Source organism: Coptis chinensis, chromosome 4 (assembly GCF_015680905.1).
Source record: "Coptis chinensis isolate HL-2020 chromosome 4, ASM1568090v1, whole genome shotgun sequence".
In the NCBI taxonomy this organism is placed as follows: domain Eukaryota; kingdom Viridiplantae; phylum Streptophyta; class Magnoliopsida; order Ranunculales; family Ranunculaceae; genus Coptis; species Coptis chinensis.
This window is the reverse complement of record NC_141459.1, coordinates 72,650,027-72,722,115: the sequence shown is the minus strand read 5'-3', so window position 1 is coordinate 72,722,115 and position 72,089 is coordinate 72,650,027. Positions and strand designations below refer to the sequence as shown.

The 72,089-nt window shown below is 38.2% G+C and overlaps 1 protein-coding gene and 2 long non-coding RNA genes across 17 annotated transcripts in view; all 3 read right to left on the bottom strand.

The window, feature by feature from the left end:
* Window positions 1-41,250: 41,250 nt before the first annotated feature.
* On the bottom strand, window positions 41,251-57,984 carry LOC147504708 (uncharacterized). The gene is made up of 2 exons (XR_015193112.1): window positions 57,670-57,984; window positions 41,251-41,903 (listed from the first exon to the last, which is right to left on the bottom strand). It is a non-coding gene; the product is annotated as an uncharacterized LOC147504708 (long non-coding RNA).
* Window positions 57,985-60,269: 2,285 nt separating this feature from the next.
* Window positions 60,270-64,639, bottom strand: LOC147504707 (uncharacterized). Of its 15 annotated transcripts, none has more exons than XR_015193108.1 (9): window positions 64,506-64,639; window positions 63,406-64,429; window positions 62,887-63,048; window positions 62,707-62,755; window positions 61,486-61,613; window positions 61,185-61,212; window positions 60,994-61,106; window positions 60,439-60,591; window positions 60,270-60,347 (listed from the first exon to the last, which is right to left on the bottom strand). XR_015193108.1 is itself a non-coding variant. In XM_086557484.1 (7 exons), exons 2-7 carry the CDS (start codon window positions 63,561-63,563, stop codon window positions 61,101-61,103), a joined length of 531 nt encoding a protein of 176 aa, XP_086413610.1. In that variant the 5' UTR covers window positions 63,564-64,429; window positions 64,506-64,639; the 3' UTR covers window positions 60,838-61,100. The 15 variants fall into 15 exon arrangements, 2 of the variants coding, with proteins under 2 accessions (XP_086413610.1, XP_086413609.1); XR_015193109.1 differs by having other exon boundaries at window positions 60,439-60,580; XR_015193110.1 differs by lacking the exon at window positions 60,439-60,591.
* Window positions 64,640-71,979: 7,340 nt separating this feature from the next.
* Window positions 71,980-72,089, bottom strand: part of LOC147504706 (uncharacterized) — a 1,236-nt gene continuing 1,126 nt past the window's right edge. The window contains exon 3 of the long non-coding RNA XR_015220440.1: window positions 71,980-72,089. This exon is cut by the window's right edge and continues 6 nt beyond it. This is a non-coding gene — a long non-coding RNA (uncharacterized LOC147504706).

The following is a 72,089-nucleotide window of genomic DNA, read 5'->3' as shown; positions in this document are numbered from 1 at the left end:
ATCTAGGGGTAAAGTTAGAACTCCTAAAGCAGAGAGATAATGTTATGATTGTGCCACCAAGGGTCACTTCAGGTATGAGTGTAGAACACTGAAGAGGGATGAGAAGAATAACTGTGTACATGAAGACATGGTAAAGAGGAATGGAAGCACATGCCGAGATACTACCGCACTAGTAGATGATGGTCTAGTGGGAATTGTGTCAGATTGTGGTGAGTGTTGTGTTAGTACCTCATGTCAGGATACACAGTGGGTGATAGATACAGGAGTATCCTATCACGTCACATCGCACAGGAGTTTCTTCACTACCTACAGCTGTGGTGAATTTGGTGAAGTGAAGATGGGTAACAGTGACGTCTCTAAGATTATAGGCATTGGTAATGTTCATGTAGAAACCAATGTCGGCTACACCTTGACACTCAAGGATGTAAGGCATGTCCTTGACATTCGGCTAAGCCTAATTTCCACTGGGAAGTTAGATGATGATGGCTTTCTAAACTCGTTTGGTAACGGGGTATGTAAACTGAGCAGAGGTTCCATTGTAGTAGCCAAAGGGAAGAAAACTTGCTCGCTTTACAAGACATAAGCTAGCTTGTGTAAAGAAGAGTTAAATGCGGCACAAGAAGAAGCTTCCTCCAAACTATGGCATAAGAGACTGTGTCATATAGGAGAAAAAGGCATGAAAGTTCTTGCCAAGCAAAAGGCCTTGCCAAACATTAAAGGTACTCATTTAAATAGATGTACTCATTGTTCGGTTGGAAAGCAACACAGGGTGTCTTTCCAAAGATTCCTCTCTCACAGAAAGGAGAATGTCCTTGAGATAGTACACACATATTTATGTTGTCCTATGAAAGTGAAGTTCCACAGGGAAGCTTTGTACTTCTTGACCTTCATTGATGATATGTCAAGAAAGATATGAGCATATAGTCTGAAGACCAAAGATGAAGTTCTTGGCATGTTCAAGAATTTCCAAAGCCTGGTGGAAAGAGAGACAGGGAAGCCTTTGAAGTATATTCGCTCAGATAATGGGGGAGAATACATTAGGCCATTTGAAGAGTACTGCAGGAGTCATGGGATTCATCACGAGCAGACCATTCCCAAGATATCACAACAGAATGGTATAGCCGAGAGGATAAACCGTACCATTGTAGAGAGGATGAGATGCATGCTGTCTCACTCTAAGCTACCAAGGAGGTACTGGGTAGAAGCAATGCGCAGAACCGTACATGTGATCAATCTATCGCCTTCGAAGTCTTTGAATAGTGATTATCCAGAAAGAGTATGGTCAGGCAGAGATGTTGATTATGGATACTTGAGGGTATTTGGGTGCAGAGTATTTGTTCATATTCCTAAGGATGAGAGATCTAAGCTTGATGACAAAGCCAAGTAGTGCATTTTTCTGGGTTATGGGGATGAGAAGTTTGGCTACAAACTTTATGATCCGATCAACAAGAAGGTAGTCTGAAGTCGTGATGTTATGTTCTTGGAAGATCAAACTATAGCAGACTTTGAGAATGGTGAGAAGCTAGAAGCTTTCATTGATGATCTTGTTGATTTAGAACTAGAAGTTCCTACTGTGGAACATACAAAATACATTGAGAATGTAGAGAACCATGGGTTTGAAGCTCATAATGATGATCCTATTGCTCATGATGGGATATAACCTATTGATATAGAAGATGCAGATGAAGTGCATGAACTACCACCTGGGCAAGCAAAAGTGCATCCTCCTGAGCCAAAAGAAGATGGGGTAAAGAGGTCTGACAGAGAGAGACAAGCTTCAACCAGGTATCCACCACATATGTATGTTTTACTATCTGATAGTGGAGAGCCTATGTACTATCAAGAGGCTTTTGAAGTTACAAACAAAGAGAAGTGGTTGAAGGTCATGCATGATGAGATGGATTCTTCGCATAAGAATTAAACTTATGACTTAGTTGAGAAACCGAAAGGAAAAAAAGTTCTCAAGAATAAGTGGATCTTCAAAGTTAAGCATGAGGAGAATAATCCGCATCTAAGGCACAAAGCTTGCCTTGTTGTGAAGGCATTCAGTCAAAGGAAAGATATTGACTTCGATGAAATTTTCTCTCTTGTAGTTAAGATAACTTCTATCAGGGTGGTATTGGGTCTGACCACAAGTATGAACCTAGAGGTTGAACAACTAGATGTCAAGACAGCTAGCTTTTCTTCATGGAGACTGTAGGCAGATTTTCTGAGTATTCCCTAATCCTCCTCTGTGCCTTGTGATTCAGAATTTTTCTTAATCGAGAAGGGATGAGATGATTTAGTGTTTAGGGTTGAACCGCCTAGCGGCTGCCTATGTATCTCCTTGTTTATTTAGAATAATCAAACCCAATCTTCCGTAGTTCCTAAGAGGGAATTCATACGGTTTATGTAAGAAGAGCCTTAAGAGTCTTAGGGTTAGGGTTAACATCACCGCTTGTAACTTCCCTTTCATCTTTGGACTCTGCCTTCCTATTAGGAATCCTTTTCTTATGGAAGTCTGAATCTAGACCATATCTTATTAGAGGTAGGTTTTCTTGTTGGTCATAATATCTCATCGCATATGGGAAGATTATATCTAAAAGGTAACTCCTAAAGATATGTCATTGTGATTCCTTTCTTATCATCAAAGATTGCCCTTTTCAGTTTCCTTCTGTTCAGGAACTGCCTTTATCAGTTCCTAACGACTTGGAAAATTGGAATATACAGAGGCGTGTCATCACATGCCTAACACATGCTTATGACACACTCGTGATAAACACGAGATAACTTATTCCCAAAACTAATCCGGTGGTTCTCGTCTTATTCCAGGTATCCATAGTCCTAAGTTATTTCTCATACACGTGTCATCTAATCAATGATGGGAAATCCCCCTTACAGATGCCCCCTCTCGTGCTATCTAGCACGTGGGCGCTTGAAGCGACACTACTTTTGGCATGAGAATCTTTTTCATAAATAGTTGCTGGAACTGCTTACGAACTCACCTAATTAAGGCTCTGGAAAGACGGCTCGAGCAGACACGCCGTTTCCCAAAAAAGGTAATGATGGTAGTTCCATCCCGAAAAGGTGCAACGCTTGGGTTAATCATAACCGTCCATCGCATCTGTATATAAAGTGACTTAGAGAGAGAATCTTCCTTATCTCTTCTGCTAGCTTTCTCTGCATACAAACTTTCTACTCTCCTACTAGGGTTTAACTAAAAATTCAAACTTTCTACTCTTTCTGACTATGACGAACCCAAATTGGCCACTTATCAACTTCGGGGATCTCTCTTCCCTAGAACTGATTAGAGAGAGATTTTGCATCCCTGCCAATATTGGGCTTGAGTGGGGGAGATTATCTGACGAGTTGGCTTACAAGGAGGTTGCGATTGTTACCATTGGTCAACTCAGGGCTGGTCTCACTCTTCCTCTCCACCCATTGTTGAGGGAGTGTCTGATCCACTTCAATCTTGCCCTTGGTCAAGCGGCGCCCATGTCTACAGAACCGTCATGTACTCTACCATACTGGCAAAAGACATGGATTCATCTTGAACAGATGGGTGTTTGGGTATTTTTATGAGGTCTGTTGCATTCGGGACCAGTCTTACTACTATCTCATGACCAGGGACAAGAATGCTGCGCTCTAATCATCTTTTTTGAGGGAAAGCACAGTGATGAGGGTTGGGCTGATCACCATATCTGGGTGCTGGGTAATGAGTGGGACCTTCATCTTCAAGATGCTCATGGCGAATCAGCGGGGATTCTTGTTCCCAGAAAACATACTTATGCACTGACCAATAAGCATACTTTCTCATGAATTTACAAATCCTCCATAAGTGCTTTCAACTGACTTCTCTTTTTATTATCCCTTAGATGACTCTTCCCCATGGAACCAACTTACCGCAACTGATGCTGCTACTATGGATTTCATCAATAAGATCTCCAAAGATCAGAGGATGCCCTGGGTGGTAGTTCCTGATCCCACTTGCCTCCTTGAGTATTTCAATATGTCTGCTGAAGAACTGCTGGCACTTGCCCCCGACTTTTCTCTATTTGGGGTTAACACTATGAACACTAGGTGCATAGTACTCCCTCCTCCTGTAGATCAAGATGTTGGTTTTCTTCCTCCTCCAGGTCAGGACGAATCTTCTCTTAACACTAGAAGAAAGGGGAACCGTAATGAGAAGAGTTATGTTGTGACTTCCAGTGATGTTGCCAGGTTGGGTACAGTTTAGGAGCCTAATGTCAGTGATAATTGTATAATCATTGGTGGGAGGGGCCCTGAACTGCCGCACGAACTTCTGGCAACTAGCAATTTTAAGAGGGAAGTACGCACGTCCAATCGCTCAAAGTCAAAGAGAACTGATTCTGCTCTTGCTCATGGTGCTGCACCCTCAAGTAAGAGAACCAAATTTCGTCCTTTATTTGTGGATGAAGAGACATCTTTTAAGGTTCCTGTGAATGTTCCAAGTAAGTTTTCTGAAAAAGTTACTACACCACTACTTGGTTCTGAACAGGCTGGTGACCATATACTGTTAACCATTAATCCTTCCCTCCCTTATGACTGAAAGGGGAAAGGCGTCATTAAGATGGTCACCGCAACTGTTGCTATCCTTCCTCCTCGCACTGATAGGAGGAGGAGGGTAGATGATATGCCCTTCTCGCCAAAATCCCCAGACTCTCCTGAAAGGGAGATGATCGTGGAGATGAGGCGTTAGGGATGACCTGATGAGCTTCCTGTTACCAATAAGCACTCAGTTAATGATGTTGACATTGCACTTGGAGTTCTGAAAGCTGCACGACTTCCTGTTGATAGAGCTGAAGATAGTATGGTTGGTAGTATGGATCTATCATTGCACAAATATGTCGTTTATCTTGCCAAGGTAAAACTTCCTTCTCTGTACAATGTTATGTTTTTCTCATTATGTTGCTTACACACCCTGTATTCTTTTTCAGTTAGTGAATAACTTATTGGCCATGAAATAACCAATCTTTGTGACCTCAGCCAGTACAGGTGCCAATGACATGGCCACTGGCGAGCTGAACTGGGCAAGAGAGGCTGTTGAGAAAAAAGGCTGAGGAACTGCAAACCCATGTAGACCAACTTTTGGCCAGAGAGAAGAAGTCAGATGCTGGTTTCAGGAACATGAGAGAGACGATTGCTAATCTCCGAAACTCTCTAGACAAGGCCCAAAAGGGAGCTGTTGAGGCTGATTCTTGGAAAGTGAAATTCTTGGAACTGCGCTCCCAATTTACCACCTTGCAAGCAAAGCATGACCAAGTCCAGGGGGAGATTCACTGTAGGAATACCAAGATGAGAACCCTTGGCCAAGCCATTACTCATACAAATTAGGTCATGACAAGCTATGAGAGGGCTTTCAAAGAGAAGCATCTAGGTTTTGAAAAGAAGGTTGGTGATCTCTTGATGTAGACCTCTGAGTTCTATTCCAAGGTGGTGTAGGAGGTAAATAAAAGGTCAGCTGAAAATACTATTCATTATGCTCTGAGAGCACTCGATGTTTCTAAAGACTCCTTCAATGTAGCCAAACAAGTTAAGTTTGAAGAGGCTATTGAGGCTACTGGGTATGTTTCTCAGGTAGATGATCAGGGGCGAGTGACCAACCCTTTCATCTTATTTCCTGACCTGACTACCAGTATCTCAACGATTTATAATGAACTTATGCCTGATGCTTCCTCATCCTCTGGAGAAGACACCGATGATGACATACCTGCTGTCCAGCTTCCTTTTTTGCCTTTGCCCGTTTCAGGTGAATGTTATGTTCAGCCTTCAACCGCCCCAGCCAATCCAACCGCACAGTTAGTTCCTGAGAGTGGCCTAGGAGTTCCTGATGCTAGTGCAGCAGTAAGTACTGATGCTGAACTGAAATTCGATTCTACCCCTGCTCAACAGGCTAAGTAAAGACTTAGCTATTCAGTTCATGACTTAGAAAACATTTATTTTGAAACAATATGTCTATGGATCTGTAATATTGAGCTATGTTGCTCACATACTATTTACTTACTGAGCTTTGCAGCTCTTCTAGTTTATGCATGCATTTAAAACATTCTATGTTATATAGCGTATAATGACATGAACTACTATGCATATTCTACCCCTGATGCCCCTAAAGTTCATTTGGAACAATAATAGGTGACCCTAATAGGCTAAACAGGTTAAACTGAGGCGTAACCAGAATCTGATTAGGATATCATGGGAGCCGTCCAAGTTTAACCGTAACTGAAAGTTCGATCGTAATAGAGAAACAATGTCACAGAGGAGCCATATGTCTATGTGAAGGTAACTTGGTGCCTTGAGCACAACACTGTGTTTATTAACGATTGCCAGAACAACAGTGGGAGAGTCTTCTGATAACTAGAAAATGAATAGTTTTACTCATGAATAAATGATGAAACTCAAATGCAAGTAAAACTAAAACTATTTTCGTGTCTAATTTATCAAAGTTTCTACTCTCGAGTGCTATCGCAATAGAGTTGGAGTAGAAGATTCGTTCCACTCCTAGTTCTTTAGTATTTAATGTTTTCAACGACTATCGGTTTATCCAAAGTCAATGAGAGTATGATGGAATTTATACTACGATGTAAATTATGCTAACAAGATACGATAATTCAACTACGAAATGCTAAATTGATACTATGATAAGAAATTAGGGGGGATTGATTCCACCTTAACTCGACTTAATTAACTAACGAAGATTCGTCGTAATCCGAATTGAACTGCTTTCGTAAAACAATTGGTTCTTCCTAATCCCTAGTTGTTCATGGTAATCTCTACCAACTAACATCTAGCATGTGAAACAATCAAACCTATTCTCATGATGAACTAATTGTTTTCTAGATTGGAATGGAAAATTACGACTATTCTACGCTAACCACAATCAAGCTTTCATCAAGGCATCCTTAAACCCCTCTAATGGAGGTTTAGCTTAGAGTAATTAAACTATCATTTCCAATTGAATTTAAACAAGACATCATATAAAGATTGTAAATTTACTAATTTGAACTACAATAGTAATGATTTCAATTGAATTTAAAGATACGAAAACTAAATAAGAATTTAATTAATAAACTAAATTGAGATGAAAATGAATACTTTATTATGAAACAAATATTTGATTCTAAAATAATAAACTACTTGTTCTAACACTAATTAATTGAAAGGTAAAACTAGATCTAAAATAAGATATGAAAACTAATTAATAATGGAGTCCAAATCTAGATCTAAAACTATATCCTAATGGCTACCTAAAAAACTACTTGCTTAAGAGTTAAGTCTTGTGTGTTGAAATGGAAGAGACCAAATCCACATTTTCGTGCATGGGCTGAGGAGCCATGTTTTGGGCCAGAAAATCGAGCCAAAAGCCCAATTCCTTCAGTCCACAGAGCCCTTTTCAGTTAGATTTGACTTTAGTAGATTTTTTGTCCACTTCTTCTCATCTGATTGGGTCAAGGCTAAGACCATTGGAAAGCTCTTTCTGAGCCAGTCGTTTTGACATAAGGTAGGTCCAATTCCGAGGTATGAGTCCAAAGATATGGTATTCGAAAGTTCTGCTGACTTTTGTGCGCTGTTTCTGCCTGCGTTGACTTTGACTTTTTAGCTTTGACCGGGCTTTTAAAAAGGTTTTTTCTCCTTGAATCTTGGCCTTTAATCACAGAACTACTTAGAAACCAACCCTTGCTCCTTTATCTCGCAAAAGTGGCACATTTTTGCACATAATCGACTCTAATGCCTGAAATATATAAAAACACGTAATCAGTATTAACTCTTATTTATTACTCGCATAATTGGTCTAAAAGTATTGTTGTTAGGGGGTTAAAACTATAGTTTTGGGCCCTTATCAAACCACCCCCAAACAGCATTTTGCTTGTCCTCAAGCAAATATGAGAAATTAGAATAAGTGACCAAAAATGGAGTTCTAACTACTCTCGTTTTGCCGAGTGCGATTGCATTGACCATATGCAACAAGGTCTTAAACCACTAGGAATTCCCTAGTGGACGAGTTATAGCCTCGTGAGAGTTTTCCAGTGAAGGTACTCACAAACTTCATCTATACTACAACGTCTAAGAAATAAAACTATTGTTTCCTTATTTATGCCTTAAGTATCTATACATCTCACTAGCAATGAATACAGAATAATCAAGTCGAAACCTAAGCTAATGTATGCATAATAATCAATCATCTACGAATAAACATATATACAATGAGTACTACTATGAAATGCACTAGCATGTCCGTTTATGAAAACTCGAAATATCGTCTTTAAGTAGGTCCTCACATAAATGTCAAGACAAAAATACTCTGATTTTTCCGCTAAAGTTTCGCTACTCCAGTATGTAGTGGGCACACTTTACCTTACAATCTCAGTGACACACAAGGAAGCCGGAGTCGATCAAACACATCTGCCACTTACTACCACACTAACCTATTCCTAATTGAGCTAGAAGTCTTTATTAGGTGTTGTGGGGATTAGGAGATGGTTTAAGAAGGAAGGAAATGGATATTTAAAAAGGACAAGTCTGAGTTAATAGGGTCTTCATATTACGTAACTAGAGAAACCCTTGTTCTTTTGCTTCTACACTTTGTTTCCATCTTTAGCCTTTTTATTTTGGCTTTTTGACTCCTTTATTCTATTATTTTTGGAGTTTTATTTTGTTTCTATTTTTATTTTTCTTCTCTTTTCTTTGGATGGAAACTTCTTTTCTTTTTCTTTTCTGAAGCAACTAACTAATTTTTGTTTACACAGGTTTTTCTCTTCTTTTTTCTTCACTCCCTATTCTCAGACTCATTCGATAATGGGTAGGTTGATTTTTTATTTGGTTTTGTTTTCATAACATGGTAAAGGATTTGCGTTTTATGAAAGGCTAAAGAAAGGCTCAAAGGGCCGACTAGCGGAAAATAATTCATAGGTTTGAATTTCTGGCTATATCGATCCAAAGAAGGCCTAAATTCTCGCTTAGGATATGGTATAGTGATCAAGCTAGTGGACGTGTGATTTCTCTATCTGGATTTTACTTCTCCCTTGTGTCATTTCTCAAATGTTTCACTCATATAAGGCTTTAGGCTATATTCTCACAGGATTTGTAGAATAAGTACTCTAGCCTAAATTTCAGAAACTTACTACGAAACAATCATAGATACTCATGCAATATATTTATAGAAAGATGTAAAGATTATTATCTACATATTAACCTAAGTTTCTAAAAACTATTCTAATGCAACGCTACGTGAGATTTCTAGATTATCAAGAGCATAGAGAAAGAAAACAATACCAACATTCCTAAGTGTATAACATAAAATTTTTATTTATATTTTTGAAATTTTTGAATTTTTACTAGAAAACAAGTGCATACTGTACATATCTATATCTTAATAGATGCCTTAATTACACGTGTTTCTATGCCCCCCCCCAAACAAGAAGCATGCTTTGTCCTCAAAGTATTTAAATAAAAAGGGTAGAGAAATACCATGGAAACGCGTAAAATTCTGGAACATCTGCAAAACAAGGTTAAAACATACTAATATAGAAAATAAAAACTGTCGCAACTCTATAGGAGTTCCACCCGTTATAGGGTTAATAAGAATTAAATTGCTTGGGACATAAGCAGACACTAACTGAAATTAAAAACTTACCTCCTCTCCCGCTTAATCGTCATCCTCATCCTCATCAAAGAGATGAGGTTCCTTCGCATCCTGCCACGCCATGATAACTTGCCAAGCACGTCGCCATGTGTCATCAACTCGTGCTAATCTGTCGAGTGTTACTATGTCTGATGGGGTGTAAGGGGCAACCAAATGAGGTTGCACCTGCCAACTCGGGCAAGTCATAACTCGAAATGAACGAACCACCCAATTGGTGGGTCTCATGACTTCAACCCTTTTCCAATCCGTGAACTGGGTACAGAATTCAGGTAAACAACTACGCTTGATGCGACAAACCAAAACAGGCATAAGAAGATACTTATGCCTCATGCTTTGGGCTCTCTTAATACTAGCCACTAATACTCGGGGAATGTCATATCGGCGACGTCCCTCAGCTAAAGCAAGGAAAATGTCACCAGCGGTACTATTTGCAGAAGTAAACTGCCACTCCCCTAAGATATTCATCAGGATGAATAATAGGGTGGTGTCTACATTCAGGGACAGGCTACCAAGGGCTATGTTATAACGCCCTTGGTCCATTATACGAAACACCCCTCCCCCATAATACTCATGGAAATATGTATAGTCATAGAGGTATGCATTATCGGTCATATATCCCCATGTGTGCATAGGATCAGGCAAGGGCAATCTCGAAACTAACACTACCAAAGACTTACTGAATTCCATTGTTGTGTCATTAGTTGCAAGGGAAATTTTTTATTTTCCTTCTTGGTTACAATAGAAAGTAATATTATTGTAGAAAAATGTAGTAAGCTGAGGTGAATACGAGTCGTCATCACTTACCAGTAGATGCCTCCATCCTAACTGCAAGATCCTATCGCGAAACCATCCTCCATAAGTCTCGCTTCCCAACAAGTCTTCGAAAGACTTCTTCGGTATGACTATAGGTGATGTCATCACAAAAATACTCTCAAGAACAGCTGCAAACGATCCTAGAACAACCCACTAAAAATTGGAATTTTTCGTGCCCACGGGAGTCAGAGCGCGGGGTGCGCTCAACCTAGGCCTGGGTAGGGCGCGGGTTGCACTTAGGTGAATTTCGAGTTACAGTGATTTGGGCGCGGGGCGCGCCCACTTTTAGTCTTGGTAGGGCGCGGCTCGCGCTCAGGGGAAATTCTCTTTACAGTGTTTTGGGCGCAGGTAGCGCTCAACTGAGGCGCAGTGTGCTCCGAGCTGCTTGAGTGCTGAAGTGAAGCTAGAAGGAAAAGAGGGAAAAAAAAAATGGGAGTGAAGGGTGAGAGATGTGAGTTTTGTGTGGAGAATGAATGAAGTTTATATGGGTTTTGAGTTTCCAAAACGAATCGGGAAGTTGCCAAAAAGCTTTAAGGCAATTACCGGAAACAAAATATTTCAAAAATCGAAAACGGAAACAACCCATATTCTTGATTAAAAAACAAACCTAATATCTTTTAGATTGAATTTAGAATAGTAACTTCTAAACTCTTTTAGATTTCATCCTACCACCATATCTAATCATAGCCTGCCAATATTGACAATATTCCCAACAATCACTCCAAAACAACTTCTAAAATTGAGGATCATATAAAAATCATGCTAGAATAAAATTTTAGACTTTGGTTTTAGACTTTAGTTTATTAGACTTTGGCTTTGAATATTAGACTTTAGTCCTAGTTCTATTTGTTCACCGTTAGTCAACTCAATCGTATGTAAGCAGATTGACCACGTTGACTAACAGTGACTAAACAGAACTAGGAGTAAAGTCTAATATTCAAGCTTTTCTGGACCAAAGTCTAATAAACCAACTATGCGTAGGACCAAAGTCTAAAAAGTCCCTAAATAATACCACCCCCAAATAATTCGGGAAGGTGGGATTAACAATAAAATCAATGCCCAATTTAAAAAGATCCAAATTAAATTAAAATTGAAATTCAATTACAATTAACTACCGAATTCAAAAAAATTAACATCCGAACTAATAAAAACAAATAAAAAAAAATACAACAACATCAACTCATAATATCACTAAACCACGCGCTGCTGGTAGAGGATGGAACATGAGAAGGAGATGGCTCCTGAGCTCCCAATGGGCTAGAGCCATCCGTCCTTCGGCGACGACGCTCGTGCCTCACAGACGCCTCCTTAGTAGAAGAACCCCCCTGTGGGGTGGGTAGTGTCCCAGCATATTTTCTCAGAACTTTCGCTGAGCTTCCATCTCTTCCCAACGCTCATTCTCGCGTTGGGCACGAGTCTCGAAGTTATGATGTATGGTAGCCTGCCGAGTTCGGAGATCTTCACAAATAGTATTGAGAGAACGCATGCCACGATGAAGTACCAACATGCATTCTGCATCAGACGTACACCTCTCCAAGGCATTGGAATCAAAACATACCGTGTCCTCCTCATCCTCTTCAACTACCCTCTCTTCAGGCAACCTCCACGTCTTTTGGATACACTCTATATAAATAGTAGGAATTTGGTGCCTCTTCAGGTAAATCCGATCAGACTTCAGAGTCGCTCTCAAGGTCATCATGATCTTCGTTATAAAAATAGGGAGAGGTGCAATACTCTTCCCAACTCCTCTAATCATAGCTATCAAAAACTCGAGGATACAGAAGTCATACTTCCTCGTCTGGAGTATCCATAGAATGTGAAGACAATTCAAGCTGATGTCACTGACTTTCTCCTTTCCAATGATATTCCTTCCAATCCACTGAGCTACTGTCAGCTGGTTGGTTCGCAGAGACGACTGGCGAACACAATGCGAACCCGCATTGTAGTTACCCTTGATAAGAGCCCAAAACTGTAGTTTTAACCCCTTAACCATCATACTTTTAGACCAATTATGTGAGTAATAATTAAGAGTTAATAATCGATTCACGTGTTTTATGCATTTCGAGGGCTTCAAAGTCCATTATGTGCAGAAATGTGCCACTTTAGCGAGATAAAGGAGCAAAGGTCGGTTGCTAAGGAGTTCTGTGAATAAAGGCCAAGATTCAAGGAGACAAAGCCTTTGTAAAGCCCGGTCAAAAGCTGAAAAGTCAACACGCTTGATTGCACAAGTCATTAGAACTTCAAGGTCAGATCTTTGGACTCAGACCTCGAAATTGGGAGTATCTTATGTCAAAACGACCGGCTCGGAAAGAGCTTTCCAATGGTCCAAGCCTTGACCCAATCAGAGGAGCAAAAGTGGATGAAATATCTGTCGAAGCCAACTGCAGCTGAAGAGCCCATTTTGGACTAAAGAAATTGGGTTTTGGGCCTGATTTTCCGGCCCAAAACATGGCTCCAAGCCCATGCACGATTTTTGGATCTGAAAGTATAAAAACAAGAGCTTGACTCTTTGTTAAGGGTAGATAGTTAGGTTAGAAAATAAATTAGGTTAGGATAAGAAAAGTAGCCATTAAACCTTAGATCCAGATCTAGTTTTACATTAATTAATTAGTTTATTTCTTGAGTATTGAATCATTGTTTTTATTGTTCATTAGATTAATAAGTAGTTGTTATTCATTCAATCATATCTTGTTCTTATTGTTCTATTAGATTTATAAGTTAATTACTTATTCCATAATGACATGTTCTTATTATTGTTCTTGTGTTGGGAATGGTAGTATAAAAATTTCACATCAAATCATTACTCTCAACATTGTTCCTTTTGGGTTTGATTAGTTGAATTCAATTTAAGTCTAGACAGTTAAGAGTGGAACGAATCCTTACTCATTATATTGCATGATTATGTTTTGAGAGTAAGAAGTATTGATTTAAACGTAAGAACAGTAGGATTACGTATTAGTGTTGTTAACATTAATATTTAGGATTCTACTATTTTTACTGTTATCAAATGGCGCCACTGCCATCTTAATCTCGTTCAAGACAAGAATTCAATTGCTTGAATCCAAGGGGCAATCCCCCATTCTCTACCCACCCACCCTTTTAATTTTTTATTCTTATTTCTTGAATTTTTGGAACTGGTCACTGTTTTAGGCATAGGGGCTGCGGATTCACAGAGAAAAACACTGCGGTGAAGGTATTTCTAAATTTTCAAAAATTCTAAAAATTTTCAGACATAATATTTAATGTGTTGTTGATTTACTGGAATAGTTTCAGATTTTTCAAAGTTGGTTTACCTTGTGAAAAAAATACAATCTTTACAGTGCTGCATTTCAGTTTTCATACCATATGTTCTTGAAAAACAGACGAGTAAGGTTACTTAGGGAGTTCTAAAAATTTTATAATTTTTACAGGAGTATCTATCCTAAGTCAGGAGTTTGTAGTAAAAATTTGACGAGTTTTTGATTTGTTTTGACCTCTTAAATAGTAGAGTGTTTCCAGTGTGTTTCTGCAGTGTTGCAAACACTTAATATCTGGAACACCAGCCGATAAGGAGAGGTTATAGAACTCCAATTGCTCTAAAGTTTTTACAGGAACAAGTAGGATCTGTCAGGAGTCTCCACTAAAAATTTGGAAATTTTTGGATTTGTTTTGATGGGTTAACCATTCGGTTGTTTGTATTATGTCTGAAAACTGTTTTGCAAACTTTGCAGGGCAGTAGAGGGACTTTCATAGCTCCGATTGATCTGAAAATTTACAGACTACTTGATAGATGTCTTAGCAAATTACTGTAAACATTTCAAATTTTTTGGAGTACGATAAAAGGCCTAAAACTTGAAAACCCTGAAGCGCGACCGCCCAAAACCGAAAAGCGACCCGCTCAAACAACGTGAACTTCGAAGTCCCACGAGCGACCAGCAGCGCCTAAGCAAAGCGCACCTGCGCTCAAAACACTGGAAGTTGAGCGCGACTTGTGCCCATACCGAGAGCGACCGGCGCTCAAAACACTGGAACTTCGAATTTTGACCGGCGCTGCGCCCAAGTGAAGCGCACTGCGCCAATTCACCGATTTTGCCGGATTTTCCACGGGTTTGATTCAAATTTTCAATTTTCAAGTTTTTCAGTGTTCTAACTTGTTATATACACTGAACACGCGTGAACAAGGCGCTATTTATAAGCGAAGCAAGGGGCCAATCAGGTATTCCCTTCTTCCACTCCTCGTTTTTCTTTTGTCGAGGAGGAGTTTTAATTCTAGTATAATCGGGCTTGTTTTTCGACAGACATAAATACCACACGCCTATCTAAGAATTTCACACACACCACGATATAATGGTGAAGAAAGAGAGCTGCTCTCTCGACTTCTACAAAGCCTTGAGCGATAGCCCCAAATCTTGCATCGTTCTAGCGAGACCCGATGGGGATTTCGAATCCCCCAAACATATTTAATTTGTTACCCGTTTTCATGGTTTAAACCATGAAAAACCTTATCCTTTATCGCGTGGGATTGAACAAGTCCTAACAACATTCCACCATCCCACGGTTGGTGCGGAATAAATTAAACCGAGGGTATTCCCTTTCACCTTAGCCGATAAAGGCGTCTTGGTTAAGCTGCCCAAACGCCAAACTCGTGGACTCATGGGCTCAACTTGTTCAATTGTTCATGGAACGCTTTTACCCCCATCGAAGGCGGATGAAATGCTTCACAAGATTCATTTCTTCCGCCCGAATCCTCATGAATCCTTTTCGGAGGCACGGAATCGTTTCATCGATCTTCTCATTGAATGCCGCATCATAATTTTCGCGAAAAGACACGCTTGTTCGTGTTTTCTTCAAAGGGCTTTCACATTATCATAAGGAGATTCTAGATATCATGATAGGGGTAGTTTTCTTAGTAAAGGAGCCTTGGAGGCTTATAAATTCTTAGAAGATCAATCTAAGAAGAACAACAATTGGGGAGGTAACGATTCCTCCCGCTCCTCTCCTTCTTCTCTTGAGGTTAAATATGATCCCGAAGTTAAAAAGTTATCGATGCCCTCACTAAAAGGTGGATGCCATCTCTCGTTCAACAACAACCCACTCGGTCATGAACATTAACTCTACTCGTTGTAATGTGCATTTGTAGTCTTGAGCATTCCGATTTGCTATTGTCCTCTTGTCTATGCACAAACACCACCACAACCATCACACTTCAACTAGTTAACTTTCAACATCAAGGACAAGGGAACTTAGGTGACCGGAATAGAGGTTTAGTACCCATAACCTTAACTATCAACATCAAGGCATGAGCGCTCAACAAGCTTTAATTCCAATACAACCATCTACGAGACAAAGTAGTAGTGACCTTGTTGGAGAAACAAAATCAAATTATGCAACAAAACTCCAACTTGATGAAAGATCAAGATGATCAAAACTCTAATATGATGAAACAAACGATGCAAATGATGCAGTCTTTGTGCCAAAAGGTTATTGACATGTCTTCTAACCAAAATAATAACCAAACCGGCGTGTTTCCAAGTCAAGCAGTGCCTAATCCTAAGTCAACAAACACCACCTTTGAAATAAACAGTATTTACTATAATGATAATATAAACCAAGGAGACCTACAGGCAGTCACTACCTTTCGTTCAGGGTGAGTAGTTGATAACCAAGTGACTATGCCTAAAGATTACCCGCAAACTAAAAATGATACCATACCAAATACTATAATAGAAACTGAAGAGCCTACAACTGTAGAAGTACCAGTTAAACCACAACCAAAAGGGAAAACATTACAAGACCCAATAATAGAAAGTGAAGACCCTACACCTGTAGAGGTTCCAATATGGACACCTATATGGAAAACGGCTAGAGATAAAGCAAAGACTAATAATACTTTTATCCCTTCTGCTAAAAATAGCGATAAAGCACCACATCCCCAAAGACTAGTTGTGTTTAAAAAGGACGAGAATTTTGATGAGATTAGGGAAGTGTTTAAAAATTTGACTATAAACCTACCTTTTCTAGAAACTATAAAAAGTCTACCTGGACACGCTAAGTTTCTAAAAGAGTTGTGCACCAAGAAGAGGAAAACCAACATACCCCACGAAGTATTATTAACTGAACAATATCCCTCTTTATCTGAACATAACGGAATTGTTAAGTACAAGGACCCGGGTAGTCCCTATCAGATAAGATGCACCTTAGGTGATACCTTCATAACAACTGCTTTATTAGACCTGGGGGCGAGTGTTAAGTTACTCCCTTTTTATTTATATAAACAACTAGGTCTAACAAAACTTCAACCAACCAAAATGACTTTGCAGTTAGCCGATCGTTCTATTAAGTATCCCAAGGGTGTAGTTGAAAATATTCTCGTTAAAGTTCAGGATTTTTACTATCCAGCCGACTTTGTTATTCTTGACATAGAAGTTGCTCATGATTCCATTCCCATCATCTTAGGGCGTCCTTTCTTGGCAACCGCCAATGCCCAAATCAATTGTTGGGATGGCTCAACGACTCTTTCTTTTGGAAATATTTTTGTAGAAGTTAACATGTTTAGACAAAAACAGGGACAACTAGGTTTGCCTGTAGAAGGGGAAGTGAAGTCCATTGAGAGTTTTGTACCTCACATTAGTGCGGCTGACACTTTAGACCCCACACTAGTAGATACCCCTCTTATGGAAGAAGACAAGGATCACAATTTCTACTCCCTAGACGTAGATAACATCAAGGAGGATTTCCTTCGACTCTTTTGCAACCCTTCTTTGCCGCCTCGCGAGTTCTCTCCTATTGACATCCATTCATCTCTTGATGCCACGATGGAAGAAGAATTTTTCGCCCTCTATCCCAGTGATTCTTCTTACCCACCTATTAAGGAATGTCTTGCATATCTCAAGGCCTTTGATGATATAGACCTAAGAACACTAGTTGAACACCATTCACCCACCTCACATCCTCATGTCACTCATTCACCTCCCATCACGAATGTTCCTCGCCCTCTACCTTTTCAAAGAACCATTGAGTTTGTACTTGACCTTGGCGTTTCTCCTATGCTTCATAACTATCTAAAACCAACTGGTGAAGAAGTAACACCTAAGGATAAGCCACTTGACACTTTTTTTATTTTTTCTATTTTTTCCTTCTCAAAATTATCTACATCATACGTATCTTCCACAACCATCAATTTTCTCACGTTCATTTACTTGGCATCCCCTTCGTAGGAGGACAAAGAAGAAACTGTATGCTCGATTAGGTTTTAGATCTATAAGGCTTTGCTATCATTCCACTAAGCTACGTCATAGGAAATCTTGGTGCTTAATTCTGTTTGATGGTGCATTCCATGTTAATTATTTGTGGGAAAGACCCACAACTTTTTTTGATTGTTGATATATGGTAAACTGTATTTTAATACATATATATTAGATAAAGTCTCGAGTATCGACTATAAAAGACTCATTTTATTCTTGATTGTACTCTATTCCAATCTTATGTTATGGGAGTGCACCATTATTAAGGCAACCGGACCCTCCTTTTGGAGTGAGTGGTTGTAAGTGTTGGATTCTTAGTCTCACGTTTCATGTGACTCACGATTTATCTCTTGCACTTTTTTTCTCGTAGATTGAGTAGTGCTTCTCTATGGAGTGAGTTTCATTTTTATTTCTTTATCGTAATTTTGTTTTGTTTTTCTAAAAATCAAACATATAAAAACTAAATAAAATAAAAACATAAACATATATTAGTAAGTCTAGGGAATCTGACTTTAAAAGACCCAAGTTTTCGTACAATACCAACTTTCTGGAGTATAGGCCAAACAAAATTTTCAAACTTAAAAAGAGTTTTCCAATTTTGTTTGGGGGTGGCATATTTTGGTATTCATTTCAAATCATGTTGCCACCCTAAGCCTGTCATGTTTACTCAAGTAGAGTTTGTGTTAGTTAGAAATGCGATACCGGTTTAATTGTGCTTCATATTATCATATCATCTTTACAATATTTTGTTATTACAGTCTTGCCAATTTTGCCACGCGTTTCTATAGTAAATTCTTTCCTTATCTCTTTACGCTTTGAGGACAAAGCGTTCGATTGTTTGGGGGTGGGATAGAAATATTTGCAAAAATTAGACACTTTTAGGATGTAAATTATGCACTTTTATTTATAAAATGTTAAAAATTATAAAAATTAGTTAGTTACATAATTTAATTGTGTTATTGAATTGTTTCATGAACCCCCTTCTCCCAAATTGTTTGGGGGTGGTATAGAAACACGATGTAAATGTTAAGCATATATTAGGTTGTATATTACGTATTATTTGTCTTAAAAATAATAAAAATAAAAATAAAAATAAAAATAAAAAGTTTATGCTATACACTTAGGAATATTGGTATTGTTTCTTTCTCTATGCTCTTAATAATCTAGAAGTCTCACGTAGCTTTTGCATTAGAATAGTTTTTAGAAACTTAGGTTAATATGTAGGTAATAATCTTTGCATCTATCTATAGATATATTACATGAGTATCTATGATTGTTTGGCAGTAAGTTTATGAAATCTAGGCTAGAGTACTTATTCTACAAATCCTGTGAGAATATAGCCTAAAGCCTTATATGAGTGAAACATTTGAGAAATGACACAAGGGAGAAGTATATTCCGAATAGAGAAATCACACGTCCACTTGCTTGACCACTATACCATGTCCTAAGAGAGAATTTAGGCCTTTTTTGGATCGATATAGCTAGAAATTCTGACCTAAGTATATTTTCCGCTAGTAAGCTAATCGAGCCTTTCATTAGCCCCTTCCATAAACCACAATTCCTTTACCATTACAAAAACAAAACAAAATATATATAAAAAAAATCAACCTACCCATTTTAGAATAAGTCCGAGAATAGGATGAGTGAAGAAAAGAGAAGAAAAACCGTGTAAAACAGAAATTAGTTAGTTGCTTGAAAAAAGAAAAAGAAAAGAAGTTTCCATCTAAAGAAAAGAAAAGAAAAAGAAAAATAGAAATAAAATAAAAACTCCAAAAATAGAATAAAAGGAGTCGAAAAGCCAAAAGAAAAAGGCTAAGGATGGAAACAAAGTGTAGAAGCAAAAGAACAAGGTTTTCTCTAGTTACGTAATATAAAGACTCTATTATCTCAGACTTGTCCTTTTGAATATCCGTTTCCTTCATTCTTAAACCATCTCCTAATCCCCGCAACACCTAATAAAGACCTCTTGCTCAATTAGGAATAGGTTAGTGGGATAGTAAGTGGCAGATGTGTTTGATCAACTTCGGCTTCTTTGTGTGTCATTGAGATTGTAAGGTAAAGTATGCCCACTGCACACTGGAGTAGCAAAACTTAAGTGGAAAAATCAGAGTGATTTTTGTCTTGACTTTTATGTGAGAACCTACTTAAGGACGCTTATTCCAAAGTTTGAAACGGACATATTCTTGCATTTCATCGCATTACTCATTGTATATATGTTTATTAAGTAGATGATTGATTATTATGCATATATTAGCTTAGGTTTCGATATGATTATTCTGTATTCATTGCTAGTGAGATGTATAGATAATTGAGACATAAATAAGGAAACAATAGTTTTATTTCTTAGTCGTTGTAGTATAGATAAAGTTTGTGAGTACCTTCACTGGAAAACTCTCACGAGGCTATAACTTGTCCACTAGGGAATTCCTAGTGGTTTAAGGCCTTGTTGCATATGGTCAATGCAATCGCACTCAGCGAAACGAGAGTAGATAGAACTCCATTTTTGGTCACGTATTCTAATTTCTCATCTTTGCTTGAGGACAAGCAAAATGCTGTTTGGGGGTGGTTTGATAAGAGCCCAAAACTGTAGTTTTAACCCCTTAACCATCATACTTTTAGACCAATTATGTGAGTAATAATTAAGAGTTAATACCGACACGTGTTTTATGCATTTTCGGGCTTCAAAGTCCATTATGTGCAGAAATGTGCCACTTTAGCGAGATAAAGGAGCAAAGGTCGGTTGCTAAGGAGTTCTGTGAATAAAGGCCAAGATTCAAGGAGACAAAGCCTTTGTAAAGCCTGGTCAAAAGCTGAAAAGTCAACACGGGCAGAAACAATGCACAAGTCAGTAGAACTTCCGAAGGCCGTATCTTTGGACTCAGACCTCGGAATTGGGAGTATCTTATGTCAAAACGACCGGCTCGGAAAGAGCTTTCCAATGATCCAAGCCTTGACCCAATCAGAGGAGCAAAAGTGGACGAAATATCTATTGAAGCCAACTACAGCTGAAGAGCTCATTTTGGACTAAAGAAATTGGGTTTTGGGCTCGATTTTCTGGCCCAAAACATGGCTCCAAGCCCATGCACGATTTTTGGATCTGAAAGTATAAAAAGAGCTTGACTCTTTGTTAAGGGTAGATAGTTAGGTTAGAAAATAAATTAGGTTAGGATAAGAAAAGTAGCCATTAAACCTTAGATCCAGATCTAGTTTTACATTAATTAATTAGTTTATTTCTTGAGTATTGAATCATTGTTTTTATTGTTCATTAGATTAATAAGTAGTTGTTATTCATTCAATCATATCTTGTTCTTATTGTTCTATTAGATTTATATGTTAATTACTTATTCCATAATGACATGTTCTTATTATTATTCTTGTGTTGGGAATGGTAGTATAGAAATTTCACATCAAATCATTACTCTCACCAATGTTCCTTTTGGGTTTGATTAGTTGAATTCAATTTAAGTTTAGACAGTTAAGAGTGGAACGAATCCTTACTCATTATATTGCATGATTATGTTTTGAGAGTAAGAAGTATTAATTTAAACGTAAGAACGGTAGGATTATGTATTAGTGTTGTTAACATTAATATTTAGAATTCTACGTATTTTTACGGCTATCAACCCTCCAAAACCGTCTCTTTCATCAAAGGCTCGATCCCACTAACTTCGGATTCCTGCAATGTGGCCACAAGAGTGTGTCCTTCCTCCATACCGAAGATACGCGCGAACAAATTTATATCCACTTCTCTCCTTACTTTATTCACCTTCACAAAATTATTTTTCCCAACCAACTCGTCCTATAAAATAGTTGGACCAAATCTTCGTTATAAAAATCGTTCGTCGTATACCACAAATGGCTCCAATCCCTACGAATCATCTCCTCACTGTAAAACGGCTCGAAGTGGTTGGCATTAAATGCTTGTTTCGGCAAAATTCGTTGTCTTTGAGCCATTGACGGTTGTCGACGATTTGTGGGTTTGAATAAGGTGGGGAAAGAGTTTGAAACAAAACTCACTAGAAATAATAGGAGGAGGCGCGGTTGTGGCGGTAGCAGTTCGAAAATTTTGAATATTTTTATGTTTTTGGTGGTGTAAAAGGATGGAAATGGTGTGGGAGAGGTTGTGGAGAAGATTTGGAGTGGGTTTGAACTTTAGGCGCTGGTGTTTTTTTTTTTTTTTTTTTAATTTTTTTTTTAATTTTTTTAATTTTTTTGGGTTTGAAGCTTTATTAATAGCAGAAGTGAAAAGGAAAACTCGCGATCTATTTTGGTTTGGATGAAGGGGACGCACGTGCGTGGCACTTGCATGCGAGATTTGGGCCCAAGCCCAATTCGATTTTTCGAAATGTGTCGATTTTTCGTGCAACTTCAAACTAAAATTGTCGCTTCGTTACCAGTTTGATTTATGCGAATGAGTTATGGAAATGATCAGGAGAGAATTTCCAATCCAATGATCCACAAAACACTCTATTCTAACCGTGGGTGACATATAAGATGGAAAATGCCTCGCAATGCGTGCGTGATGTAAGTTATGTGAGCGAATGAAAACTAAATTCATAGATAATGTCAACCCGAATCGAAATACAATTAAACGGAATAAACAACCCAAATAGAAAGTTGAACAATCAAGGACAGAAAAACGAACACCCCACCCCCAAACAAATATTTAGATAACAGAGTTTAGAAAATTTATTTTAAACGTGGGTCTTTTAAAGTTAGATTCCCGAGACTTCCTAAATTACTATTTTTATGATTTTAGAATTTTAGAATTTTTATGCATAAGATTTAATATAAAAAAAAATGAAAAATAATAAAGGCATAATTCACATCATAGAGAAACATGACTCAAAAACTGAGAAAATATGCAAGAGTGGAAAACATGAATTATGTTAACCGTAGACTTAGGATCTGGTACTTACAGCCACACATTCCATAGGGAGGGCCCAGTTACCTAAATGGTGCACTTACCAATATATGGAAATGAAAGGAAGTACACCAACAAACAAAGGTCAGTCTTCATAGGCAGGGTCCTGTAAAAGGACTTCCTCCACATTAGGGGACAATAACTCGTGAAAATGTTTTAACCGTTGGCCATTGACTTGAAAGGTACTGTTGTCCTTGGGATTTACCAAGGTGATTTCCCCGTAAGGGGTGACTTGATACTTAAAAGGACCGGACCAACGGGTTTTAATTCTCGGAAAAAAATATGTAGAAGAGAGTTGTAAAGCAAGACCTTTTGACCTACCACAAACTTTTTGCGCAAGATTTGCTTATCATGAACACGTTTCATGTTAGCTTTATAATCCTTCGCGAGATCATAAGAATCGCTACAGATTTCTTCAAGCTCATTCAATTGCAACTTGCGCTTGACACCCGCCTCATCAAAATTAAAGTTAAGGCTTTTTATAGCCCACATAGCACGGTGCTCCAATTCAATGGGCAAATGACAAGGTTTCCCAAATACAAGTCTAAAGGGAGACATACCTATAGGAGTTTTGAAAGCAGTCCTATACGCCCATAAGGCATCAGATAGATGCTTCGACTAGTCTTTCCTATTAGGATTTACAGTTGTTTCTAAGATCTTTTTGATTTCCCTATTAGAAACTTCTACTTGTCTGCTAGTTTGTGGATGATACAAAGTTGCTACCTTATGTGTAACTCCATACTCTTTTACTAGAGATGCAACAACTCTGTTGCAAAAATGTGTTCCACCATCACTAATGATGGCTTTAGGAATGCCAAATCGAAAGAAAATATATTCCTTACCAAAAAACACAACTGTCTTATGGTCATTGCTACGGCAAGCCATGACCTCTATCCATTTAGACACGTAGTCCACGTCAACTAGAATATAAATGAGATAGTGGGAAACAGAAAAAGGACCCATGAAATCAATGCCCATATGTCAAAAACTTCTACCACCATGATTGGATTTAATGACATCATATTACGCTTTTTGATTCGCCTAAGTTGTTGGCAAAGAACACACATTTTGCAATGCACTTGGGCATATTTAAAAAGAGTAGGCCAATAAAACCCACATTGAAGAATTTTAGCAGCTGTTTTCATACCACTAAAATGGCCACCACACTCTTTGTCATGGCAGAATGAGAGAACCTCACTATATTCCCACTGGGAAATACAACGACAAATAATCTGATCCGCACAATATTTAAAAAGGTAGGGCTCATCCCATTAGTATAGCTTAACTCTGGCCAAGAACTTCTTACGTTCATTTCTTGACCAATCAGCAGGAATAGTATCAGATGCTAAATAATTCACAATGTCAGCATACCATGATGCAGAAAAAATAACATACAGATGCTCATCAGGAAAAGAGTCAGGTATGGACTCAGAATCACTATCATTGTCATTTGTAAGTCTAGATAAGTGGTCGACAACAACTAATGTGAACTCTTGTAGGAGAAAAATCCATCGGATTAATCTCTGCTTAGCATCCTTCTTTGCGAGAAGGTACCTAAGGGCTGCATGGTCCGTGTAAACTAGAGTCTTAGAACCAACCAAATAAGGACGAAACTTATCTAAAACATAAACGACAACTAAGAATTCTTTTTCAGTAGTTGTATAATTCCTTTGAGCATCATTTAAAGTTTTACTAGCATAATAAATAACAGTGGATTTATTATCTAGTTTCTGTCCCAAGACAGCACCAACAACATAATCACTAGCATCACACATGAGTTCGAAAGGTTTAGATCAATCGGGAGGCTGTATAATGGGTGCATATGTTAAGGTAGCTTTTAAAGTTTCAAAAGCCTGTTTACAGTTAAAATTAAAATCAAAGATGGCATCCTTTAAAAGCAGATTAGTTAAAGGCCTAGCTATTTTCGAAAAATCTTTGATAAAACGCCTATAAAAACCTGCATGGCCTAGAAAGGCTCTAATATCACGGACAATCTGTGGTATAGGTAAAGTCGCTAGCTTATCTAGTTTGGCCTTATCTACTTTGATGGCATCACTAGATACAATGTGACCTAGTACTATGCCCTTTTTCACCATGAAATGATATTTTTTCCAATTCAAAACCAGACTCTTCTCTTCACACCGTGTCAAAACCTTAGACAGGTTAGACAGGCAGTCAGTGAAAGAGTCTCCATAGATAGAAAAATCATCTATGAGTACTTCAATGAAGCGTTCTACCATGTCACTAAATATATGAAGCATACACTGCTGGAAGGTACCAGGAGCATTACAAAGGCCAAAAGGCATTCATTTATAGGCGTATGTTCCAAAAGAACATGTGAATGTAGTCTTTTCTTGGTCATCAATATCAATAATAATTTGAAAATAGCTAGAGTAGCCATCTAAAAAACAGTAAAAAGCATGACCAGCTGGACGTTCTAGCATCTGATCTATAAAGGGCTAAGGAAAATGATCCTTTCATGTCATGGCATTTAAACGTCTGTAATCGATACATATTCTCCATTTCATAGGACCATGCGTTGCAACATATTCACCCTTGGCATTACGTACCATGGTAATCCCTAATTTCTTAGGAACCACATGAATGGGACTTACCCATTTGCTATTAGAGATTGGGTATATGATGCCAGCATCGAGTAACCATAAAACTTCTTCCCTAACCACCTCTTTCATGGCAGGGTTCAAGCGACGCTGAGGTTCGCGAGAAGTCTTTGCGTTATCCTCCAAATGGATACGAAGAGTGCAAACATTAGGGTCATTTCCCTTAATGTCGGCTAGGGACCAACCAATCGTAGGACGATGTTCCCTAATCACCCTAATCAAACGTGCCTCTTCATCCTTAGATAATAAAAAAGATATTATTACTGGGTGACTACCTTCCGGATCAAGTTGAATACATTTTAACTCAAAAGGAAGAGGTTTAAGCACCAAGGTGGTGGGAATGTCGATAAATGCTTCTAGAGGGTCCTCATCCTGAGTAATGAAGACTTGCTTAGGTAGCAGGTCTTCAAACTCAGTAGATGGAGCAGCAGAAGGGGCTACGATAGGTGTAGACTTGAAGATGGTGTTGACTTTCTCTAAGTAGGAGTCGTCGACGAAATCTAAACTTCCAAAAGAAAGGAATTTATGCATATGGTTTTCTGAAAACGTGTTGTTAAAATAATCTTGAGCTAAGCTCTCGATCATGCTAACATCCCCATCTACAGATGAATCTGGTAACTATTTCATCATTTTAAAAACATTTACCTCAATAGAAAGATGGCCAAAAGACAAGGACATCGAACCATCGCTGCAGTTTATGAGCGCGTTGGCAGTAGCCAGGAAAGGACGCCCTAAAATGATCGGAACAGAGTCGTTAGTGACTTCTATATCGATGATAAAAAAATCAGCAGGATGGTAGAAATCCTGAACCTTAACAAGCACGTTTTCAACCACCCCCTTAGGATATTTAATAGACCGATCTGCTAATTGTAACGTCATTTTAGTAGGTTGCATCTCCTGTAGACCTATTTGTTTGTATAGATAATACAGGAGTAAGTTCACACTTGCCCCCAGGTCTAATAAAGCGGTGGTCGTGTGGGAATCTCCTAAGGTGTATTGTACAGTAGGACGACCAGGGTCCTTGTACTTAACGATTCCATTATGTTCTGATAAAGTTAGAAACTGTTCAGTTAGAAAGGCGTCTTTAGGAATATTTGTCTTACGCCTAGTAGTGCACAACTCTTTAAGAAACTTAGCGTGGTGAGGTAACTTTTTAATCGCTTCAAGAAAAGGAAGGTTTATAGTTAGATTTTTGAAAACTTCCCTAATCTCATCGTAATTTGTATCCTTGTTCAACATAGCTAATCTCTAGGGAAACGGTGGTTTCTTTCTATATTTAGCATATGGATCAACTGGATGTCTAACCTTGGCTTTCTGTTTCTTAGGTTGTGGTTTAACTGGTACCTCTACAGGGGTAGGATCTTTAGTTTCTACATCGGTATCTAGTATAATATCTGGTGTAGGGACCACTGGTGAGGTAACTATAGGCATAGTTACGTTGTTATCAACCACTCTGCCAGAACGGAGAGTGGTGATGACATTTAGCTCACCTACGTTTTCATTGTCCGTACTAGTATTACCTTTTATCTCAAAGGTTGTGTTTGTTATTTTAGGATTAGGTATTGCTTGACCTGGGGACACACCATTTGGTTGTACTTTCTCTTATGCTAACTGTTGTAAAGAAAGTTGTATGGCTTGTAAAATCTGTTGTTGGGTTTGCATAAAGGCGTCGAAATGATCCGGTTATGGAGGAGTGTTAGCTATAGGTTGTGTGACAGGAACTATGTCACGTTGATTATTAATGGGTGGATTTTGATAGTTATTATTTACTAGAATGATACCTCTATTTGCATTATAATTATTATTGTTATAATTATTCTAATTACCCTGACCTTGTCCTTGTCGTGGTGGAGATTGGTTGTTGTAATTATTATAATTACCCTGACCTTGTCCTTGGCCTTGTCGTGGTGGAGCTTGGTTATAATTGTTTGCTGGCCTAACATTTTGATTATTAAACACTGGAGGTGTTACTTGTTGATTATTTCTCCAACTGAAGTTGGGATATTGTCTCCAAGGGGCGTTAGGAATATGATAACTATTAATCGAGCAAACATTATCTTGTTGTGATGTTTGTTGTTCATAAGCGAAAGGACAATAGGAGTCGGGATGCTCAAGACTCAAACAGAAATTACATAGATTGGAGTTGACATTCATGATGGGGATAGGCTTTTTTTGAACAGAAATAGCCTCTACCTTTTTGGTGAGAGATTCGATTAAAGTTTTTATTTCAGGATCGGGTTTCATCTCAAACATACCGGTGGCTTTAACTGTTGTAGAAGAACTAGCGAAATGGGAGATGTCGTCACTACCCCCTAGTTATTATTACGCTTTGTCTGATCTTCTAAAAATTTATAAGTCTCTGAGGCTCCTTTACTGAGGAAACTACCCCCATTCATTATGTCAAGCACCTCTTTGTGGTATAACAATCCCTTGAAAAAGGCACGAACTAACTTGTCTTTCACGAGGTTATGGTTTGGACACTCTATAAGAAGATCGGTGAAACGATTCCAAGCCTCTAAAAATGATTCATGAGGATTCTGTCGAAAGAAATGAATCTTGGAAAGCATTTCATCGATCTTCAGTGGTGGGTAAAAATATTCCATAAATAGTTGAACAAGTTTGGCCCACGAGTACACAGAATTAGGCGCTTGGGTAGTTAACCAAGAAGCCGCCTTATCGGCTAAGGTGAAAGGAAACACCCTCAGTTTAATTTGTTCAGCACGAACCGTAGGATGGTGGAATGTAGTAAGGACTTGGTCAATCCTACGCATGTGCTGATAAGGTTTTTCATGGTCTAATCCATGAAAAACGGGTAACAAATTAAATATATTTGGGGGGATTCAGAAATCCCTCACTGGGTCTGATAGAACAATGCATGATTTTGGGCTATCGTTCAAGGCTTTGTAAAAGTCAGAGAGAGGAGACTCTCTTTCTTCAGCCATTATATCAGGTGTGGTATGTGGTATGTTAGTTAGAGGTGTAGTGAGTGGTATACTAGAAAGGCGTGTTTGTTGACGTTTTCGGTTGATTACGTTAGGCGTTTTTCTTCGGCCTGACCTTAATCTCATCAAGGCTAAGACCAATCTTAACTAAACACGACAACACTTAAAACAATCCTGATATGCTAGTATAAACCTCTAACAGGAGATGCGAGGTGTGGAAGAAAGAAGTACCTGAATGCCTCCTTGCTTCGCTTATGAATAACATCTTGTATGTGCGTGCTTAGTGTGTATAACGAGTTAGAAACACTGAATAATTTGAAGTAATAGAAGTTTGAACTAACTTGTGGAAATCGGGCGGTTCAGAGTAGGGCGCGGGGAATGTTCTGGTTCAGCCTTAGGAGGGCGCGGGTCGCGCTCGAACTTTGCCTACCATGGGAGCGGTCGCGCTCAACCTTGGCTGATGTCCATTGTTTTAGGCGCGTGTCGCGCTCGAAGTTTGCCTACCAAGGGCGCGGTCGCACTCCATGTATTCCTGCGAGGAAAAACTCAGTTCTGAAACCAACAATCACTGTTAGAACAAACAAGGGTGGGTGGGACTTTGGGAAGACAAACAATACTAAAGAAAACAATACAAAAGGGAACTAAGATGGCAGCGACGCCATTTGGTAACAAGAAAATGAATAGTTTTACTCATGAATAAATGATGAAACTCAAACGCAAGTAAAACTAATACTATTTTCGTGTCTAATTTATCAAAGTTTCTACTCTCAAGTGCTATCGCAATAGAGTTGGAGTAGAAGATTCGTTCCACTCCTAATTCTTTAGTATTCAATGTTTTCAACGACTATCGGTTTATCCAAAGTCAATGAGAGTATGATGGAATTTATACTACGATGCAAATTATGCTAACAAGATACGATAATTCAACTACGAAATGCTAAATTGATACTATGATAAGGAATTAGGGGGGATTGATTCCACCTTAACTCGACTTAATTAACAAACGAAGATTTGTCGTAATCCAAATTGAACTGCTTTCGCATAACAATTGGTTCTTCCTAATCCCTAGTTGTTCATGGTAATCTCTACCAACTAACATCTAGCATGTGAAACAATCAAACCCATTCTCATGGTGAACTAATTGTTTTCTAGATTGGAATGGAAAATTATGACTATTCTACGTTAACCACAATCAAGCTTTTATCAAGGTGGTTTCTTAAGTTGGATTCAAGGTGGATTCAATTCCCCCCTAATTCTTATTCTAGATTCAAACATTAGTATTCCATAGCATTTCATAGTATAATTCGTAAAACTTTCACTGACTTTGGTAGGATTGATAGTCATAGGAAACTTGAATGCTAAAGAACTAGGAGTGGAACGAATCTTCTATTCCAACTCTACTTCAATAGTATCGAGAGTAGAAATCTTTGATAATTACGAGTATAGTTCAGTTTTAGTTTTACTTGCGTTTAGAGTTTCATCGCTTTATTTATTAGTAAAACTATCAATTTTACGTTTACCAAATGGCGCCGCTGCCATCTTAGTTGCCTTTAGCATTGTTTTCTTTAGAATTGTTAATTTTCCAAAGTCCCATAACCCACCCACCCTTGTTTGATTCTCATTGTGGTTGTCCGTTTCAGCACTGAAATTTTTTCTCAAAGAATTACATGGAGCGACCCAGCCCGCTACAGGTAGGCTAAATTGAGTGCGACCGCACCAAGCGCTGGAACTCCACTTTTTTGAGCGACCAGCGCTTTGCCAAATCAAAACACTGAAGCACCCCAGCTTGAAGTGCACGGACCTCGAGGTTTTCCCCTCGAAGCTACCGTGCCCTACCAAGGCTAAATTAGATGCATACATTGCCCAAGGAACTGGAACTCCGGCTTTCGAACACGGCTACGCGGTCCTACTTAGGCCTATTCGAGCGACCGACGCCTGCACTACATTAAAAATGCCAGATTTCCACAAGTTTGTTTCAAATTTCCATTTCTTCATAGTTTTCAGTGTTTTAACTTGTTATACACACTGAGTACGCGTAAACAAGACGCTATTCATAAGCGAAGCAAGGAGGCATTCAAGTACTCTTTTCTTCCACACCTCACATCTCCTGTTAGAGGTTCATACTAGCATATCAGGATTTTTTGGAATGTTGTTGTATTTCATTAAGATTGGCTTAGCCTCACATGAGATTAAGGTTAGGCCGAAGAAAAACGTCTAACGTAATCGACTGGCAACGTAAACAAACACGTCTTTCTAGTATACCACCCACTACACCTCTAGCTAATATACCACACAAACCACCTGAAGTAATGGCTGAAGAAAGAGAGTCTCCTCTCTCTGACTTTTACAAAGTCTTGAACGATAGCCCTAAATCTTGCATCGTTCTATCAGACCCAATGGGGAATTTCTGAATCCCCTCAAATATATTTAATTTGTTATCCATTTTTCATGGGTTAGACCATGAAAAGCCTTATCAGCTGATAAACGTAAAAATAATAGTTTTACCTACGAAATGAACGATAAAACTCAAAACGTAAGCAAAACTATACGAAATTGCGTGACTAGTTTATCAAAGATTGTTCTACTCTCTATCTATTGAACAGATATAGTGGAGTAGGAAGTTCGTTCCACTCCTAGTTCTTTCACATAGTAATGTTCTCTAAGTATAAATAATCTTAACTAAAGTCTAATGAGAGATTTACGAATTATAAACTACGATGCAACTACCCAACAGATACGACTAATTAACTACTGAATGCTGCGTTAATTCTATGATAAGGAATTAGGGGGGATTGATTCCACCTTAACTCAACTTAACTTACTAACGAATAATAATCGTAATCGAATTGAATCGCTACGCTAACAATTGGTTCTTCCTAATCCCTAATTACACATGACACTTCTACCAATTCATAACTAGCATGTGAACGATTAAGCCCATTCTCATGGTGAATTAATCGTTTCTAGAGTGGAATAGAAATTACGACGATTCTACGATAATCGGAATCAAGCTTTCATCAAGGCTTCTCAACCCCCTCTAATAGAGGTTTAACCGAGAATCATTCCGCAATCATTTCCATAAGAATCTCAACTAAACATAATATCAAGATTCTAACTTTACTAAGTTATCTAAACAATAATTGAAATCTAATTAATAATTAAGAAATGATATCAACAAGAAATTAAACTAGATCTATAAATGTAATGACATAAAACGAATTGAATAATAATAAACTTTTTATTTAATCTAATCAAATGAATAACAATATTTTAAAGGTTTAATCTAAAACACGGAATGAAAATGAAACTAAACTTAATTAAAAACCATTAAAACTAGATCTATAAGCTATTCTAATCTAACCCTAGCTACCATTACAAGGAACTAGTTTTCTAAATATAACTAGATAACTTAAGAACTAAGCTTTTCTTTGTTTTTATATGTTTCAGATCCAAAATCGTGCATGGGCTTGGAGCCATGTTTTGGGCTAGAGAATCAGGCCCAAAACCCAATTCTTTCAGTCCAAAAAGGCCTTTTTAGTTGGAGTTGGCTTTGACAAACTTTTCGTCCACTTTTACTCCTCTGATTGGGTCAAGGCTTATACCATTGGAAAGCTCTTTCTGAGCCGGTCATTTTGACGTAAGGTAGGCCCAATTCCGAGGTCTGAGTCCAAAGATATGGTCTTCGGAAGTTCTGCTGACTTTGTGCACTGTTTCTGCCCGCGTGGACTTTGACTTTTCATCTTTTGACCGGGCTTTACAGAGGCTTTGTCCTCTTGAAAATTGGCCTTTAATCACAGAACTCCTTAGCAACTGACCTTTGCTCATTTATCTCGCTAAAGTGGCACATTTCTGCACATAATGGACTTTGAAGCCTGAAATGAATAAAAACACGTAATCAGTATTAACTCTTACTTATTATTCACATAATTGGTCTAAAAGTACGATTGTTAAGGGGTTAAAACTACAGTTTTGGGCTCTTATCAAACCACCCCCAAACAGCATTTTGCTTGTCCTCAAGCAAATATGAGAAATTAGAATAAGTGACCAAAAATGGAGTTCTAACTAATCTCGTTTCGCTGAGTGCGATTGCATTGACCATATGCAACAAGGCCTTAAACCACTAGGAATTCCCTAGTGGACGAGTTGTAGCCTCGTGAGAGTTTTCCAGTGAAGGTACTCACAAACTTCATCTATACTACAACGACTAAGAAATAAAACTATTGTTTCCTTATTCATGCTCTAAATTAACTATACATCTCACTAGCAATGAATATAGAATAATCAAGTCGAAACCTAAGTTAATATATGCATAATAATCGATCATCTACTTAATAAAACATATATACAATGAGTAATACTATGAAATGCATTAACAGTGTCGTTTTCGGAAACTCGAATAAGCGTCCTTAAGTAGGTTCTCACAATAATAGTCAAGATACAACACTCGATTTTTCCACTCAAGTTTATTTACTCGGTCTTGCTAGATGGGCACACTTGACCTTACAACCTCAATGACAAACAAGGAAGCCGGAGTCGATTAAACGCATCTGCCACTTACTATCACACTAACCTATTCCTAATTAAGCTAGAGGTCTTTATTAGGTGTTACGGGGATTAGGAGATGGTTTAAGAAGGAAGGAAATGGATATTCAAAAGGACAAGTCTGAGATAATAGAGTCTTCATATTATGTAACTTAGAGAAAACCTTGTTATTTCCTTTTGCTTCTATACTTTGTTTCCATCCTTAGCCATATTTTTCTTTTTCTTTTCTTTGGCTTTTGACTCCCTTTTATTCTATTTTTGGAGTTTTTATTTAGTTCTATTTTTCTTTTTCTTTTCCTTGGATGTAAACTTCTTTTCTTTTTCTGAAGCAACTAACTAATTTTTTTTGTTTACGGGTTTTCTCTTCTTCTTTCTTCACTCATTCTATTCTCAGACTTATTCTAGATTGGGTAAGTTGAATTTTTTTATTTTGTTTTGTTTTTGTAACAGGGTAAAGGAATTGTGGTTTATGGAAGGCTAAAGAAAGGCTCAGAGGGGCGACTAGCGTTTAATAATTCAATTTCTGGCTATATCGATCCAAATATGGCCTAAATTCTCGCTTAGGATATGGCATAGTGATCAAGCAAGTGGACGTGTGATTTCTCTATCCGGATTTTACTTCTCCCTTGTGTCATTTCTCAAATGTTTCACTCATATAAGGCTTTAGGCTATATTCTCACAGGATTTGTAGAATAAGTACTCTAGCCTAGATTTCAGAAACTTACTGCTAACAATCATAGATACTCATGTAATATATTTATAGATAAATGCAAAGATTATTACCTACATATTAACCTAAGTTTCTAACAATTATTCTAATGCAACACTATATGAGACTTCTAAATTATTAAGAGCATAGAGAAAGAACAATACCGATATTCCTAAGTGTATAGCATAAACTTTTTTTTATTTATATTTTTGAATTTTTTGAAATTTTACTAGAAAACAAGTGCATATTATACATATCTATATCCTAATAGATGCCTTAATTACACGTGTTTCTATGCCCACCCCCAAACAAGAAATATACTTTGTTCTCAAAGCATTTAAATAAATAGGGTAGGAAAAATACCATGGAAACGCCTGAAATTCTGGAACATCTGCAAAACAAGGTTAGAACATACTAATATAGGAAATAAAAAAAACTGATGCAACTCTATAAGAGTTCCACCCATTATGGGGTTAACATAATAAAATTGCTTGGGACATAAGCAGACACTAACTGGAATTAAAAACTGACCTTATCTCCCGCTTTTATTCTTCATCCTCCTCATCGTCTTCTTCTATAAAGAAGTGAGGTTCCTTCGCATCCTGCCATGCCATGATAATTTGCCAGGTTTCGCGCCATTTATCATCTATTATTGCTAACCTATTAAGTGCCACTTGGTCTGACGGGGTGTAGGGTGCAACCTGATGAGGTTGTATCCTCCCTTTGCCAAGTCATTGCACGGAAAGATCGAATAATACTATTGGTGGGTCGCGATGCGGTCGACCGTAATCCAATCCGTGAAACGTGTACAAAAAACAGGAAAGAAACATAGCATAATACGGGAAATTAGAACATGCATAAGAATGTACTTATGCCTCATTCTATGGGCTCGAGCTAAACTAGACATCAAGGTTCTGGGAAGGTCATGGCACATACGTCCCGTGGCTAAAGCAAGGAAAACGTTGCAAGTGGCATCATTCACAGAAGAAAAACTCCATTCCCCTAAAATGTTTAGCATAATCCAAAACATAACAGTTCCTATGTTCATGGATAGGCTACCAAAGGTGACGTTATATTCCCCTTGGTCCTCGATACGGAAAATGCCTGCCCCATACGACTCATGCAAAAACTCATAAGTGTAGACATGCATATTATCTACCCAATAGCACCATGGGTTTTGTATTTCAAATGGGCATAGCAAGTCCAAGAACAAATGCTAGCAAGAACGGTAATTTCCATTGGTTCCTCATTAATGTTGATGGAGAACACTTGTTCTCCATCCGGTCTCTCAAAGAAAATACAATTATCATAAAAATAAGAGATGCAAGTCTTTGGAGAATAAAGTTCATCAGTCTTACCATAAGCGGTTCCCGGCCTACGTATGTGATCACCTCGTGAAATCAAGCACCATAAGTAGTGCTTTGGAACAAATCTTGAAAAGATCTGTTCGGCATTATTGTAGGAGATGTCATCTCAAAACGACCCTCTGAAACATTGCAACTCGATCCGAAACAACCCGCAGAAAACCTGGAAATTTATGGTCTCGGAGGTCGTATGCGAGGTGCGCTTCGGCTTGAAGCGCAGTGCCCTCCGGTGCTTTGGATTTTCTGATGTTTTTTGCGCAGTGTGCTCGGTGTAAAATTTCGACAATGGCTTAGCGCAGTCGCTCCTCAGGAAGCCTCGAGGTGCTGATTTGTGCAAATGGTGAAGAACAACGGGAAACGTGTGAGTGAAAGGTGAGAGATGGAAGTTAGGTGTAGTGTGGGTTGTGAGTGTAGAATGAATGAAGTTTTTATAGGTTTTAAGTTGCTAAAACGAATCGGGAAGTTGCCAAAAAGCTTTTACGATAATTTTCGGAAATACTAAAATTTTCAAACCCGAAACGGAAACAACTCATATTCTTGATTCTAAAACAACCCTAGTATCTTTTAGGTTGAATTTAGGATAAAACTACCTAACTTATCGAGATTTCATCCTAACCAATATTTATTCATAGATATGCCCAGATCGGCAATATTCTCACCCTAACTCCGAAATAACTTCTAAAAATGAGGGTCATATAAAAATCATGCTGGAATAGATAATACCATCCCCAAACAATTTGGGAAGGTGGGATCAATATTAAACAACCACGCATGAAAATGAAAATAACCGCGATTATATTAAAATTTTCATTCAAAGTACATTTCACTATAAAATTCAAATTACCGAATTAAAACTTACATTAAAATAACTAACAATAATAAAACTACAAATAAAAATCATCAAGCTATACTATCCCTAAACACGTCGGTAATCGGTAGCGGAGGGCACACTCTCGGAGATGGTTCCCGAGCTCCCGATCTTGCCACACCATTAATCTTTGGCGGCGCGGCGACTTGTGCCTCGATGATGTATGTATCCTCGGAAGGAGAATCCCCGTGAGGTGGAAAGCGTGCAAGCATATTGGCTCGAACTGGCGCCGAGATTCCATTTCGATTCAAATCCGTTCCCACCGCTCATCCTCTCATTTGGGTATGAATCTCGGTTATGGTGTATAGTAGCCCTGTCTAGTCCGGAGGTCTTCGTAGATAGTATTGAGTGAACGCATGCCACGATGAATCACAGCCATGCGTTCTGCATCTGACCAACACCTCTCCAAGGCATCACCATCAAAACATGTCAAGTCCTCCTCATCGTCCGAGTCATTCTCATTTCCGACGTCCTCCTCGTCGACTACCCTATCCTCAGGCAACCTCCAAACTTGTTGGATACACTCCTTATAAATTCGAGGATTTCGGTGTAGGGTGAGGCAAATCCTATCAGACGTTGGAGTCGCTCTCAACTTCAGCATGATCTTGGTTATCAAAACAGGGAGAGGTGCAATAGACTTCCCCACTCCCCTAATCATGTTAAGCAAAAACTCCAAGATACAGAACTCATACTTCCGCTTACGGAGTATCCATAGAATGTGAAGGCGATTCGGACCGATGTCGTGACCTTCTCCTTCCCTATGACATTCCTACCAATCCAATCGAGCTGCAGCCGGTTGGTTGGATTCGAGGGATGCCTGGCTAACACAATCGCGAGCTCACATTGTAGTTCCGCCCGGTAACGATCAGCGTGCATCAAAGGCTCTACCCGGTTATATTGGGACTCTGTAGCGTGGCATCAAGATGGATTCTAGGCGAAATGCCTAGAATCTCACCAACAATCCAATGAGTTACTTCCTTCCTCCTCTTTGCCACCGTAACAAAAATTCTATTCCCCTCCAACTCCCTCGTGTTGTAAAACCGTCGAACTAACTCTTCGTGGTAAAAGGCGTCGGTCGAGTACCACAAGCTATTCCAATCTCTACTAACCATTTTGTCACCGTAAAACAGCGCGAAGTGGTCGCCAGTAAAGATTTGCTCTGGCAAAATTCGGCGTTGTTGAGCCATTAGAAGTTTGATAAGGTTTGGGGGTTTGAATAAGGTAGGGGGAAGCAATGAGGGACAACCTCACTAAAAAAACGATGGTGGTGGTGGTGTGGTGGCACTGCAGCTCCACTATTTGGATTTTTCGGTGGTTTTTGGTTTTGTAAATTGATGGAGGTGGAGGTGGGATGGTTTTGAGAAGATTTGGAGTGGGTTTGGATGTTTGGCGTGGGTGTAGTTAGTTTTCTTTTTAATTTTAATTTTTGGTTTAGGGTTTGAAGCTTGGATGTTTGTCAATGGCGGTTTGGAAGATGAAAACTCACGACTATTGGTGGAAACATAGGGGCGCAGGTGCGCTGCCGGTGCGCGCGAGTTGGGCCTTAGCCCAATTTGAATTTTTCGAATTTTTGTCGATTTTTAGCGCGACTTCAAACTAACATAGCCGCTTCATTACCGGTCTGATTTTTGCGAATGAGATATGGAAATGATCAGGAGAGAATTTCCAATCCAATGATCCATAAAACACTCTATTCTGAGTGTGGATGACATATAAGATAGTAGAAAACGCCTCAAAGTACGTGCATGACGTAAGTTATGCGAACGGATAAACTCTAAAATCATAGATTATGTCAACCCAAATCGGAATACAATTAAATGGCCTAAGCAACTCTAATGGGACATAAAACATTCTAGGACGGAAACACGAACACTCCACCCCCAAACAAATTTTTTACGACAGAGTTTAGAAAATTTGTTTTTTTTTTTTTTGTTTGTTTGTTTTTTTTTTTTTTAAAAGTGGGTCTTTTAAAGTCAGATTCCCGAGACTTCCTAGATTACTATGTTTATTATTTAATATTTTTTTTTACTGTTATAAGGAAAAACAATAAGCAATAAAGACATAATTCACCCCATAGAGAAACATGACTAAAAAATCCTAGAAAACATGCAAGAGTGGAAAACGTGAATTATATTAAACGTGGACTTAGGATCCGGTACTTACAGCCACACACTTCATAGGGAGGGCCCGGTTACTTGAATGATGCACTCACCAATATATGGAAATGAAAGGAAATGCACCAAACACAAAAATTGAGTCGTTTATAGTCAGATACTCGAGACTTTATCTAAACATATGTATGAACATGCAGTTTATCATATATCAACAACCGAAATAGTTGTGGATCATTCCATAAATAAATATCACAAAAAACATACCCAAACACAAACAAGCACCAAGATTTCCTATGACGCAACTTAGTGAAATGAAAGCGAAGTCGGATAGACCTATAACGTAACCTAGCATGCACCTTCTTTTTAGGCTTTGAACAAGAGGGTGTCCTAGTGAATAAGTGTGGAAAAGTGAATGGTTGTGGAGAATATGGTGGATATGGATAAGTTGTAGAAGGAAAACATGGAAAAAATGAGGATGTGGGTTTAGCACAAAACTCATTCATGGTGTTGTCTCAATTCTAAAAATGAAGGTGTCAAATGGATTGTCCTTCTGAAGTATTTGTTTTCTAGGAGGATTTAAAAAAATATGAAGCACAGGAGAAACAAAAGGATCGAGTGCAAACTCGAGATTCCTTTGAAAGGGTGGAAGGAGGGAGTCGAGTAGGATGTTGTGCAAAGCAGTTCTTGATAGGGTGACTCATCACCTGCTCTAAGAAACTCATCGAATTCCTCATCTAGCTTGGTCATATCCACATTACTATGGTATTCCTCTATATCTTTGAGAAAGTCATCTATCTCGTCCTCATCCATAATATGTGTATCGACTAGTGTAGGGATGAAAACGTTGGAGTCTGAACCTTCAAAGGAAAGACATTTGGGTATCTGATTATCAGGGAACGTGTTGTTGAAATAATCTCGAGCGAAGCTCTCGATCATGCTAACCTCTCCATCCCTAGACGAATCGGGTAACTGTGTCTTTGGTTTAAACACATTTACTTCAACAGAAAGATGGCCAAAAGATATGGACATCGAACCATCGCAGCAATTTATGAGCGCATTGGCAGTTACCAGGAAAGGACGCCCTAAGATGATTGGGATAGAGTCGTTAGCGACTTCTGTATCGAGGATGACGAAATCAGCCGGATAGTAGAAATCCTGAACCTTTACCAGGACGTTTTCAACCACACCCTTAGGATACTTAATAGACCGATCAGCTAATTGCAACATCATTTTAGTGGGTTGCATCTCCTCTAGACCTATTTGTCTATACAAATAATACGGGAGTAAGTTAACACTAGCCCCCAGGTCTAATAATGCGGTTGTCGTATAGGAATCTCCTAAGGTGCACTGTACAGTAGGACGACCAGGGTCCTTGTACTTAACAATTCTGTTATGTTCAGATAGAGTTGGGAATTGTTCTGTTAAAAAGGCGTCTTTTGGTATATTGGTCTTACGCCTAGTAGTACACAACTCCTTAATAAACTTAGCATGGTGTGGTAGCTTTTTAATAACTTCGAGGAAAGGAAGGTCTATAGTTAGATTCTTGAAAACGTCCTTAATCTCCTCATAATTTGTATCCCTAGTTAACATGGCTAATTTTTGTGGAAACGGTGGTTTCTCTCTATATTTAGCATATGTATCACCTGGATGTTTAACCTTGGCTTTCTGTTTCTTAGGTTGTGTTTAATCTTGGAAAACATCTCATCCATCTTTAGGGGTGGGTAAAAATGTTCCATAAACAGTTGAACAAGTTTAGCCCACGAGTCCACAGAATTAGGCGCTTGGGCAGTTAACCAGGACGCCGCCTTATCGGCTAAAGTGAAGGGAAATACCCTGAGTTTAATTTGTTCAAAGACTTCGCAGTAGGATGGTGGAATGTTGTAAGAACTTGTTCAATCCTACACATGTGCTGATAAGGTTTTTGGGGGACCCAAAATACCCTAAACCCTAAACCATGGAAAACGGGTAACAAATTAAAAATATTTGGGGGGATTCGGAAATCCCCCACTGGGTCTGCAAGAACGATGCAAGATTTGGGGCTATCGCTCAAAGCTTTATAAAAGTCTGAGAGAGGAGTCTCTCCTTCATCGGGCATTGTGTCAGGTAGAGTATGTGGAATAGTAGCTAGAGGTGCAATGAGTGGTATACTAGATAGGCGTGCTTGTTGACGTTGCCGTGTAATTACGTTAGGTGTTTTTGTTCGACCAGACCTTAATCTCATACAAGGTTAAGACCAAACTTAACTAAACACGACAACCTCCAAACAATCTTGATATTCTAGTATAAACCTCTAACAGAAGATGCGAGGTGTGGAAGAAAGGAATACCTGATTGCGTCATTGCTTCGCTTATGAATAACGTCTTGTTTACGCATGCTCAGTGTGTATAACAAGTTAGAACACTGAAAACTTGAAGAAATGGAAGTTCGAAACAAACCTGTGGAAATCCGGCAAAAAATCGGTTGAGCGCAGTGAAAGCGCTCACTTTGAAGCGTGCAGCGCTCGGTGTAAACTTCGAATTAAGGTGTTTTGGCGCGGTCGCTCAACTTCCAAGAACTTTAGCAGGTCGAGGCTCCTTTTGAAGCCTTGAGTGCGCTCAATTTTTACGAGGAAGTTTAATCTTTGAAAAAGACAACCACAGTTAGAATCGAACCAGGGTGGGTGGGTGAAATGGGACTTTAAGAAGAGTACTTATACTACGAAAATAATGCGAACGTGAAACTAAGATGGCAGCGGCGCTATTTGACAAACGTAAACATGATAGTTTTACCTACGAAATGAACGATAAAACTCAAAACGTAAGTAAAACTATACGAAATTACGTGACTAGTTTATCAAAGATTGTTCTACTCTCTATCTATTGAACAGATATAGTGGAATAGGAAGTTCGTTCCACTCCTAGTTCTTTCACATATTAATGTTCTTTAAGTATAAATAATCTTAACTAAAGTCTAATGAGAGATTTTACTTAATTATAAACTCGATCATGCAACTACCCACAAGATACGACTAATTAACTCTTGAATCTTTGCGTTGATTTTATGATAAGGAATTAGGGGGATTGATTCCACCTTAACTCAACTTAACTTACTAACGATTTAATCGTCAGTAATCGAATTGAATCGCTCATTTAGAACAATTGGTTCTTCCTAATCCCTAATTACACATGACACTTCTACCAATTCATAACTAGCATGTGAACGATTAAGCCCATTTTCATGGTGAATTAATCGTTTCTAGAGTGGAATAGAAATTACGACGATTCTACGATAATCGGAATCAAGCTTTCATCAAGGCTTCTCAACCCCCTCTAATAGAGGTTTAACCGAGAATCATTCCGCAATCATTTCCATAAGAATCTAAACTAAACATAATATCAAGATTCTAACTTTACTAAGTTATCTAAACAATAATTGAAATCTAATTAATAATTAAGAAATGATATCAACAAGAAATTAAACTAGATCTATAAATGTAATGACATAAAACGAATTGAATAATAATAAACTATTTATTTAATCTAATCAAATGAATAACAATATTTTAAAGGTTTAATCTAAAACACGGAATGAAAATGAAACTAAACTTAATTAAAATCCATTAAAACTAGATCTATAAGCTATTCTAATCTAACCCTAGCTACCATTACAAGGAACTAGTTTTCTAAATATAACTAGATAACTTAAGAACTAAGCTTTTCTTTGTTTTTATATGTTTCAGATCCAAAATCGTGCATGGGCTTGGAGCCATGTTTTGGGCCAGAGAATCAGGCCCAAAACCCAATTCTTTCAGTCCAAAAAGGCCTCTTCAGCTGGAGTTGGCTTTGACAAACTTTTCATCCACTTTTACTCCTCTGATTGGGTCAAGGCTTAGACCATTGGAAAGCTCTTTCTGAGCCGGTCGTTTTGACGTAAGGTAGGCCCAATTCCAAGGTCTGAGTTCAAAGATATGGTCTTTGGAAGTTCTGCTGACTTTGTGCACTGTTTCTGCCCGCGTGGACTTTGACTTTTCATCTTTTGACCGGGCTTTACAGAGGCTTTGTCCTCTTGAAAATTGGCCTTTAATCACAGAACTCCTTAGCAACCGACCTTTGCTCCTTTATCTCGCTAAAGTGGCACATTTATGCACATAATGGATTTTGAAGCCTGAAATGCATAAAAACACGAAATCAGTATTAACTCTTACTTATTATTCACATAATTGGTCTAAAAGTATGATTGTTAAGGGGTTAAAACTACAGTTTTGGGCTCTTATCATCATCACATGCGTAGGATTAACCAAGTCCTTACTACATTCCACCATTCTACGGTTGGTGCTGAACAAATTAAACTAAGGGTATTTCCCTTCACTTTAGCCGATAAGGCGGCGTCTTGGTTAACTGCCCAAACGCCAAATTCTGTGGACTCGTGGGCTAAACTTGTTCAACTATTTATTGAACATTATTACCCACCACTGAAGACCGATGAAATGCTTTCCAAGATTCATTTCTTTCGACAGAATCCTCATGAATCATTTTTAGAGGCTTGGAATCGTTTTACCGATCTACTTATAGAGTGTTCACACCATAACCTCGCGAAAGACACGCTAGTTAGTGCCTTTTTCAAGGGACTGTTACACCACCACAAGGAGGTGCTTGACATAATGAATGGGGGTAGTTTCATAAGTAAGAGAGCTTCAGAGGCTTATAAATTTTTAGAAGATCAAACTAGGAATAATAATAACTAGGGGTAGTGACGATATCTCCCGCAACGCTAGTTCTTCTACAACAGTAAAGGCGGCCGGTATGTTTGAGATGAAACCAGATCCTGAACTTAAAAATTTAATCTAATATCTAACTAAAAAGGTAGAGGCTATTTCTGTTCAACAAACGCCTATCCCCATCATGAATGTCAACTCCAATCCATGTAATTTATGTTTGAGTCCAGAGCATCCCGACTCTTATTATCCTTTCGCCTATGAACAACAACAGTCACAACAAGATAATGTTTGCTCGATTAATAGTTTTCTTATTCCTAACGCAGCTTGGCGACAAAATCCTAACTTCGGTTGGCGAAATAATCAACAACCTCCAAAGTTGTTTAACCTAATTGTTAGGCCAACAAACAATTACAACCAAGGTCCACCAAGGCAAGGACAAGGTCAGGGTAATTATAATTATAACAACCAAGCTCAAACACGACAAGGACAAGGTCAGGGTAATTATAATAATTATAACAATAATAATTATAATACTAGTAGAGGTATCGTTCCGGTAAATAATAACTATCAAAATCCACCCATTAATAATCAACGTGACATAGTTCCTATCACACAACCAGTAGCAAATACTACTCCACAACTGGATTGTTTTGATACCTTTATGCAATCTCAACAACAGATTTTACAAGCCATCCAACTTTCCTTACAACAGTTAGCTCAAGAGAAAGTGCAACCCAAAGGTGTGTTTCCAGGACAAGCGATACCTAATCCTAAAACACCAAACACAGCCTTTGAGGTAAACGGTAATACTAGTAACGAAAATGCAAACGTAGGGGAGATAAATTCCATCACCACTCTCCATTCAGGCAGAGTGGTGGATAACAAACTAACTATGTCTATAGTTACCCCACAAGTAGTCCCTACACTAGATATTACACTAGATACCGAAACAGAAACTGAAGATCCTACCCCTGTAGATGTACCAGTTAAACCATAGCCTAAGAAACATAAAAGCAAGGTTAACCATCCTGTTGATCCATATGCTAAATATAGAGAGAAACCATCGTTTCCTCAGAAATTAGCTATGTTAAACAAGGATACAAATTTTGGCGAGATTAGAGAAGTTTTTAAAAATCTAACGATAAACTTACATTTTCTTGAAGCTATTAAAAAGTTACCTCACCATGCTAAGTTTCTTAAAGAGTTGTGCACTACTAGGAGTAAGACAAAGATTCTCAAAGACGCCTTTTTAACTGAACAGTTTCCAACTTTAACATAACACAATGGAATCGTTAAGTACAAGGACCCTGGTTGTCCTCATTGCATAATGCACCAGGGGGGATACACACGACCACTACTTTATTAGACCTCGGGGCGAGTGTTAACTTACTCCCTTATTTTTTATATAAACAAATAGGTCTACAGGAAATGCAACCTACAACAATGACGTTGCAATTAGCTGATAGGTCTATCAAGTATCCTAAGGGTGTAGTGGAAAACATGCTGGATAAGGTTCAGGATTTCTACTATCTTGCGGATTTTGTTATCCTCGATACAGAAGTCGCTAACGATTCTATTCCGATCATTTTAGGGAGCCCTTTCTTGGCAACTGCCAACGCGCTTATAAACTGCCGCGATGGTTCGATGTCTTTGTCTTTTGGCCATCTTTCCGTTGTGCTTAACGTTTTTAAAACAATCAAACAGTTGCCTTATATGAATAACGATGGAGAGGTTAGCATGATGGAGAGTTTAGCTCATGATTATTTTAAAACCAAATTTTCGAATGACCAGATGCACAAATTCCTTTCCTTTGGAAGTTCCAACTTTGACAAATACTCCTTGGACGTAGAGTAAATTGAGGAAGATTTCCTTCAACTCTTTTGCAACTTTTCCCTGCCACCTCATGAGTCCCACCCTGCCAACATCCATTTATCCCTTGACGCTATGACGGAAGTTGAATTTTTCACCCTCTATCCCAGTGATTCTTTTGACCCACCAATTGAGGAATGTCTGGCATATCTCAAGGCTTCTAATGATCTAGACCTGAGAGCTCTAGCTGACACTCATTCATCTTCCCTCACCAATATTCCCCACCTTCCACCCTTTCAAAGGAACCTGGAGTTTGTGCTTGCCCCTTTTGTTTCTTCTGTACTTAATGATTTTCTAAATCCTCTTAATACAGAAATAATTCCCAAGGGAAAGGCACTTGACACCTTTATTTTCAGAATTGAGACAGTTCCCACCTACACCATGAATGAGTTTTGTGCCAAACCTACATTCTCATTTCTTCTATTCCTTACGTCTAAAATTCATCCATATCCACCATATCTTCCACAAACATCCATTTTCTCACGATCATTCACTTGGACACTCTCTCGTTCAAAGACGAAAAAGAAGGTGCATGCGCGGTTACATTTTAGATCCATCAGACTTCGCTTTCATTTTAATAAGTTGCGTCGTAGAGAATCTTGGGGCTTGATTCTATTTGGGAGTGCATTCCATGTTATTTATTTATGGAAAGACCCCCAACTCTTTAAGCTGTTGATATATCGAAAACTGAAGGGTATATATATATATATATCCAGTTATTTGTTAAAGTCTCGAGTATCTGACTATAAACGGCTCATTTTGTTGTTTGGTGTCCTTCCTTACAATTCCATATATTGGTAAGTGCACCACTCAGGTAACCGGGCCCTCCTTATGGAGTGTGTGGCTATAAGTAACGGATCCTAAGTCCACGTTAAACATAATTCACGTTTTCCACTTTTGTATGTTTTCTCAGATTTTGAGTCATGTTCTTCTATGGTGTAAATTATGCATTTATTGCTTTATTGTTTTTCTTATATTAAATCTTATTCATAAAAAAATAAAAATTGTTAAAATCATAAAAATAGTAATTTAGGAAGTCTCGGGAATCTGACTTTAAAAGACCCGCTTTTAAAACAAATTTTCTAAACTTCGTTGCCAAAAATTTGTTTGGGGATGGGGTGTTCGTTTATGTACTGGATTGTTTAACTTTCTATTTCTGTTGCATAGGCCGTTTAATTGTATTTCGATTCGGGTTGACTTTATCTATGAAATTAGAGTTCATTCGTTCGCATAACTTAAGTCACACACGTACTTTGAGGCATTTCCATCTTCTTATATGTCATCCACCGTCGGAATAGAGTCTTTTATGGATCATTGGATTGGAAATTCTCTCCTGATCATTTCCATAGCTCATTCGCAAAAATCGAACTGGTAACGAAGTGGCAAATTTAGTTTGAAGTTGTGCGAAAAATCGAAAAATCAAATTGGGCTTGGTCCCAATCTCGCGTGCACGTGCAATGCACGTGCGTCTCCATCTTCAACAATACATTCGCGATTTCACCTTCCAAAACCGCCATTACCAAATTCAAAACCATAACCTAAAATTAAAAAAAAAAAAAAAAAAAAAAAAAAAAAAAAAAAAATAAATACAGCCACGCCCAAATTCAAAACCTTACCCAAAACACTCCCACCACCATCCCCAACACCGAAAATTAAGAGAAAAACCACAAAATATTTGAACTACCGCGCAACAGCTGTCCTACCACCATCGTTTTTTTTTAAGTAGGGTTGTTTCACATCGTTTCCTACACCACATACACCAAATCAATTCAAAACTTTCAATTGCTCTAAGACGAAGAATTCTGCCGGAACAAGCTTTTACGGCCGACCGCTTCGCGCGGTTTTTTCGTGATGAGATGATTAGAAGGAATTGGAATAGGTTGTGGTACTTGACAAATAATTTCTACCACTCCGATTTGGTCGAACAATTCTATAAGAAGAGAGAGTTGGATGGTCAGAAAGTTTTCATGAAAGTGGCTGGGGTTAGGAAAGAATTATCGAGAGAGATGTTGGCTGAGATTCTAGGCATTACGCCTGAACGCCACCTCGACGCCATCGTGCAGGAATCCCAGTATAATGGAGTTCCTGCATTGATGAACGACACTCTCATGGAAGGTCAATACAATCGAGAATTCTCATTGTGCTCGACAAATATCGTCTCTGCGAACCAACCAACCGGGTCAGAGCTTCGGTGGATTGATAAGAACGTCATTGGGAAGGAGAAGGTGAAGCGACATCGGTTTGACATGTACGCGCATTATCATCGGAGCACCATTTCTCGCTTTAATTACGAAGATAATGCTATCTGGGGAAACCAAGAACTGAGCGGACTATATTGAAATTGCATTCAAACGAAATTATTTATACGGAGTGTATCCAAAAGACTTGGATGTTGCTGGAGGATAGGGTGGTTGATTTGGATGAGGAAATGGAGGACATGACATGTTTGGATGAAGATGCCTTTGAAAAGTGTACATCTGAGTTAGAACGCATGTTAGTGTTGCATACTGGCGTGCGTTGCATTTATGTTATTTGTGAAGATGTACGGGATAGACATATTATAATTCGAAATAAACAAAAGAACCTTTAGACGAGTTTTGAAAACCTCGAAAAGGGTCAAGAGGATCTCTTGTGTAACATGGAGGCACTCCTTCCGTCCACAATCGTAATATCACGCGAGATGAAAGCAAAGAATGGAAGCCTGGCCTTTGTTCCAAGTAGAGATTCTACGACGCATGCCACCCCCAGAGGGTTCTGTTTCAGATGAGTCTGAGAGGCATGAGCGTCGTTGTTAAAGGACGGATGGCTCGAGGCCTTCTTCATCCCAGGCCCAATCTCCATCTCAGGGTCCATCTTCATCACGTAGCTAGGTGTTTCGAAAAAATTGGTGTTTCGATGTTATTTAGTTGTTTTTATTGTTTTTATTAGTTCGGATATTAAGTTTTTTTAAATTTAGTAGTTAAATTTAAAGTCGGTAGTTAAAATGTTGTTTGAATTTCATTTTTTTTAATATAATATGATTCTTTTCAAATTGTGCATTGTTTTATTGTTAATCCCACCTTCCCGAATTGTTTGGGGGTGGTATTAGTTAGTCTAGCATGATTTTTATATGATCCACAAATTTATTATATAATTTTGCGATGATTGATGGGAATATTGCCGATATGGGCATGACTATGAATAGATATTGTGATAGGATGAAATCTCGATGAATTAGGCAGTTTCTATCCTAAATTCAACCTAAAAGATATTAGGTTTGTTTTGGAATAGAGAATATGGGTTGTTTTCGTTTTCGGTTTTGGAAATTTTTGTTTTCGGCAATTGCCTTTAAAACTTTTGGTAACTTCCGATTCGTTTTTTAGCAACTTAAAACCTATAAAAATTTCATTCATTTACACTCACAACCCACACACACCTCACCTTTCATCTCTCACCTTTCACTCCCATGATTCCCATCTTTTTATCCATTTTAGCACTATCGGCATTTCGAATGGCCGCAAAAAGCAGTAATTTGTCGCATTTAAATTCATCAAAGCGTGACTCGGCGCCTACCAATCCTCGAGTGAAAGTGCAACCTCGCACCCACAACACTTGGAATTCCAGTTTTCATCCTGGACGTGACCCCGCCCGTCCAGCACAAAGTGAGTGCGCCCCTGCAAAAGTGCACGGAACTTGAAAAATCACCAAAGAAGCGCCTCGGGCCCGAACCCCGTGGGCAAGAAAAATTCAATTTTTGTGGGTTGTTTCAAAGATCGTTAAATTTGTTCTAAAGAGTAGTTTTGTGAGGACTTCTCCTATAGTAATACTCGAGCAGTCTTTCGAACACTTGTTGGGGAGCGAGACTTATGGACATTGGTTCCGCAAAAGGATCATGCAGTTCGGATGGAGGCATCTTCTGGTAAGTGAATATAACTCATATTCACCTAAGCTTACTGAATTTTTTTACAATAATGTTAAGTTCTATTGTAACCAGAATGGAGAACAAGAGTTCTCCGTCACGGTTGATGACACACCACTAGAATTCAATAAGTATGTGGTAGCATTAGTTTCGGGAATACCAATATCTGATCCTATTCACACGTGGGGATATATGACCGATAATGCATACCTCTATAACTATACATATTTCCATGAGTATTATGGGGGAGGGATTTCGTATAATGGACCAAGGGAGTTACAACATAGCCCTTGGTAGCCTGTCCCTAAATGTTGGCACCACTATGTTATTCATCCCGATGAATATTTTGGGGATCGCGGTTTAGCTCTGCAAATAGTACCATTTGGTGACGTTTTCCTTACTTTAGGCGGAGGGGCCCCCGATATGACATTCAGAGTATTAGTGGTGAGTCTTAAGAGAGAGCCTAAAGCATCGCGACATAAGCATCTTCTTATGCTTTTTTTGGTTTGCGCATCATGCTCGGTTCTACTTGAATTACGTACCCCTTCCACGAATTGGAAAAGGGTTGAAGTCGTGAGACCCACCAATTGGGTGGTTTGCTCATTTCGAAAGTAATGACTTGGGCCGGGATGGCGAGTGCAACCTCATTTGGTTGCTCCCTTACACCCCATCGGACATAGTAACACTAGGCAGGTTAACCACAAGTTGGCGACACACGGCGCGGGCTTGCAAGTTATCATGGCATGACGGGATCTTGAAGGAACCTTCTCTTTGGAGAAGGAAATAAAGGAAATGCTTAAATGGGAGTTAAGGTTAGTTTTATTTAGGTTAGTGTATGCTTATGTCCCAAGCAATTTGTTTCTCATTAACCCCATTACGGGTGGAACTCTTATAGAGTTCGTCGGTTTTTCTTTTCTATATTAGTATGTTTAACCTTATTTTGCGGATGTTCTAGAATTTCACGGCGTTTTAATGGTATTTTCTACCCTATTTATTTAAATACTTTTGAGGACAAAGCATGCTTCTTTGTTTGGGAGGCATAGAAACACGTGTAATTAAAGGCATCTGTTAGGATATAGATATGTATAATATGCACTTGTTTTCTAGTTAAAAAATTCAAATTTTTAAAAAAATATAAATAAAAATTATGCTATACACTTAGGAATATTGGTATTGTTTTCTTTTCTATGCTCTCAATAATCTAGAAGTCTCACGTAGCTTTTGCATTAGAATAGTTTTTAGAAACTTAGGCTAATATATAGGTAATAATCCTTTGCAGATCTATCTATAAATATGTTACATGAGTATCTATGATTGTTCAAGATAAGTTTTTTGAAATCTAAATTTGAGTACTTATTCTACAAATCTGTGAGAATATAGCCTAAAGTCTTATATGAGTGAACATTTGAGAAATGATCTGAGGGAAAAGTAAAATCCGGATAGGGAAATCACACGTCCACTTGCTTGATTACTATACCATATCCTAAGCGAGAATTTAGGCTCTTTTTGGATCGATATAGCCAGAAATTCAAACCTATGAATTATTTTCCTCTAGTCTCCCCTCTGAGCCTTTCTTGAGCCTTTCTTGAGCCTTTCATAAACCGCAAATCCTTTACCTTATTACAAAACAAAATAAAAAATCAACCTACCCAATTCTTTGAATAAGTCTGAGAATAGAGATGAATAATAGAAAAGAGAAGAACCTTTGAAATCAAGAATTCGTTAGTCGCCTAAATGAGAAAAGTAAGTTTCCATCCAAATAAAAAAAAATATATATATATATATATATATATATATATATATATATATATATATATATAAAAAAAGAAAAAATAAAAGAAAGAAAAGAAAATAAAGAGTTAGAACTCCACAAATAAAATCAAGGAGTCAAAAGCCAAAGAAAAGAAAAAAATATGGCTAAGGATCTTTTAAAACAAAGTGTAGAAGAAAAAGTAAAGAACAAGGGTTTCTCTAGTTCAGATAATATGAAGCCTCTATTATCTCGGACTTGTCCTCTTTGAATATCCGTTTTTCTTCCTTCTTAAATCATCTCCTAATCCCCCATGACACCTAATAAAACCCTAGCTCAATTAGGAATAGGTTAGTGTGATAGTAAGTGATGAGATGTGTTTGATCGACTCAGAACTTCCTTGTGTGTCATTGAGATTATAAGGTAAAAGTGTGCCCATCGCGACACCTGGGGGTAATGAAACTTGAGCCAAAAAAATCGAGTGGTTTTTGTCTTGACATTTATGTGAGGACCTACTTAAGGATGCTATCCGAAGAGTTTTTTGAAACGGACACCGCTAGTTCATCTCATAGTATTACTCTATCAGTTGTATATATGTTTATTTGTAGATGATTGATTATTATGCATATATTAGCTTAGGTTTTGACTTGATTATTCTCAGTATTCATTGCTAAATAGTGAGATGTATAGATAATTGAGACATAGATAAGGAAATAATAGTTTTATTTAAAGAAGTAGTAGTATAGATGAAGTTTGTGAGTACCTTCATGGAAAACTCTCACGAAATTTATAACTCGTCCACTGGGAATTCCTAGTGGTTTAAGCGCCTTATTGTGATATGGTCAATGCAATCACACTCGCTTAAACGAGATTAGTTAGAACTCCATTTTGATCACTTATGCTAATTTCTTATATTTGCTTGAGGACAAGCAAAATCTTTGTTGGGGGGTGGTTTGATAAGAGCCCAAAATGTAGTTTTAACCCCTTAAAAAATAATACTTTTAGATCAATTATCGAGTAATAAATAAGAGTTAATACTAATTACGTGCTTTTTTGTATTCCAGGCATTGAAGTCAATTATATGCAGAAATGTGCCACTTTGGCGATATAAATGAGCAAGGGTTGGTTGTTAAGAAGTTCTATGATTAAAGGCCAAGATTCAAGGAGAAAAAGCCTTTGTAAAGCCCGGTCACAAGCTGAAAAGTCAGAGTCAACGCGGGCAGAAACAACACACAAAAGTTAGCAGAACTTCCGAAGATCGTATCTTTAGACTCAGGCCTCGGAATTGGTTGTACCTTATGTTAAAACGACCGTCTCAGAAAGAGCTTTCCAATGGTCTAAACCTTGACCAAATTAGAGGAGCAAAAGTGGATGAAACATCTGTTGAAGTCAAAGCCAGCTGAAAAGGGCCCTATGGACTGAAGAAATTGGGCTTTGGGCTCGATTTTCCGGCCCAAAACATGGACTGTCAGCCCATGCACTAAAATGTGGATCTGATCTCCTCCATTTCCACACACAAGACTTAACTCTTAAGTATCAATTAGCTGAGGATAGAAAGTAGCCATTAGAGTAGCCATTAAAGCTTAGTTATAGATATAGTTTTTCAATTAATTAATTAGTTGTTATTCTTATTTTAATTTCAGTATTAAATCATTGTTTATTCATTAGATAAATAAAATAGTTAGTTCTTATTAAATTCGATCTTTGTTATTTAATGATTGTTTAGATTAATTTCGATTCTTGTTATTTAATGATTTCTTAGTTGTTAATTTAGATTTCAATTATTGTTTAGTTAAATTTAATAAAGGTAGAACCTTTATATTATGTCGTATTCAATTTCATATGAAAATAATAGTTTGATGAATCAAGGCTAAACTTCCATTAGAGGGGTTTGATGAAGCCTTGATAAAAACTTGATTGTGTAGTATAGAATTGTTGTAAGAATCTATTCCACTCTAGAAGGTCGTTGATTCGCCATGAAAATGGGTGGACGTCGTCATATGTTAGTTATGAATTGGTGGAGATGCCATGTATAATTAGGGATTAGAATGACCAATTCTTACCATAAGAACGTAAGAATTGGATTACAACAATCTATTCTAGTTTCTTAAGTTGGATTCAAGATGGATTCAATTCCCCCCTAATTCTTATTCTAGATTCAAACTTTAGTATTCCGTAGCATTTCGTAGTATAATTCGTAAAACTCTCATTGACTTTGGTAGAATTGATAGTCGTAGGAAACTTGAATGCTAAAGAACTAGGAGTGGAACGAATCTTCTATTCCAACTCTACTTCAATAGTATCGAGAGTAGAAATCTTTGATAATTATGAGTATAGTTCAGTTTTAGTTTTACTTGCGTTTAGAGTTTCATCGCTTTATTCATTAGTAAAACTATCAATTTTACGTTTATTAGGAAGCATCAGGCATAAGTTCAGCTTGAATAACAAAGATGTTGGTGTCCAGATCAGGAAACAAGACAAAAAGGTTGGTTACCTGCCCTTGATCACCCAGCTGAGAAACGTACCCAATAGCCTCAATAACCTCCTCGAACTTAACTTGTTTGGCCGCGTTGAAAGACTTTTCAGAAATATCCAGTACCTTCAAAGCAAAACGAATGGCATTTTTAGCTGATATATTCTTCACCTCCTACACCGCCTCAGAATAAAACTTGGAGGTCTCAGCCAGGAGGTCATCATCCTTCTTATCATAACGAAGATGTTTCTTCTTCAGAGCTTTATCATAACCTGACATGACATCATTTGCATGGGCAATGGCTTGACCCATGGTTCTCATCTCAGTGTTCCTACGGTGAAGTTCCCCTTGGACATGGTCATGCTTTGCTTGTAGAGTGGTGAAATGGGAGTGCAGTTCCAAGAACTTCACCTTCCAAGTAGAATTCCAGAGAGCCCCGAAGGTTGGAGATCATATCTCTCATGTTTTTGAAACTAGTATCGGCTTTCCTTTCTATAGCCAAGAGATGTTCAACCTGGATCTGCAGCTCCTCAGCTCTTTTCTCAGCAGTCTCCTTTGCCCAGATCAGCTCGCCAGTAGCCACATCATCAGTGGTTATACCGGCTGAGGCCACGAAGATAGGCTCTTTCATGGCTAAAAAGTTATTCACTAACTGGAAAAGGATACAGAGTGTGTAAGTGACACAATGAGAGAAACAGAACATTGAACAGAGAGGGAAAGTTTTACCTTAGCAAGATGAATAGCGGATCAATGAAAGGACATGTCTAGGCTCCCAGCCATGCTGGCCTCAGCCTTGTCAATCGGAAGTTGCACAGCTTCCAAAACTCCAAGCGCGATATCAACATCGTTAACAGAATGCTTGTTGGTAACAGGGAGTTCATCAGTTCGTCCCCAACGCCTCATCTCCACGATCATCTCCCTTTCAGGAGAATCTTGAGATCTTGGCGAAAAGGGAATGTCATCACTCACTCTGGCCTCTCCTATCCCTGAACTTAGGAGGAGGGAGAGCGACAGTTACAACAGTTGTTTCGACAATGCCCTTCTCTTTACGATTATCATGGAGGGAAGGGTCAACAGTCAGAAGGACATTACCACCAGTTTGATCAGAACGTGTAGGAGGACCTGGAACTCTTAAGGGTACAACTATATTCTTGCAAGACTTAACAGGTGAAGGAATAGTAGCAGGAACCTTAAAGGGTGTTTCTTCATTCACGGTGAGAGGACGAAATTTCATTTTCTTACCAGATGGGGCAACATCAGAGGCAGAATCAACTCTCTTCAATTTGGATCAGGTGGACGCATGCAATTCCTTTTTAAAATTGTTGGCCGCCAGAAGTTCATTAGGCAGTTTAGGGCCCCTCCCGTGATGATCACAATAATCGTCAGCGACCGCGCAGCTCTCTGAATCGAAACCGATGTTCTTGCGGCATCACGGCGGCGACCATTGAACTCTTCTCCTTGCGGTTTCCTCTTCTTCTGGTAATCAAAGAGGAGTCATCCTGAACTGGAGGAGGAAGAAGTCCAACATCCTGATCAACAGGAGGAGGGAGTGTTGTCGCGCCGAAATTCACAAGATATTACCCAAAAAAGGGGAAAAGTCGAGGGGGCAAGTTGCGGCCTGACTCTTGTGCCAGACATGTTGAGATATTCAAAAAGATGGGTGGGATCAGGAACTATCACCCAAGGCATCCTTTGTTCCTTAGGGATCTTTTTGATGATATCCACCGTAGCAGCATCAGTTGCAGTTAGTTGATTCCATGGGGAAGAGTCATCTAGGGAAAAAAAAATATGATAGTAAAGAAACTCAGTTGAAAGGCTCTCATTGTGATTGAAAAATTCATAAGAAAAGAGACTTACTGGTTAGAGCATGGGTGTGTTTTCTAGGAACAAGAATTCCCACAGGCTCACCATCATCATCAGAAGGACGAACGTCCCAAGCATCACCCAGCACACAGAGATGGTGGTTAGACCAGCCCTCGTCACTCTGCTTCCCCTAAAAAAAGACAATTGGAGAGTTCTTGTCTTTGGTCACGAGATAATAGTATGATTGGTCTCGAATGCACCGGACCTTATAAAAATAACCAAACACCCAACGGTTCAGAGCGAATCCGTGTCTCTTGGCAAGAAGGGCAGAATACATGACAGTTTTGTATAACAGGGGCCCGCTTTGTCCAAGCAAAATCAAAAGTGAATCGGACACTCTCAAAGAATGGGTGGAGGGGAAGAGTGAGTCCGACCCTAAGCTGAGCAATGGTGATGAGCGCCACCTCCTTGTAGGCCAACTCATCAGATAGCCTCCCCCACTCCAGTCCGATATCTTCAGGGATGTGAAACTTCTTACGGATCAGTTCCAGGGAGGAAAGATCTCCGAAGTTTACAAGTGACCAGTTGGGATTCATGATCGGAAAAGAGGAAAAGTTTCAAGTTTTGGTTAAACCCTAACGGGAGATCAAAAGGTTTAGTATGCAGAAAAAGGTAACAGAAGAGATAATGAGAATTCTCTCACCAGTTGCTTTATATACATATAAGATGGACGGTTAGGATGAGCCCAAGCGGTGCGCCTTTTCAGGATGGAACTGCCATCATTACCTTTCTCAGGAAATGGCATGTCTGTTTGAGCCGTCTTTTCAGAGCCTTAATTAGTTGATTACGTAAGCAGTTCCAGCAACTGTTTAGGAAAAAGACTCTCACGCCAAAAGCAGTGTCGCTTCAAGCACCCACGTGCTAGATGGCATGAAAGGGGGCATTTGTAAGGGGGATTTCGGGAAATAACCTGAGACTATCAATGTCCAGAATGAGATGAGGACCATCGAATTAGTTCTGTGAATAAGTGAACTCGTGCTTCGCATGAGTGTTTAGTGGACATGTGTCAGGCACATGACTAACCGCCTCTAAGCACAACAGTTCTCCAAGTCGTTAGGAACTGATATGGACAGTTCCTAAACAGAAGGAAATTAATGAGGGCGATCTTTGATGATAAGGAAGGAATCGTGATTACATATCTTGGGAGTTATATTTTAGATATAATCTTTCCATAAACGATGGGACATTATGATCAGCAAGGAAACTTACCTCTCATAAGATATGGTCTAGATTTAGACTTCCATAAAAAGGAAATTCCTAATGGAAAGATAGAGTCCAAAGATGGAAGGGAACTCACAAGCGGTGAAGACAACCTTAACCCAAGGACTCTCAAAGCTCTCCATATATAAACCATAGGGATTTCGCTCTTAGGAACTACGCAAAATAGGATTTGATTCTCCTAAATAAACAAGGAGATACGTAGGTAGCCGTCAGACGGTTCAACCCTGAACTCACAATCATTTTATCCTTTCTTTTTTTATATAAAGCTCCTAGATCACAAGGCACAGAGGAAGATCAAGAGAAACTCGAAAAATCCCCTACACCACTTGTTGGGAGAATTCACTAGGAAGTATCACCTCAACCTAGTAACTCTCTATCACAAATGACTTCAACTTGGATATTACACCAAGGAAGTCACCCACCCAAGAATCTTGGTAGTTATCAAATTCTTCCTCAAATCCGAAACATGTCGAACATCTCTCCATAACCATGTCCTATCTTTCAACTTGACATGGACCTCACTTTTGCCAACAATGACACAAGATTGGTCATTACCAAGAAAGACCTTTCCAAGGTCACCTTTTGTGTAGTTCTCAAAGAACTCTCGATTTGAGGTCACATGGAATGATGCGCCAAAATCTAAAGCCCAAGAGATGAAATCATTCAAGATGGAGTGCTAGCAAAGGCCGCAACTCATGTGGAGTTGCTTAACGAAGTGTGCCCGTTACACCAAAGATTGGTGCCCCTTGGATGTTGTGGAGATTTGAGAGGGTGCAACTCAAGGTGAATAATCTAACAACACAGAATGATATTCGAGGTGGAACAGGCTTTAGGGTTGAGCAATGCTCCCCTAGAGGCCCAGACACACCAAAGCTTAGGCATTAGATCATGCTTGATGATGAATAAATGGAGTCCCTTGGAGTTCGGTCCAAGGTGGAGATTGTTAGAGCGTGTGGACCGAAAAAGAGGAATAGTCCCACATTGAACAAGAAAGAAGTTCATCATGGGTTGATAAAGTGGGAAGATCTCTAACTAGTACCTTTGGGCAATTTAAGCACCTATTAATCGGCGTATAAGCGCTATGCGCCACTCGACTGATCCGATCAAGAAAAAATTTAGAGGTCTGAGTGGGTGCCACAAATCGGGCGATTTCTTCTACTTAATCGGCCAATTTTCAAGAAATCGATATAAAAAAAGCGCCACTTAATAGGTCTGCAGGTTTTGTTTGTTTTTTTTTAAAAAGATGTAAGTCCACAAAAAAGCTCACGAATCCATATATTGAAAACGTTTCGCTTCACCGAGGAAAAATAATCAAAACCGTAAAAAGTGAAAAACCACAAAAGAAAACCCTTAGGCCAACTAGCACTTCACTACTCAGGCTTGTAGTTTTTTTTTACTTTATTTTGTTTTAGGTTGTTATATCACTTATATGTGACATATGTATTAAAGGCTAACCAAGGCGATTATTTTTTATTAATAGGATTAATCGTTATAAGCTCTTGGAGCGACTTACTCCCGATTAGTGCTTACTTAAACTACACAGGTACCAATGCCTTTTCAAATACAACCCCACACCCATGGCCAAGTTGTGGCCCTAGCCTAATGGGTGATTAAGTGGGAGACAATATCGGTACTACACTACACCATAACAGGCTATTTGCAATGGCAAAAAAGCGTTGCTAATAATTTTCGCAACGCTTTTTAAGCGTTGCAAATATGGCGTCGGTAAAGTGTTGGAAATATTTGCAAACAGAAATTTCCAACGCTTAAAAAGCGTTGCAAGCAGAACTTTCCACCGCTTATTATAACTATTGGTAATTTGTTAAAATTTTTACCAACGGTTTTTAACTGTTGCAAAGTTGTTAGTTAATTTAAAAAAAAATAATTTAAAATTCGTTTGTAACGGTTATAAACCGTTGTTGATGGGTTGCTAATAAAAAAATAATAATTTCTCATATTTTGTAGCGAGACCAGCTAAACCAATTTGGTGGTATAACTAAGACTTTTATGACCGACAACACGACACAGATATCATCATACCCTATACATTTACAACTACACTTCTAGACTAACATATTCTGTAGAGTACTGCATACACATATATCATAACTACCAATGAAATGCATGTGCAACGACTACCTGAAGATGGATTGAGCAGCTCAAAATTCAAATCATTTGCGTTCGATCTTTCATTTCCTGTTCAAGATAAAGCATATTCTAGACCATCAAATGCACATAAACATGGAAATGAAAACTAAAAAGAAAGTAGCAAGCATTGTATAATCTGAAATAGCCGTCAAAATAATAAAGTAGAGCATCCCAAAAACGAAATAATCATTTAGCTAAAAACTTGGGAGATATTTCTCGCCATGACAAGTAGCTAACTCGGTTACCAATATGAAAAATGAAACATAGAGCAAACCATTAAAACCGAGAATACGGCCGACTCGATGCAAGGGAGTCGGAAGGCGCAATCTAGTCTTAACAAGCCAAATAGGATTTGTGAACAAAGATACGAAATGACCACTCACACTTAACATCAAGCCCAAAAAAGAGAAGAAAATCGATGAAAACATGTTTTAAAAACCAATGAAAAGTAATTACCAACCCCCTTGCTTCGCAGCAGAGAAATTAAATGAAAGCCGGTGAGCTTGTTCTCACCGCCTTTGGAATATCTGTCATTAAGCTCCGCCATAGTGAATAAAAGTAATACAAAACACAAAAGTAAATTTCCTTTCTGGACTAAAATGAAGTAAAGTGATACACTGTTTCCTGTCTTGATAATAATAATAAATAATGACATTTTCCTCAATGATGAAAACTTCTCTTATTCTTAGACATTTCCTCATTGCTTTCTCTCTGACAGTCATTGCCTGTTTTCCTTCTCTTATTGATACACTACTTCCTCTCCTCATTTTCCCCACTGCATTGTGGTATTCTACAAGTAATGACACAATGACAGCTAAGGTAAAGCAACAAATGAAAACCCCCCCACTTGCTCTCAGTCAAAAAATAGTAATCTGAAACACAAAAAAACCCTGCCCACTAGTGCCAAATCGGGGAACAAAAATATATTATCGAGTTTAACCATAATCCCCTTGCTTTCCACATTGGTGTAAGCACAAAAAAAAAACCTAGTCCTTAAATGCACCATTCAATTCCTATCTCTTACAATGTTACAACCTCTCCAAACCCAACCACATTTACAACATTTCAATCTAACATGACAAAATTGCATTTAGAACACAAAACACAACAAAATAAACAAAGAGGGCTTTCAGTTCATTCTAACAATGCATTGGCGAAGAGCGTCATCCGTCCTATCAAGACAGGACCCAAGAAACAAGGCAACAAGCTATATGAGAGAAGAAACAGTTTTAAGAACTTCAAAGTAAGTCCATTGATGTATGGATTGGTTCAGAACTGCGGGTTTTCGCCGAGGGAGCTAGAGATGTTATCACCAAGTATACTTGATTTTCCTTCACTTGTGATTAGCCCAGACACACCATTGACTCAAGACCCATTTAACAGGTCCCCAACTACTTACACAACTAGTAAGTTATCTCTAGTTGATCAAGGAAGGATTATTGAGAAGGGATTTTATCTACATTCTTCACCAATCGCGTCTCCAAGAGACTCGGTGCCTCGGCTTTTGCTACTGTTTCCTATGACTTCGCCTATATATCGAAAATGATAATAATAATAATAATAATAATAATAATAATAATAATAATATGTGAATGTACCTTGAAATCTAGTCTTAAGCGACATCGAGGGTGAAGAGTAGCAACGGGTTAATCCAAAGAATGGCACTGGCCGGCCGCGATTCTCCCATTGCCATCTCTTCTTCCTTTTATTTATTATCGATCCGACATATTTTTCGGGCTTGTCGCAAAGACCACACTATGTGAGTACATGGGATAACTTACCCCGGCGGTGACTAACCTCCTCGGGATGAGAAGAGCTTTCGGGAGGAGGTCTCGCGACGCTTTCTCACGAACAACCTTCCACGCTTTATTTCCATATCCATAGGCCCAAGCCTAAATTACATTAGAAACACATATTTAAATGAAGATTTATTGAATTAAGGAGGAAAAACTTGAAAATTATTTCTATTTCAAAAAAGATAAAAAAAGTAAAGCACCGACATGGTTGAGCATCCACCGCCCTTCTTATAATGTGTGATGATAACAAAACCAAAATTACCCCAAGCCATCGAGTCCCTTGGATTCGATTCTTTCAGTTCACCATTTTGATGTGCAAACTTACTAAGCAATGAAGTAATGAAATCGGATGGAGTAATTCCATCCGCTTTTTTGTGATTTGGCGAAGCTACAATGGTGTTGGCAATATCTAACAAAGCTTCGGCATCTGCAACTTGTTCCCCGGGATTCGAAACCTGAACCCAAAAGCAAAGAGAGAACATATAAGTGGAAGAAAAAGCGCGGTGTTTTCTCCATATTATATTCATAAGCAATATCGAGTGTGGTCATACATATGCCAAAACATCATAGTGTTTTACTAAGCTTAATAAAGTCCTACTTACGTTGTACTTGAAGACAAGCGGGTGCCAGGAGCATTGTAACAATAAAATAAAGTATGCTAGGTACATCAAAATCTGTAACTAATTCAATGATACATTTTTGTTTTATATTGCAAGCTAGCCACTGAAATCAAACTAGAGAAGCTATCATGCCCAAATGTAGACATAATAATAAAAACAAGAGGGGGAAAAGTACCTTGACTATGTAGGCTTTCGACTTGGTCGATAACAGATTTGAACTTATCACCCTCAGCAGAAATATTATCTCTCTCATCTGAAAAAATGGTGAAATACACAAAATTAAACACCCTTATTATAATATAATATATAAAAAAAATATATAAAAAAAGAGAGGAAGATAATACCATTAATCATATTCTTAACAACGAGATACTTGTACCGTAAAACACGACGTGCAACGACATCTTGGCGACCGACACCACCGTCGTGGTCTGGTCTCGATTCCATTATGGTGAGTTGCAAACTCAATTCTTTCGTTTTATTTCCCTATCACCAACCTAATAGTTATTAATAGTAAGACGCATAGCTCAAAACTCATGTTGGTACACAATATTTGATGGGGCTGTTTTGTTCACAACACATTACATCTCAAATAAATAAAATACACTTCTAGACTCTAGTGGTTTTCAGCCTTTACAATAACTAATACATAAATTATTTGATTTTGCATCAAAGAAAGAAGGGTCTATATATGTATATATAAATAAACATTTCCAACTAAAGTTGCAACACAATCCCAATTCTTCCAGGTCAATCACCTAATACATTTTTTTTTATTAAAATAAAAATCATCATAGGACTCTTAAACAAAGATGTTAACACGACTTTATTAGCATTCAGCCATAGGAATATCCAAGCATTAACATGAAATTCAAAGATACTAAAAACAATCAACTCACTTGAACTTGAAGCTGAAGCTGCTTTAGATACTTAATAGCTTCATCCAGCATAGACGCCTTATCAGATGATTTTGGTATTTATATATCACAATCTCTCTTCCCGTTCTCTACAACTTCACATATGATATTGTTCATTACTACTTAAACTAAGCGCAACTAAAGGCAGTTCATCGTCTTGATTGGCTACTAACCATCATAAGCACAGCGGATTCCTGAGCCCTGCAAGAATGGTGGGTGGCCACCTTTTACGTGAAAAGAGCAATAGGTCCAGGGCATAGCAGGATGAACCAATGTAAATGAGTGTAATATTCATTGCCTAAACAGGACTAGTGCTGATCACATTGGTGCTACAGTGGTAGCAAGAGAGGCCATACATAGCAGGATATTTTTCACTGTGATACTTCGCCTACTTGATTATTCATTTCTGATGTTTGTCATACTGAACAGCTTTAACTGTAAGTAACCAATAAAAGTACACAGCACAGCACTTACTTGGCAACTTTCTCTGGTGTGACATATAACAGCTTGAATTTACAATTATCTGAACTCAGTTCCCTAAAAATTTCCTGCTGTTCACTCCATTCCATATTGGCACTCAAGTAAGCAGCAGGTATATTTGCCTGCATTTGTAATTTGTAAGATTCAAACGTCAAAAAGCAAGACACAAGTTAAATGAATAATAAGATGAGGTACAGATAATCAAAGGCACCTTAGCAAATAAAAAAAATCTAAACTTTAATATTACCTGCAACAAATGCATTATTTGATCCTGAATGAGTGAGACAAGAGGAGAAATCACTAAAGTTATTCCACCACAGATTAGGGCAGGAAGTTGCAAATAAAGGCGATAGGTTAATATTTATAAAGCTATGCGAAGTTCCACATAATTCTCACGTTCAAAGCAAAGAAAAACCAAACTAATAACACCGTGTTGCCCCTTCTTTCACTGTCTGTAGCACTTAATTTGTGTTGGAGGGAAGTTCTCTGGAAACTTATAGAATTACGCCCTCTGATATTAGAATCAGTGAAATTTTGGAGCCTTTCAGAAGAATTTTCCCCTGAATGTCCAAAAGCTTTTTGAGGAATGTCAGATGAGCTCCTTAAAGTAGTATTTTTTCTGGTATCTTGAGAAGATTCTAATGTCTTAGACTGGGAGGTTTCTGAAATTTTATTCTGAAGAACTGGTGCAGTTATTCCGGGCTTTAAATAATTCCGCTTTGTCACCTGAAAGCTAGAAAGAGCTTTCCATGCCTGCCAAAAGTATTACATTCGTGATTCAGAGAATGAGGTAACTATATTAAGAACGCATTGTGCAAGAAAACAACGGCCCTCCCACTCGAGCTCTCACAGGAAATGTATTGGTTGGGTCCAGCTTTCCAGATAAAATTGCAAGATGCTGCCAAATGCTCTGAACAAGGCTACTCTTGTCACGATATATTGCAAAATTTCCATCTTCATGTCCACATGGTTAAATATAATTTTATAGGAAATTCATAAAATTGTCAGGATGGGGGAAGGTCTTTTCACGCTAGTTAATACAGCTCCAAGGCTACAGTGGACTTATGCCCAGCAATGTTTTTTTAGACAGCCCAAGCAAGTCTAATTTATAAGGTGAACTGGAGCATAATATTAACACATAAAAAGAAACTAATATGCTAGTAGAACACATGGTATCCCCTTCACACTAATCACGTAAAATCACAATAAGCTCACCTGTGGGTTTTGTAGCATCTTCCCATTTACGATTGCACATGCCATTGACCTACCATTACGTATGGAAAAATCATAACAAAATGCAGACGTACATGGTTAGAATAAGCTTATAGTGATACAACAATCAGTTCATATTATTAGTTATTATAAAATATGAATGTAAATAAATGCTAGCTATACCTTCCTTCTCCGGAAGGCTTTTGCGTAGGTAACGAGTAAAGAAAATTTGAGGTCACAAATTCATTTTGACACGAGAAATTGTTATGCGCATAGACATGCTGTGACCAATTGACTTTATGCAGTTTTCCATCACAACTAGAATCTTTACTCAGTTTGTTACCACTGTAAAAAAAAAACCCCAAATTATTTAATCAATGGAGAAAAACGCAACTACTTTAAAAAATCATAATAATAATAATAATAAAAACTAAAAGCTTACCTTGGTAAATTCACCTTAGACATTAGTTAACATAATTGCATTCTTCAAAATAAAAATTCTTGATTGGAATAAACACGGTGTTAAATAATAACAATCCTGAATTTTCAAGTGTAGAAATTTTAGTGATATATATGAGTATAAAGATAATTGGTGATTTGAGATGGAGTAAAAATAAACCCTAAACCCTAAACCCTTATAAAGGTAATTGGTGATTTGAGAATTGAGAATTTATATAGCAATCATTAGCCATTAATCATTACCTTCTCTGACAAATTATGAACTTCAGCTGCTCTACTTCTTTTCGAAGAATTCCTCGAAGGGGCTGACTTTGAAGATGGCCCTTCTGACCCATCAACTCCCTCGTACAGAAAAACAAAGAAGAGGAGCCATACTCAAATTCACATATAAACAACACCATAGCTTTAAATCACACATATTTAAATCACACAATTACAGGCGTTCAGATACCTGATCAGCTCCACCACGAAGAACAATTGTTGCTGTCCTACCTGATGGACATCAACCAACGTAGCATAACCGCAGAACTGTCCACCACTCTCCCTCCTCCTTTATCCGGGCTTGGGACCGGCAGTGCAAAGACTTTCATTATTTTGCACTGGCGGAGTTAAAAACGGGGTTATTATCTCTTCAACCTGCAAAAAACAAAAAAACTTTCATAATATAACATTCTTATAAACCATCTAGCCATCATACCATCATAACAAGCTATAGTGCACAAGTTCGTTATGTCATTCTTACATCTTGCAAAAGGCTCGTACCATTACTTACAAAAAACATACTCAAAAAACCAAAATAGAAAAAAGTTTGCATATCCCACACAATAGATTACTCATACTGCAACCTTGATTCAAGCCAAATCAAAAGCCCCTCTTCAACAAAATCACTAAGGTCCGAGCAGCCAAATTGAGGTCCATCATAAATAGGAGCATTGGGAACCAAGACTTCCTGGATGTAGATCTTTTTCTTCCCTCCAAGGACGACTCTGCCATGACAAATATTAGCGGTGGTAGTCATAACATATCCCCTAGCAACCGGAACACCATCTCTACCTAATAGGATAACCTTAAGAGGTGGACTCAACGTTTCAGCAGGAGGGTTTGTCGGAGGGTTCGCTGGAGGGTTCGCAGATTCAAACATATTCATTAAATTCTGTTGAGACGAACGGCGAATTGAGTTGGAACCAACATCAGTTCCGGGTGTTGTATCCCCATGCGGTGGTTGACTATTCGACATTCCATTATTGGTTACAAGCTTAAGCATATCCTGACAAAATGAAAAACAAAACTAAGATTTATATATATGATGAAAGCAATAAGTTTTATATTTAAGGCAAACTCACCATCAACACACCCTCAACTCTAGCTATGGAGGACTTCATCTCACTCATTTCACCCTTAAATTCAGAATTTGATGAAGACCTTGCTTGTGCTAACATCACCTTCGCAATACTTGTACGTTTTAATTGCTTCGTAGAGAGGTTTAGAGTGATTCCACGAGTCCTATTCCTTTTGTCCGCTCCTAAAACTTGGTCAATTCGTCATTATCAAAATCAAGATGAGTTGACCGCCCCCTCTCCACTTGAAGTTGCACTTTTTCTTTTCTTTTGAGCAGCCTCCACCAATTCCTATAGTGTTTTCCATGGAAATTAGTTCAAAACTAACAAGTTAGTACAAACTTAAGGTAAATCAGTCGAGAAAATATTGTCTATAATAACAAAGTAACGAACTAACAACATCCTGCACACTAGTTCGTGCATCATTTATAAAGGGACATACTATGCCAAAGACTTAACAAAATTATAGTTGGAACTCAAGTGAAATGCAAACTCACATAACGGGCTCGAGCACTCTCCAAAACAGTTCCATTACGATGTTCATGTCCTGCTTTCCAACTGTCTACCCGTCCATGTATCTTGTCAGGATTTTGTTTATTCTACATGTATATTGGTAAATAATTGTTAGCATATCGTGATCAAAATTTAAAAGTTTATGGAAAGACACCTACCATTTTATGCAACATGTTGGCATATGTATCCCGCCTAAGTGTATGTCGAGAATCATTCAGTTTTATATTCTCACCATTCTTCGCTTTTCTTGCCATCACTTCAGGAGTGTTCTCATATAGTACAAACTGTTCCCAATGATTTGGATCAATGCCATCTGGGCATGCGGCGATTTGTTCTTCCAAGGTCTCAAACTTATTCAATATATCTTTTTCAAGACCCATTTTCCATATCTAAACTTAGTACAAAAGTTTTTTTCGCATGTGAACAAGCTATTATTGCTTGGTCGACATTTGTAACTTCAAATTCATCTGTAAAACACAAGTTATATAGTAATGTGAATGAAGCTAGAACTCAAAATGTCTAGTATGCATTAAAAAAAAATCAGAGGTAAACCTTACCATTAAGGCATTCCAAACCTTATCCTTGAAGTCAGGATGTACAAGCCTCCAATCAGTGTAACTAACTGGGATACGAGCTCGAATGAGACTACCAGTACGAGTATTCCATCTGGAGGCATTATCACCAACGACAACACCATCAATATCAATCAATACAGGTAACTTCCTAACATTTTCTAATTCTTGCATGTCGCCTGAAGGCTGAGATGCCTGTGAAACTGAAGTAGAAGGTTGTGATGCATGTGAGGCATAACCAGAAGGTTGAGATGCATTAGGCTGTGGTTGACCTGATACCATTTCAAATGAAATCCTAACATATATTGCAAAATAGTCTATTAGTAGTCCGCATGAAAAATATAATCATGAAAGGTGAGAAAGAAGAATAAATAAAAGTATATAAACAATTCAATCCAAACAAAAGTATTTCATTACCTTATCACACATACCACCAATTTAATAAACCCCGAGAGATATACATAACAAACAAAATGAATAATAATAATAATATACACAATAAGCATACATATTAAGATGGAAACTTTAAAACAAAAATTGTATCATAGTTTGGAAACTAAAACAATTACAATCGGGTTAAGCACTTCATCAAAGGCTTCAAATTAGGTTGGTCCTCAAGGGTAGATTGGAAAACAGGTTGGTACATCTAGTGAGTCAACTCCACACGTCAATCGCCTCGGTGAATGGATGACTACCGACCAATTAGGATTTTTCAAGTCCTTCGAGTAAAACACTTGACTAGCTTGGCGAGAATGACCGGCTCATCAAAGTCTTGATCAACACTTTTCATCTTATTAAGATTGACCAACACCAAATTAGAGTCCGGGCAGAGCTTGCAGCCATTGGTCTTGTCCTCCACCCTCACCCAATTGCAATAAAAGACTACTTGTTGAAAGTCCAGATAGTCCGGCTCTAATATTTGTTCAATAACCCCATACCACTTCGCCGATGCATCTCTTGGATTTTTGTCTTTCCTACTTGACGTAAACGAAGTGATTGCCTCCATGCAAACACCACTATCTTGTGTGGGCAAACTGTTTAGATCATGCGACCTAGTAGAAAAAGACAAAACCATTGATGCGGTACTTTCTATACATTTTAGCTTGGTGCAATGGTCCTTCAACTAATCGCCATAAGTCACTCTTGGTGTCATTTGCAGCCAATAACTGTAAAAAGACGGTAGTTAGAAAGCTAATATTACTAACTTCAGATTTCCTATTTAAGTAATGGATGAATTAAACAATACCTTGTTATATAACCAGACAATGAAATCTGTTTGTATCCTGACGCCGACTTTGCAACCCCTTTTCCTCTACCACGAGATTGTAAGGAGCGGTATTCACTACAAATCATTCATGCAATTACACATGAGTATTTTCATGTAGAGTACTAGAGTGGGTTTAGAAACCAAATCTGTCAAAAAAAAACACACCTGTAGTAATCATCAAGCTTTTCGACGTCTAGTCGAAACAAGACCCATCTACGTATTTGAATCCATTGTTTAACACTTAAGGTCACAGTCTTACCATCAAGCAAAGGCCCTTCATCACTATACTCGCCATCTTCATCCAGAAAGGCCACACGCTTCGATTTATGATTTCCATCCCGCGAATTGGGCATATACTCCATAGCATACCTAACTGACTTAGAAACAATATACGACTCTGCAATGGACCCTTCAACATATCGTTTATTGCTGGGAATATTTTTACACTCTTTCATCGCCCTATTAGAATAAGAAATTTAAGTATACACTTTAAATTTTTAAAATCCAATTATAGAAAAAGCTAGAGAAGATATTAAGGTAAAAGTAATTTACATACCGTTCAAATGGAAACATCCACCTTTGATGCACAGTTCCACAAAGTAGTGCTTCATCAGCCAAATGCACCATGAGGTGGATGCGATATCAAAAACGATGGTGGAAAATATTTTTCAAGCACGCGACAATGCTTATGCAACCATGTACTTGGCCTCTTGGATATGTTGCCGGACTAAGACTTTAGAGCACAACAAGTTGAAGAATAAGCTTATCTGATGAATAGCTCTTTGCAGGTCACGATGTTTAGGAAAAGCATGTTGAAGCAATACAGGTAGCAAATAACACATAATGACATGATAGTCATGTGATTTCATTACGAGCAAACCAGGTGGATTTAAAGTGACAATGTTGCTCAGATTTGATGAGAAACCAGAAGGAAGCTTCAAGTCCTTCAAAATTTTGCAGAAATTTAACTTCTCGTCTTTAGCTAAGACAAATGGAGCCTTCGGTTTTATTGGTTTCCGTGGATCGGGTCCGATTGCATCCATCGATTCAATCGTGGAATTAAGATCTTCCTCATATCTTCTCGCGCAAGACCCATCGTATCCTTTGACTTGTCTTTCTTGTCTAGGATGTAATTTAGTAGATGTTCCGCAATATTTTTCTCAAGATGCATCACATCAACAACATGTCGGGATTTATGAGTGGGCCAATAGGGCATATCCCAAAAAATAGACCTTTTATACCAAGCCCTCAGAACTTGAACATCTTCATCATCTACACTATCATCCAAATTCACATCGATGTGCTTCTTTTGCTACCGGTTGGGATTTTACCCGACTTATACTTGATATGACTCACACCTGCTTTGATAACTTTTTCTCCACTTAACCTTAGTGGAGCAATGTTCAACTCTTGATCTTTTAAGTCCCAAGTATTTGCCTCGACCGAAACGGGTGACCCAACGGAAGAAAGGTGCGATAGTTTGTAGACAATCTTCTTTGCATGCTCAAGATATATCGATTGAGTGTTATCTCGAACAAATCGGACATGCTTTGTAACCATGTGTTATCTGACCCGCTAAGTTTCCAAAAGCAGGGAAAATCATGAATACCCCACATTAGCATAGCTCTCAAGGTAAAATGCTATTTTTATGCATGTCATAAGCCCAGACCCCTTCCTTCCACAAATGTTCCAACTCCTCATACAATGGCTGAAAAACGCCGATATCTTGACCCGGTGCCTTCCGCCCTGTATCAACAAACACATCATTTGGAACTCTGGTTTCATACATAAAGAAGGGGAGATTATAAGGTACCAAGTAAAAGGCCAACAACTGTAGCTAGTGGATTGTATTCCACGGGATTGAAACCATCGGTTGCAATTCCAAGCCAAACATTACGCCCTTCCCGAAGCAAAATCAGGCCAACTCTTTTACATGTTTTCCTTTGGATTGAGTCGATGGGATGTCGATATGATCCCAAGAAGGTGTAGCTCGGTCGTGCCATGTCATTTCGTTTCGCTATCCATGGGATAGTGTACAACCTCTTGAGCCTTGGAATCAAGGGAAAATGTCTCAAAACTTTATTTGGCTATTTTGTTTCTTTCTTACCCATCTTTCCTTCTTTCACTTTGTATCCGGGTGCTTTACAGCGACGACATTGATTAACTTAGCATCATCTTTCCAATTATAACATACAATTGTTCTCACATGCATCGATACTTGTGGCTTTCATTCCTAGATCTTTCAAAGATTGCTTTCATTTACAGTGGTACTTTGATGGCAAAGTGATTCCTTCTGGGAACCATATCCTCAAAAGGGACAAAAGTGCAGACACACTAGTTCCTGACCAACCATATTTCTTCTTCAAGTTATGAAGGTCAACAACTGCTGAAAGTGTAGTAACGGGAGCCTCACATGAAGGGTATAACTTTTGTTCTGCCATTTTCTTGTATTCGTTGTACCTCTTCCCCAAATCACGTTCAAGAATAGGTGGTGGTTCAAAATCCTCCATATGATTTTCTTCATCCTCATTCAAATCACCTGCAACTACTTCATGCACTCCATAAGAAGCATCAACAAAATTCCCCATCCCAAGCCCTTCGGCCTCAATGTTTTCTTCTTCAATCACTGGCTCCACCACCGGATCCGTACATGGGTTCTCACCATGTAAAACCCATACACGATAATTCTTATCTATCCCGTACTTAATCAAATGTCTAGAGATTGTACCAAACACAAAGCTTTTTCCATTTCGACATTCTCTACAAGGACAAGGACACGTGGTCGAGCCGCGGTTGTTCACAGTCGCAAATTGAATGAAATCAGCCACCCCTTGTTTGTATACATCTCCAAATCTGTCCAATTCATTCATCCACTTTTTCTGAATTGGCCAAGACATTCTGCAAAATTAGATGTGGGGGGTTGAACAAGCACATTGTGTAATCTATCGATTTAAATCCTAAACTCGACTTCAACTACATCAAAAGTAAGCTCTAAGTCGGTCCAGCGCAGCTGGCCTAGGTAGCAAGCAGCACTAGTATTCTCGAATTCTAGCTAAGTCTATGATTTAAAAAGAATAGCTATAAATAGAATTAACAAAGAATATTAACAAAGAAAAATTGATTTAATCTGCAGTAACATTGGGCTATACTACCACCTTAGGCAGGCACCGCCGTCGAACCCTCAGTCGACATATCTTTATCTAAGCAACCACATATACTTCATCATTGTTTCACCACTGAACATAAGAAAACTTCAAACAACAGCAGCTATCAATACTCAGTCGACGTCAAATTGTGTACCGATGAAAAACTTGAAGAGTCCGTAAACCTAGCATGCTTCATTTTCTAACAACAATGCTACATATACAATTACTTCACCTGTTTCTAACTTGTTATGTAGATAATCTGAAAATAAATTTTCTTTCCCCTACATGACTACATGACACTTTTATTGAAAAAGAGAGACCGATGCATCAAATAGCTTTCAATGAAAATATATACTCTCTACACAAACCATATACACATTTCCGGTTTGTAAATTCCAAACAAAGCAATCACGATATCTTTAGTCAAGACTATTTAACTTAACCATCCTAATCAAGCTCTATGAAATGCAATTTTATCTTATCAATTTCAATGAAAAGTTTATCAAATCAAACAATAACCCATATGCATATATAATCTTTATAAATCAAAGACATAATAACCCTTAAACAACAAAACATACCTCTTGGATTCTCTTTCCAGTAACAGGGCACTAGGCTAGTAGGCTAGTAGGTAGATATAGTGGCGAGGCTGAGACATACTATACACATGCTAAATGGAGCAAGCCTCGTATTATAAATAAATTGAAAGGTCTTGTAATAAATGCAGTAGCCTGGAACAGGCAATAGATAACAGAAGGTAGCAATGGATTATTATTATTCACCGCTTCACTTGTTACGCGTTCTCTTAGAGTCTACATTGATATCTTCTTTATCTTATTTGAACCAACTCTAGTTGCTACATGGGAAATTATTCTTGGAACTGATAGTGGCCAACTCTATGAGATTGTTGTTGACGAGAAGGATAAGAAAGAGAAGTATGTCAAGTTTTTTTTTGAGCTAACTGAACTCCCGGAAGCATTCATGGATTTGCAATTTACACGAAACAAACTATACTACATTTCGTGTCAGGCACATCTTTTTGTTAATTAACTTCAATTATATTGTTAACAACTATTTCAATGTAAATAATTATGTAATACGAATAATAGTTCAATACTCCATTGCCTAAAAACCGAATTCAAGTTCTAGTTATCAGCATCAAGAACCAGTAACATAAACAAGAATCAAATCAAAGAAAAGCATTACTTAAATTCACTCGTTTCTACAAAAATAAACCTCCTATTAGGATCACTTAACCAACGAATAATCCACCAAAGAATCCAATGTATTCCTAATGAAGCACCCTACACAAAAACACAAAACCAAATTTAAAAAATTCATGTAACAAATCTCCACAATGTACCTATTTTACCAACCCGTGACAAAAGAGTTAAGTAATTAGAAAACTGAATCTTGTTATTAGATCCAACATAATCTTGATCAACAGGTTTTAACCAACCAACATCATCATGTGAATGAGGAACTAAATGCACATTCAATTTCCCTTATGCAGTCCGGTGATGTATTATACTTGACAAAAGCAAGCATCAACACCACAAACCACAACAAAACAAACGAGGAAAAGCAAAAGCTGCTGCTCTCCCCATGTTTGAAACCTAGCCTTATCTCTAAACTGTTTAAAGACTATTTATACTTGTAGTGTTTTTAATGAATGAATTAATTTAGTAATAAAGACAAATGTGTCTTGTTTTCTCTAATATCTTGGACATAGTCTCAAGATATTCTCTTCAAAATGTCTATTTTCTTCCCAATTTGGTAAGGTTCATGAAGAGAAAAAAGACCGCTAAAACAACAAATGCATGCATATGGGTATTGATCAACAAATGCATACATATGTGGCTGGTCCAACAAAGGCGTGAAGTTAAGCGTTCCTCTGTCATTACTCGAGAATGTAAGAACATTTTTGTTAATAAATCGATACTCTGAACATCAAACACGAAATCATACCCTTAATGTAAGGCGCGTACCACCCTGTCAAAGCATCATTTATTGTTATGACCATTCACAATGTTCCTGATTGTTCAATTTCAACTTCTCCACATGCTTTTCAAGTTAAAATTCTTCATCTGAG

Excerpts from the sequence above, each read along its gene's own strand:
- LOC147504707 (XM_086557483.1), bottom strand. The coding sequence starts at position 63,563 with ATGGTGTTGTTTATATGTGAATTTGAGTATGGCTCCTCTTCTTTGTTT. Across the intron at positions 63,049-63,405 it reads TTCATAATTTGTCAGAGAAG|TGGTAACAAACTGAGTAAAG; the intron begins GTAATGATTAAT and ends TTTTTTTTACAG. Across the intron at positions 62,756-62,886 it reads AAGCCTTCCGGAGAAGGAAG|GTCAATGGCATGTGCAATCG; the intron begins GTATAGCTAGCA and ends ACGTAATGGTAG.